We start from the raw sequence: 71,844 nt of genomic DNA, 5'->3' as shown, positions 1-71,844 counted from the left end.
TTTATATAGCGCTTTTCAAGGCACCCAAAGCGCTTTACAATACCACTATTCATTCACTCTCGCATTCACACACTGGTGGAGGCAAGCTACAGTTGTAGCCATATCGCGCCATCGGCCCCTCTGGCCAACACCAGTAGGCGGTAGTGCAAAGTGTCTTGCCCAAGGACACAACGACCAGGACAGAGAGCCCGGGGATCGAACCGGCGACCTTCCGGTTACAGATACGCTTCCCAACCCCCTGAGCCACGGTCGTTATGTTATTATTACAATTACATAATACAATTATATATTGTATTATGAAATGCAATGAAACATTAAGTTTTTGTACAGAGTATCGGTATCGGATCAGTATCGCCGATACCACCCTGAATTTTACTTGGTATCGGATCGGAAAGGAAATCAGTGGTATCGCACATCACTAAGGGCCACAGGGCCAGATCTCTGAAATATGGCCAAGCAGATCCGCCCTCCTGAAATTGCCCTGGAGTGGGTGTGGTCTCTCTGTCTCTCCTGTCTGGGTGCCCTCTGTTTAGTACAGCTGACTCCCATCAGCATTTAGAGGTACTTCAGGCTAGGGGTAGGTGAGCTCTAGGCCAAAGAGCCTTGTGGTGTTGCAGCTGGTGAGATGAGTGTGTGCATGCTGCTTAATTACTCATGCTCTATGGAGAGGAGTGTGCTTGGTGATTAACCTTTAGTTGAGTTCCTGTTTCTCTTTATTCTTTATTATTCTGGTTGCTTCCGTACGTTTTTCGCTGCTTAACTACTCCCTCAGTTTTTGTGCTATTTACACCGTTCAAATCTTAAACAATTCTGCTCTTTCTGCTATGACTTTTGGTGCTCCGCACTTCTATACTTTTTGAGATATTGAATTTCTTATGCAATATTTTTTGCCCATTTCTTCCACATTATCCATGTTGTGACTGATTTTGCTTGCCGGAATGAGCTGTGTTTTAGCTCAGTGAGATGAGCAGCCGTCCTCAGACTGGGAGGCCAGGGTTCAAATCCCGCTTAAGGCAACAATTTTTTCAGTTATCAATTCAACACCCCAACACTTTTTCCTTCACCCCTTTTCAGCAGAATTGTGAGTTTTTTCACCCCTTTTCAGCACAAATCCCATCTTTTTCAGGTGTTTTCAGCAGAAACCTCTTTTAAGCAGAATTTTCTGCTTCTATACCTCTGTCCAGCAGAAATTCTGCTGATTCACCTGTTTTCTGCAGAATTTTTAGCCTTTTCTCCTCTTATCAGCACAACTTTCAACAACTTCTGCTAATTTCAGAAGAATTGTCAGTCTCTCCACCTCTTTTTTTTGTGAGAATGAGTTTGGCTCAGTAAGATGAATAGCGGCCTTGAGATCAGAAGGGCCAGTTTCGAATCCTGCTCCTGGCAACATTTCTTTTCACCTCTTTTTAGTACAAATTTCAGCTTCTTTACCCATTTTCAGTAGAATTTTTTGCTTTTCACCACTTTTCAGCAAATATTTCTGCTTCAGCACCTTTTTTATAGCAGAATTTTCAGTTTCTTCACCACCATACAACTTTTTGCAACTTCTTTTTCAGCTTTTTTAAGCAGACAGCTTCAGTGTCTAGGCATCCACACAGCAAATTTTTCTAGTTTTGCTTACTTTCCAGGGCTTTTGACCAACTATTGAGTTTTGTTCTGTTTTCTTTTTAAAAGTTGATACTGGCTTGACAGTCTTTTTGAGTTAGTATTGTTGAAACTTTAATAAAACCTTTTTAATTTAACCGTTTTGCCTTTCTCTTCTTTTTAAACCCGGACACTTTTTGAGGGAATGTAACACTAGCAGTGAACCGAGATGCAGCCAGACCATCCCCCGAACCCCCAGGCAGGGTGTATGAAGTATCAAATGGGGTGTAGGAAGGACAAGCATATCTAAGTCTTAATTGTTATTATGTATATTAAAAAAGTTCTACACCATATTGAAAATATTGGAGGCTCAACCAAAGGCTAGGCTACCCTAGTTTACACCCTAAAAGGAAAGATCAAGGCATCATCCCCTGTATGGACAACTAGTTTGGACCTTTTGATCAAAGTTATCATGATTATTTGCTATAACCTCACATTGTTTTCAAAATCACGGTATCAGATATAGACTTCATGTGCTACTAACGCGCAATAAAAATAAATGTAAAAAATTTCAGTGTTTGGGACATCTTGAGCTGGATGCTTTAAATGTTAAAGCACTAAAACTCACACATTACAGATTTATGTAAAACCTTTATATGTACATAGTGTAAACAGATTCTGAGCAAAGTCAAAAATTTGCATTCTACACTGGTTTACACCCTAAACTTATTATCTTAGTATGAAAAGTAATGACTGCATTTACTGTAATTTAACAATCTTTTCAAAACCACTGTATCAGATACATAATTAATTTACAACTGACTTCCCTTAAAAATCAAATAACAAACTAAAATAATAAACTGCGCCAGTCAATGCACAAAACTGAATCAGGATGTTGCTTAACCCTCCTGCCATCCTTTAAAAAACTCACACCCATCACCCTAGGGACCATTCTCAGCCACGCCATAAAAAGACCATATATCCATATTTTATTCCACTTTAAATTAGCCAACCTTGTAAAACTACTTCTCCCTGAAATATTCATGTAAAGTTTTAATTATATTTTCGTTGTTTTAACCCTTCAAATCCCAGTGTTATTACATGAACGCCCTGTGTTATAAGCCCCAAAAACCAAAAAACGAAACTAAATATTTCCACAAAAAACCAGTTGAAGTAATATGTGATTGTCATTATAAGTAGGCCTTTAGATGGACCAAAGATTGGCACCAAGATACATTTTGACCTGCCATTATTTTTTTTGCATTTTTTTTGCAATTTAAAAATTAAAACTTCAAGGCCCTGAGTCTTCATTGACATCCAAGAAAAGAAGAAAAAATAAAATCATATGATGATAATTTGGGGTTGAAAAATAGCGTTTATAATGGAAGTCAATGGGCAGAAAATGGTCCCCAGGGTGATGGGTGTGGGGATTTCTGCTGCTCAGCCATTTTAGGCTGATTTAAGGAATTCACACTGGAATATTAACATTGACAGGTAAAAACTATCCTGTGGCAAGTTTGGTTATATTCCACTGAACACAGTGGAAATGGCAGCCATTTAACACATAGCAGTGGCACAAAAAGGTCCCAAGAAGGCAGGAAGGTTAAGAGAGGTTGCCTCCCTAAGTCAGTGATTAGAGGGTGTTACCTTAAAACAGTTTTACCCGGTTCGTAGATTCCTCAGGCCTCCAGAAAGAACACCGGGGACTCAGTAGTCAATTCACAACACTTTTATTAATCCACACTCATTGATTACACATATTGATTATACCTTCTAGAAGGGAGATGTACAGGACCCCAGAACTCCTCTGCAGATCTCAACTCCTTTGTCTGTTTCACTCAGTTTTTTAGAAGTGACCCCATCATAAAACCCCCCATGGTATGCTGCAAACTCTGTGTCTGTGTGTTTGCACGAGCCTGTGAATGCCTGTGTGTGTGCGTACCTGTATGTCTATGTGAGTGCATGTGAGTGAGTGTATGCGCGTACCTGTGTGTATGTGTGAGTGCACGTGAGTGAGTGTGCGTGTGGATGTGTGTGCGTGACAGTTAAAACACTATGTGCGTATATCTCTATGTTCGTCCCTTCCTGAGGGTCATAAACGTCCATCTCCCTTCCAAACCAAAGTTATTTAGTTACAAACTTTGAGACTCCCACCCAGGCATGCCCTGAGAAATTTCCACTCAACATTAACTCCTTTTTGTCTTAATCTCACAGTTCAAGTGGGGCAGGGTCTCCTAGAAATCTACTTCTAAGTTCATGACACAATCAGGCCTTTATTACATTGAGGGCAGTGTCAGTGTCTCTACAATAATTCTAGATTCTATGTTAACACATCTCTAAACTCTAAAATAAGCTAAACATTCCTACAAGGGGCAACTGGTTTCCTTTGCCATTTGGTAAAGATTAGAAAAGGCACACGCGTTGAGCTGGCGTTAGGGTCAGATCAGGACGGTTTATTCTACATGATAGTATCTCTGAACAACTTCAGGTATCTCCAAAAATTGATTCTTAGAGTTTTCAGTGGGCGAAATAATAATGTATACTTTATTGATCCCCATGGGAAAATTTGTCTCTCTGAATTTTACCTATTCACTCAGTGAAGCAGTGGTCAGCCACTAAGCAGGCACAGTACAGTGCTCAAGGGTACCTCAGGGTAGGCGTTCCGTGTATTTGAACCCCTGGCCTTTCAATTATGGGGCGACCACTCTACCTACTGAGCTATCCCTGCCCCTAATGCTTTGTCACTCATCCTGGTGACTTCTTCAGTCTCAGCTGACAGCAGGTTTCCTCAATCTTATAAACAGTACCTTTGCACAATATCTGAAACTAGCACCACTGAATGAACAATGGGCTGTGAGGTCAGTGTCTTGATCATTAATATGCAAGTTGTCATGACCACTGATAAACAACCACTGATCAGCAGTGTTGGGCAAGTTACTTTGAAAAAGTAATTAATTATAGTTACTAGTTACTTCTTCAAAAAAAGTAACTGAGTTACAAGATTTTAAAAGTAATTAATTACTTGAAAAGTAACTATTGCGTTACTTAAAAAAAAAAAATTAACCCTCCGGGGTCCAGGGTATAATTGGCCATTTTTGACTACTTTTTATTTTCCCTCCACATTTTACCTTTAACCCTTTAAAGCTGGTCGGAGCGGGCACGCTCCATTTTGCGAAACTCTTTTAAAATCCCCGTAGAACCCGAACCATGTAAGCTAGCGCAATAATTTTTTTGCATATGAAACTGGGGGAAGTTGTACTTACATCTCATTGTCTTGTCCTAGGTCACGGTTTCCTTCCACATATAGCTTTGCAAAAATTGCATAAAAAGCGCTTGCAGGAACAAAAACAAAATATTCCAGAAACACGCTTTGCCGATCCGATCAGCTGTTCGGTACATTGAAATAGACGTCAGCGCGAACTATCGCATGTCCGCCATTACCTGCCCGAAACCGGAAGTGACGTAATTTTCGTGGATAATGTAGTTTTTTACTTGTAGGCCTTATAAGCCTATACTGGTGTTTTTAAAAGTCACGTTTGACTTTTATGCTTTTCCGAATAGTTTCTAGGATGCTTACAACTCAAATTGCACAGCTTTAAATAGTTTATTTTGATGCACATGCTGTTTTCTTTGCAAATTTGCATTATAGGATTGTTTTTTGTTTTTTCTGCAGCATTTGAGAAATTGGAGTATCTGAAAAATAAAACTACGAAAACACTCAAAATAAATTTCCTGTGGTTGGAAACAATTTTTTGCAACTTTTTTGTATTTAAAGTTTTGAGGGATAAGCCTCTCTAAGTAGAAATATGTCGCAGCAGATGGCCGCCCCTCCTTGAGCCTGGTTCTGCTGGAGGTTTCTTCCTGTTAAAAGGGAGTTTTTCCTTCCCACTGTCGCAAAAGTGCTTGCTCATAGGGGGTCATATGATTGTTTGGTTCTACTGTAAAATATAATTTGATTTGGCACTATATAAATAAAATTGAATTGAACTGAATATTTAATAATAAAAAAGTGATCTATTGCAAAATTACCTTCTGTTCATCCTTCTCAAAGTCAGTCTGGAGTTCAGTCTGCTTGTGTGGACAAACTGTATTCAGCTTTAAATAAGAAAAAAAAATGACTCATTCAAACATGACTCAGCGATTCTATTGGCCCCAACATCCTGATCCTTTTACAGGGAATACCTTGAAACTCACCTGACCTGTCATCAGAAAAAGCAAAGTAAACTTTATAATGTTTATTCAAGGCTTCAGCAGTGCTTTAGTATTTGTTTCAATACTTCACATAGTGTTTCTGGCAGACGTAACAATAAGAGACTGCACTGACACAACACATGTGCAAGGTCTTTCTCTGAAATTTTGATAAGATGAAATTGCAGGTCACGAGTCAAATACTAATATATTTTGAAAGTATGAGCTATCATGAGCTTAGACAGAGTCCCAAAGATCCGCCTGATAACCGGCAGAATCCTCTCTCCACGTTGAAGAGGCCGAGCCACCCGGACCACAACTCCTCCATGGTCACCTTCCATGACCATGTATCAAAGGGATCAAAGCTCACTAAGCCCCAGATAAGCCCCAGATTCCAGGTCCAGTCATACATATACACACCCAGGCCATTCATTTACACATACCCACCAACTAACAACCTAAAGACAAAAATACACACCTCAACAACTACCTCTGAACTGCAGCAGAGCAGATGCTTCCCCAGAACCAGCAGGAAACCACCAGCTAGAACATCCCCGAAAGATCAGTGAATCCCGACTTAGGCGAGGTGTGTGAAATAGAGGTGTAGGAAGACCAACATAGCTAAGCCAATCTCAGCTGAGCATAGGGTAAATAATAGTACTAAGATTCTATATAATGGTAAAATGATAAATTGATCATTATTAATTTAGTTTTCTAGACAAATTACTACACCAAGCTGAAGATATCAGAGGCCCAGCCAATAAAAGGTGTGAAGAGCTGTAATAATTGCACATTTATTATAATCAATTCGTTAAATTTTAATAGAGTAAACTGACTGAAAGCAACATTTAAATCTGCATCCAACTCTAGTTTACACCCTAAATGGGAAAATCTAGCCAATAATGGTTGAAAGTTAGTGATAGCTATAAACCTATGTGCATTACATTAGCTTCATGTTTTCCACTTGGTATATGTCAAACTGCACTGTCCATTTTAAATAAATTAATAAATAAAATAAAATAAAATTAGTGTGTTGCCAGACCTGAATGCCTTCATCCTCTGTATGGATGGTCGTTTGGACCTTTCAAATTGTATTGTCATGAGAGAAACATAGTTGATGCATTTATTGTAATTTGACAATTTTTTCAAAGCCACTGTATCAGACATAGACTTACCTTGTTGTGCTACTAACTTCCACGTAAAACAAATTGTATCATTTATTCCTAAAACTAAATCAGGATGTTGCTTTAGAAAATGTCACTTGCAAGTGAGTTACACCCTCAGTAAATAAATACAGTACCAGTGAACTTCAACAGTGGTCTAAAGGCTGCAGTGTTTTTATATTAACTGTTTGAATTCACAAGTTTTATTTCTGTAAATTAAACCCTTGCTTGACACTATAGCTGGACTGGCCACTGGGCACGGTGGGCTGATGGTTATTTTTTGTGTTAGGTCTGCACTCGCAGGCCTTGCTAGCTCAGAGACTTATCACCACGAACAAAGCAAGACAATCAGAGCTAGGGTTGCAAAATTCCCGGAATTTTCAAAGATGGAATCTTTCCATGGGAATAAACGGGAATTAACGGGAATTTATGGGAATAAATGGGAATTAACGGGAATTTATGGGAATAAAGTGGGAATTTTCAAAATTGAAGGTTGGCTCTTCTTAGGGAACTTAAATATAGTTGAGCAAAGTATATTTTAGCATAATATTGACAAAAACAAACAAATGCAATTCAAATACACTTGAATATCCATGCCATTCCTTAATCACATGTACAGAGCACAAGCTTGCTGCATGGCTATTGAGACCACCTACTGGCACTGTGCATGCCTCCATCACATGTACACATGGACCACACTTTTGAGCCTGAAGGACAAAGAGTATTAAAGGCACACATTTGAGCCTGTGGACTTAACAAGTGAGGTAAGTTTTGGTGATATTATGGGAAAATATATTCATTAAATGTTTAAATTGTGAATATCACAAAAAATGTATTAATCTGGTAGATAGCAATCTGATAAGATGCTAAATAAAATGCTAGCATCTGTTAGATGCTAAATAAGCCATAGCTAGTATAACATAAAGAAGATGCTAGCTTCCTCATTTGGCTGTTTTGTTTTGAAGATCATTCCAGTTGTTTAGCTAGCCTTACTATTTATATCTGTTTATTATCATATTGCAATTGTATTATTACGATCTCTTGCATTGCATTCGCATTTTTACAAGCTCTTGTTTTATTTTACAGAAAAATGCCACGTGCGCTATCTGATGTGTGGAGACATTTTACACCAGCTAATGTACAAGGGAAATCTGTATATATGTGTAAGTATTGTGATAAGACGTACGTGAAGAATGCCACAAAAATGCAGCAGCACATTGCAAAGTGCAAAAAAATTCCTCAAGGCCCAACACATGCAGCAGCCAGGAGTTCCACTCAAGGGGAAAATTAATCTGTTTCAGCTGTATCAGAGTCAGATACCCACTCATCAGCTCCTGGTCCCTCTGGCATCGGAGGATTTTATGGATGACACTAGCCAGAAAAACGCAGATGAGTGTTTCGCTCGTGCAATCTATGCAACTGGCTCACCCCTGATGCTGACATCCAATGTGTACTGGAAGAGATTTTTGAATGTTCTCCGACCAGCATACATTCCCCCAACCAGACATGCATTGTCTCCTAATCTACTGGATGAAGAGTTCAGTCGAGTTCAAGCAAAGGTGAAACAGACCATTGACCAAGCTGACTGTATTTCAGTCATCTCTGATGGATGGTCCAATATCAGGGGACAAGGAATTATTAACTACATATTCACCACTCCTCAGCCTGTGTTCTACAAGAGTGTAGACACAAAGGAAAACAGACACACAGGCCAATACATTGCAGATGAGCTAAAAGTGATCATCAATGACCTTGGACCAGATAAGGTTTTTGCACTGGTCACTGACAACGCAGCCAACATGAAGGTTGCCTGGGCACATGTGGAGGAGACCTACCCTCATATAACTACTATTGGCTGTGCAGCCCATACACTAAATCTTCTCCTAAAAGACATAATGGCACTAAAAACAATGGACACTGAATAAGAGAGTGAAGCAAGTTCTGAAATATGTTAAAGGCAAACAAGTAACTTCCGCTACATTTCTGTCAAAGCAAAAGGAAAAGAACAAGAGTACTATACTGAAGCTTCCCAGCATAACGTGATGGGGTGGTGTTGTTATCATGTTTGACAGCCTTCTGGAGGGAAAGGAGTCTCTGCAAGAGATGGCCATATCCCAGTCTGTAGGCATCGACAGTGACATCAAGAAGGTCATCTTGGATGATGTGTTCTGGGAAAGAGTATCTAGCAGTCAGAAAATCCTCAAACCTATTGCAGCAGCAATAGCGAAGATAGAGGGGGATGGTGCCATCTTGTCAGATGTCCAGTGCCTTTTTGCAGAACTCAAAGAAGAAATCCAGACAATTCTGCCCACTTCCCTACTACTGAAAGCAGAGGAAACGGCTGTGGTCAAGTCATTGGAACAGCAGAGGGAGCATGCACTGGCTTCATGCAGCCAGTGCATGCAGCAGCATACATGCTGGACCCCAAATATGACAAGGGCATACTTTCTGGGGAAGAGATCAACGGTGCCTATGCGGTCATTACAGCCATGTCTGACCACCTGGGTCTCGATAAAGGCAAAGTTCTAGGCAGTTTGGCAAAGTATCGAACAAAGCAAGGCCTTTGGAAAGGGGATGGAATATGGCAGTCATGCCGGCACATATCTGCAGCCACCTGGTGGAAGGGACTATGTGAATCTGAGGCCCTTGCACCTGTAGCCTCCATCCTCCTCCAAATCCCACCATCATCAGCCGCCTCCGAGCGCAACTGGTCACTGTTTGCGAACACCCACACAAAGGTTTGCAACAGGCTCACAAATGTGAGAGTGGAAAAGCTGGTCGGCATTCGGGCAAACCTACGGCTCTTTGAGCCTGACACAGAGCCATCCTCAACAAGGCTGGAAAGTGACACTGAAGAGGAAGACTCAGAGTTGGATCCTGAGGAAGTGGACATGTTGTTGGATGATGATGAGGTCCAGGAAGAGTCTATTGACTGAGCAAAAATGAGAAAAGAGGATTGCTTGAAGGAAGATTTGCATGTTTAATGGGACGTTTTGGAGGATAAGTGGCATTTTTCATTTAACCTTTTGAGTGGGACTTTGTGGGGATTTTTGGACAGGGGGCATTTTTGAATGAGCGGGGTTACGGGATGGTAATATTGAACTCAACATTTCTGTTTTTATTCATCCATGAAACAAGTTATTGAAACGTGTTCTATTCTACTGTACTTACAAATAAATCTGTTGAAAACATTTTGCATGGAGGTTTTCTTATGATTTCTGTTTATATTTATGCTTGGAAATAATATATTCCCAGTTAGTTCTCCTAAATTCCCATTAATTTCCATAATTCCCATTATTTCCATGGACAGTTTCCAATATGGAATATTTCAAAAATTCCCAAGCTTAATTTACCATGGAAATTTACCGGAAACTTTTCGGAAATTTACCGGAAATTTTCCGCCCCTTTGCAACCCTAATCAGAGCTCGATTGGTTTTTGCTTGTGCAAGGGAAGCTGGTCTATTCAGGATCTTGGAGGGCTCACCTGATCCCAGACAACTCAAAAAAAACAGCATCCCCTCACAGCCTTTTATTGAGTGACAACAGTTACACAAACACCCCATTATAAAACCCAAATGATGTGTTGTAAAAGCTAAGGCACTGTGTGTGCATGCATGTAAGATAAGATAAGATAAGATAAGATAAGATAAGATAGAACTTTATTAATCCCTCGGGTGGGTTCCTCTGGGAAATTCGACTTCCAAAAAGCACAGCAACGACCGAAGTTACAGTTACAGAATTGTTATATATATATATATATATACACACACACACACACACACACACACACACACACACACATATATAAATACAGAGACAAATATAAATAAAATATACAAAGGGGATAAATAGAATAAATAGGAATAAAAAATAAAAATACAAGTGAATTGCACATTTCAAATATTGAGTCTATTGCACTGTTGACTATTTACAAAAAGTATTGCACAAGGTATTGTACAGTGAGGTGAAGAGGCACTACAGCTTAGTTGTTCCCCCCTCCTTTGTCCGTGCGAGTAAGGAAGTAAGGAAATCAGAACCTTGCATGGAATTGTGACTTGGTTAAAGACTATAGCTCATAGCATCCCCCACCATCCTAGATGTAGGGGAGGGACAGAAAAATATCTTTTTTTTTTTCGTAACGGTATAAACAATGAAAGGTGGTGGATTGACCAGATGCTGGAAGATGTGTAAAAATAACTCAACTGTTTGGTGGTGGCTATGGCAGAGCTTCCACAGATTCAGTAACATTAGCAAGTGGTGGAGGCCACCGATCAATCCAAATATCAATGGTAATAACAGGAATGCCACTCAAAACATGTACCATCAAAAATCTATTTCTGATGATTGTGACAGCTGTTTAACATTTTAAAAACAGAAGTGTAAGTGCTTAGAGACAGGCACATTTACATTCCATATTTTTACACCTTGCACAAATTTGACCATTATAAATTTTTTAAACTCTCTCTCACTCTTTCTCATAGTATACCTTTTGAGGCAGATGCTAGTCTACGTACTACATACTACTACATACTAGAAACTCATCATAAGGAGCTTGTAAGACTTTTTTGTTTGTTTTTTTCATTGTTACTTTATTCATTTTGTACAAAATGTATTTGTTTGATTGATTTTGATATATATTATATATATACTAGTTTTATTTTCTATGGATAGGGTATAACCAGCTGTTTGATTATGTTTAGTTTAACTGTACCATGGATTAAACTGGTCCCCAGAAAGACAAACACAAAGATAACACAGAGGATAGTTGGTTATATTTACATAGTTGCAAAATCAGGAACTAATATTTCATTAGAAAGAAAAAACTGATGAAAAAAAAGATGTAACTAAGATCTTTATTGCACTTTTCTGTTTCTGAATCAAAACATAAAATTACTTAATTATTACTTAAATAATTAATTTCATCTACTGACTGATGTTCAATGACAGAGCACAACCAGTCAACAATGAAAAATAAACTTTTCTGTGGTAATGGGAAATGACACAATTTTAAAGTCCATCTATCCATCTTCTGTGACTTATCCACATTAGAATCGATGGCTGGATGGATGGTCAAGGTTCATATATTCACCCATAGCCATGAACTGTGTATGTATGTGTCTACAGATACTTTATCTTTATCTTATATATTGGAGAGATATGACTCCTGCATTTACCCTTAATTGTACATCTCACATACCCCATTTTTAACTTATTTGCAGGTATGAGTATGCGTTTTAATAAGGGAGAGAGAATTTCAGTATTGAAATACATGCTAAAAAGTCCAGTGCTAGCACTAGCACTCATCTGTCCCAATGCATGTGTTGTAACTATTCTGTACTGCTGTGTAATATTGCATATAATGCAAGACACAAAGAAGGGCTGAGCCTTCATTTCCACTTTCAGTAGAAAAAAAAAAGATCAGATTCTCCTTTTGACCTGTAGCATGTGGCCTCGTTTTTTCTTTTACTTGTTCATGCGTGTATCCATTGTGGGCACACTTTGTCTGCATATTGAAAAAATAATATTATTATGTTACATTCACATTTATGTTGCAATGACATATTGCATATGACCATATTTTGATTTCCAAAAAAGGGGACACTTGGCTCAGTCATGAAGAACTTGCTTAAAGAAACATATTTAACATATCGTTAGCTTCATAGCATAATTGCCTAAGTCATTTGACTTAGTCAAATGACTTAGGCAATTATGCTATGAAGCTAACGATATTTAAACGATGCCTTCTCTGTGCGGTTAATGAATTGTGAAATAAAATATGTCGCATAGGCTTTTACAAGTCAACAAGTACAAAATAAAATAACATAAAAGCCTCTGGAATTAAATAATGGTACAGAAATAATGCCTCATCTGCATAAGAAAAATTACCAGTACTGGGTTGGTACGAGGAAAATGTATCTTTTAAACCAACTCTTCCTCCTATGATGTTTAGAAAAGAGTGGGTTTACTAGCCATAATTCTTGCACTTTATCTACAGTCCTTTTCATCTAGGAGAAACAGAATTTCACTGATTGTTGAAAGTGCTCTTGTGAAATGAAATTTCATGATTTCTGTCTGATTGGGATTGCGCTCTAATTTTGTTGGGCCTTGTAATACAAGTTGACTTGAGACCTTAAGGTGACTGTTGTTTCTGAGACTGCTCTATAAAAAATAAAATATATCTTAAATGAACTTAATATGATTCTGATATTAGATCAGCCGGGGGAGGTGGAGCACCAGCCCTAGTCACTGGGAGATACAGGTTTCTGTTTTTGTACTAAAACTGCAGTTAGTCATGATGAGTGAACCAATTAACCAAGACTGTTGCCCAGTTGAGGAGATAATACTGAGTTTATGTACAATCGCTGTTGGTTTGCTTTCTAATAAAACTCACCAGACATTGCATTTTCAACTACAGGCAATAAAGTCTCTTAAGGTTCAGTCCAGAAACCTTCAACTATCTAAACAAGAGGCTGTTGTATTGGAAAGCTGTAAAAACAAAGTAGGTTTATAAGGGAAGGTTTTGTTTGCAAACATGTTAAGAACACTTTTAAAAAACCTTTTGAACGAGCTCAAACACAACTGTTGACCTAAGGTTTACTTCTCTTGGTGGATATGCACAACGGAATTCAGCAAGCTGTACTTGTGACCAGGAACACTACAGTAAGTGTGCACCAGTGCAACATAGTGCATTATTGTTAAAGCAAGCTGACCTGTTAAACCTAACTAAACTTCTTAGTAATTTCATTCAACCTTCAAATAACACAAAGTTAGTAGACCATAGCTCGTTTTGCAGGATATTTCACAATATGATAAGGTCATGATCCCGGAGTCTTCCTGAGCTAACCTGCCTTCTCTGACTCCCTCTCTCTCGCTCTCTTTTTCTCCCTGCCTGTGTATGTTTGTTTATGTTTGTGGGTGTGTTTTTATTTAGCTCTTACAGCATTGGTTCCTCCAGGCTCCCCCCCCCCCCCCCCCCCCCAGCTGTTAAACCTTGCCAAAGATCTGCTGTTATCCAGTCTGGTCCTCATGGGGTCATCAGAATGACTATTTTAGCCTGAACCACTCCCTCATGCTTTAAATCAGTTGGTTCTCTGTAGTGAATTACCAAATTTTCTCGAGGTTTAAATGTTAAAGTGCTAAACTCACACATTGCAGATTTAAATGTGCATAGAGGAAAAACAGATTCAGAGCAAAGTTAAAAAATTGGTTATAAGGTTTCAAAACTCAGCTCACAACTACACATTGTGATTTACAAGTACAAAATATTTATGACCACAATTTGAGCCCATTGCTTTTCTACTAGTTCGGGTGACTATGCAGAAATATGCTGACAGTCTGAGGAAGTTTTCCGAGATTTGCTCACAAAGTCAAAGACATTTTTCAAATTGAAAAGGAAAAAAAAAGAACTTGTGAATTCCACGAGAGCTCTGAGTGTGAGGATTGTTTTATATTGTGGCATGCAGAGGAATCTTTACAAAGAAGCTCACAGAGAGAGATTGTTATTCAACCCCAAGCTGGTAGGGGGAGCTCTTTATTACAACACACACTGATGCTACACTGTGCTTCGAGGGTCATCAACAGCATAACAGAACTCACCCATGGTTGCATTCATTCTATAAAACAACACTGTAAGTGCCTTTGAACTGCAGTACAAACACAACATTCAAGATAACAGTTAAAAGTAGTGTAACCATAAACAACAAAACAAGAACATCCAAACAGCAGTCCCAAGGCATGATGGGAGAGAACTAGCCGCTCCCCCAACACGCCACACAGCCCCCACCTGAGTGGTTAGCTGTCCCCAGCAACCGGCATGTCCATAGCAAAGTCTCTGAGGTGTTGGGGAAGGCGACGGCTTCGTTGAGGACGTTCCGTGGGTCCCCCAGCTGCCTCCGAGGCCAGGTTGGGGGCCTGCAGTTGAAGCTGGGACCCTGACGTCTCCCTGGATGGACTCAAGGGCTGATAGGGTGCCAGGCGATCGCGATGGAGTACGACCACCCTGTTCCGTTTGACCAGCCGCACCCTGTAGACCACGTCAGACGGCCTCTCAAGAACAGTGCAGGGTCCAACCCACTGGCTCATCAGTTTGGGAGAAAGCCCTTTCTTCCTCTCCGGGCTGTAGACCCACACATGCTGACCGGGCGAAAGTCCTTCCCCCTTGCAGCGGGTATCATAAGCCCGCTTTTGCCGGGAGCCTGCATCTCGGAGAGCCTGCCTGGTCAACTGATGCACCTCTCGGAGCCGAGCGAGGAGGTTGTGGAGGTAGTCCAACCCGGGGTCCCCGCATACTTCCTGCCCGGGGGGAGATCCAAACACCAAGTCCACTGGGGTACGAAGCTCATGACCGAACATCAAGGCCGCTGGAGTGCACTTAGTAGACTCCTGGACTGCAGAACGGTAGGCCATTAGGACCAGGGGAAGGTGTTGATCCCAGTCACGCTGCTGGTGGCAGGTCAGGATAGCAAGCTGGGTGGCCAGGGTGCGGTTGAAGCGTTCCACCAACCCATCGCTTTGGGGGTGCAGTGGCGTCGTCCGGGTCTTCCTGATACCCAGCCGCTGACAGACCTCCTTGAACACCGCAGCCTCAAAATTCCGGCCCTGGTCGCTGTGCAGTTCCTCTGGTACCCCGAACCGGCAGAACATCTCGTTGACCAGACGCTCAGCAGTGGTAACAGCACTCTGGTCAGGGACTGCATAGGCCTCAGGCCACTTAGTGAAGTAGTCCATGGCAACCAGGACGTAGCGGTTCCCCTGGTCAGTGGTGGGGAAGGGTCCCAGGATGTCCACACCAACCCGCTCCATGGGAGCCCCCACCTGATACTGCTGCAAGGGGGCATGAGAGCGTTGGGAAGGCCCTTTCTGAGCCGTGCAGGCATCACACCGATGGACATAGAGCTCTACGTCCTGGCGACACCCGGGCCAGTAGAACCGAGACCGGAGTCGCCGCAGAGTCTTGGTAACTCCAAAGTGTCCTGCCCCCGCTGCACCATGAACCAGCTGGAGCACCCTGGACCGCAACTGTTGAGGTACCACAAGCTGGAAGACCTCACGGTGACCCCCGGGAGCCTGCCAGCGGCGATAGAGGAGGCCGTTTCGGTTTGTGAGGTTGGCCCATTGGGAGTAGAGAGCCTTGGTCTCGAGGTCCAGTGCAGATACCTCTGGCCATGATGGTCTCTGACCGGCTCCAATCCAACACTGAACCTGGGAAAGGGCAGGGTCCTGGTTCTGGTCGTGTTGCAGCTGTTGGGGATCCATGGCCTCCAGACCCTCAGTATCCCCTGCGGCGGACTGGACCTGAAGACTGCTACAATGCCCACCTGGAACAGAGTCATTCTCAGGGTCGCCCTGTGGTGACGCGATCACTGAAGTCATGCCCATCTACTGACTGATGTTCAATGACAGAGCACAACCAGTCAACAATGAAAAATAAACTTTTCTGTGGTAATGGGAAATGACACAATTTTAAAGTCCATCTATCCATCTTCTGTGACTTATCCACATTAGAATCGATGGCTGGATGGATGGTCAAGGTTCATATATTCACCCATAGCCATGAACTGTGTATGTATGTGTCTACAGATACTTTATCTTTATCTTATATATTGGAGAGATATGACTCCTGCATTTACCCTTAATTGTACATCTCACATACCCCATTTTTAACTTATTTGCAGGTATGAGTATGCGTTTTAATAAGGGAGAGAGAATTTCAGTATTGAAATACATGCTAAAAAGTCCAGTGCTAGCACTAGCACTCATCTGTCCCAATGCATGTGTTGTAACTATTCTGTACTGCTGTGTAATATTGCATATAATGCAAGACACAAAGAAGGGCTGAGCCTTCATTTCCACTTTCAGTAGAAAAAAAAAAGATCAGATTCTCCTTTTGACCTGTAGCATGTGGCCTCGTTTTTTCTTTTACTTGTTCATGCGTGTATCCATTGTGGGCACACTTTGTCTGCATATTGAAAAAATAATATTATTATGTTACATTCACATTTATGTTGCAATGACATATTGCATATGACCATATTTTGATTTCCAAAAAAGGGGACACTTGGCTCAGTCATGAAGAACTTGCTTAAAGAAACATATTTAACATATTTAAACGATGCCTTCTCTGTGCGGTTAATGAATTGTGAAATAAAATATGTCACATAGGCTTTTACAAGTCAACAAGTACAAAATAAAATAACATAAAAGCCTCTGGAATTAAATAATGGTACAGAAATAATGCCTCATCTGCATAAGAAAAATTACCAGTACTGGGTTGGTACGAGGAAAATGTATCTTTTAAACCAACTCTTCCTCCTATGATGTTTAGAAAAGAGTGGGTTTACTAGCCATAATTCTTGCACTTTATCTACAGTCCTTTTCATCTAGGAGAAACAGAATTTTACTGATTGTTGAAAGTGCTCTTGTGAAATGAAATTTCATGATTTCTGTCTGATTGGGATTGCGCTCTAATTTTGTTGGGCCTTGTAATACAAGTTGACTTGAGACCTTAAGGTGACTGTTGTTTCTGAGACTGCTCTATAAAAAATAAAATATATCTTAAATGAACTTAATATGATTCTGATATTAGATCAGCCGGGGGAGGTGGAGCACCAGCCCTAGTCACTGGGAGATACAGGTTTCTGTTTTTGTACTAAAACTGCAGTTAGTCATGATGAGTGAACCAATTAACCAAGACTGTTGCCCAGTTGAGGAGATAATACTGAGTTTATGTACAATCGCTGTTGGTTTGCTTTCTAATAAAACTCACCAGACATTGCATTTTCAACTACAGGCAATAAAGTCTCTTAAGGTTCAGTCCAGAAACCTTCAACTATCTAAACAAGAGGCTGTTGTATTGGAAAGCTGTAAAAACAAAGTAGGTTTATAAGGGAAGGTTTTGTTTGCAAACATGTTAAGAACACTTTTAAAAAACCTTTTGAACGAGCTCAAACACAACTGTTGACCTAAGGTTTACTTCTCTTGGTGGATATGCACAACGGAATTCAGCAAGCTGTACTTGTGACCAGGAACACTACAGTAAGTGTGCACCAGTGCAACATAGTGCATTATTGTTAAAGCAAGCTGACCTGTTAAACCTAACTAAACTTCTTAGTAATTTCATTCAACCTTCAAATAACACAAAGTTAGTAGACCATAGCTCGTTTTGCAGGATATTTCACAATATGATAAGGTCATGATCCCGGAGTCTTCCTGAGCTAACCTGCCTTCTCTGACTCCCTCTCTCTCGCTCTCTTTTTCTCCCTGCCTGTGTATGTTTGTTTATGTTTGTGGGTGTGTTTTTATTTAGCTCTTACAGCATTGGTTCCTCCAGGCTCCCCCCCCCCCCCCCCAGCTGTTAAACCTTGCCAAAGATCTGCTGTTATCCAGTCTGGTCCTCATGGGGTCATCAGAATGACTATTTTAGCCTGAACCACTCCCTCATGCTTTAAATCAGTTGGTTCTCTGTAGTGAATTACCAAATTTTCTCGAGGTTTAAATGTTAAAGTGCTAAACTCACACATTGCAGATTTAAATGTGCATAGAGGAAAAACAGATTCAGAGCAAAGTTAAAAAATTGGTTATAAGGTTTCAAAACTCAGCTCACAACTACACATTGTGATTTACAAGTACAAAATATTTATGACCACAATTTGAGCCCATTGCTTTTCTACTAGTTCGGGTGACTATGCAGAAATATGCTGACAGTCTGAGGAAGTTTTCCGAGATTTGCTCACAAAGTCAAAGACATTTTTCAAATTGAAAAGGAAAAAAAAAGAACTTGTGAATTCCACGAGAGCTCTGAGTGTGAGGATTGTTTTATATTGTGGCATGCAGAGGAATCTTTACAAAGAAGCTCACAGAGAGAGATTGTTATTCAACCCCAAGCTGGTAGGGGGAGCTCTTTATTACAACACACACTGATGCTACACTGTGCTTCGAGGGTCATCAACAGCATAACAGAACTCACCCATGGTTGCATTCATTCTATAAAACAACACTGTAAGTGCCTTTGAACTGCAGTACAAACACAACATTCAAGATAACAGTTAAAAGTAGTGTAACCATAAACAACAAAACAAGAACATCCAAACAGCAGTCCCAAGGCATGATGGGAGAGAACTAGCCGCTCCCCCAACACGCCACACAGCCCCCACCTGAGTGGTTAGCTGTCCCCAGCAACCGGCATGTCCATAGCAAAGTCTCTGAGGTGTTGGGGAAGGCGACGGCTTCGTTGAGGACGTTCCGTGGGTCCCCCAGCTGCCTCCGAGGCCAGGTTGGGGGCCTGCAGTTGAAGCTGGGACCCTGACGTCTCCCTGGATGGACTCAAGGGCTGATAGGGTGCCAGGCGATCGCGATGGAGTACGACCACCCTGTTCCGTTTGACCAGCCGCACCCTGTAGACCACGTCAGACGGCCTCTCAAGAACAGTGCAGGGTCCAACCCACTGGCTCATCAGTTTGGGAGAAAGCCCTTTCTTCCTCTCCGGGCTGTAGACCCACACATGCTGACCGGGCGAAAGTCCTTCCCTGGTCAACTGATGCACCTCTCGGAGCCGAGCGAGGAGGTTGTGGAGGTAGTCCAACCCGGGGTCCCCGCATACTTCCTGCCCGGGGGGAGATCCAAACACCAAGTCCACTGGGTACGAAGCTCATGACCGAACATCAAGGCCGCTGGAGTGCACTTAGTAGACTCCTGGACTGCAGAACGGTAGGCCATTAGGACCAGGGGAAGGTGTTGATCCCAGTCACGCTGCTGGTGGGAGGTCAGGATAGCAAGCTGGGTGGCCAGGGTGCGGTTGAAGCGTTCCACCAACCCATCGCTTTGGGGGTGCAGTGGCGTCGTCCGGGTCTTCCTGATACCCAGCCGCTGACAGACCTCCTTGAACACCGCAGCCTCAAAATTCCGGCCCTGGTCGCTGTGCAGTTCCTCTGGTACCCCGAACCGGCAGAACATCTCGTTGACCAGACGCTCAGCAGTGGTAACAGCACTCTGGTCAGGGACTGCATAGGCCTCAGGCCACTTAGTGAAGTAGTCCATGGCAACCAGGACGTAGCGGTTCCCCTGGTCAGTGGTGGGGAAGGGTCCCAGGATGTCCACACCAACCCGCTCCATGGGAGCCCCCACCTGATACTGCTGCAAGGGGGCATGAGAGCGTTGGGAAGGCCCTTTCTGAGCCGTGCAGGCATCACACCGATGGACATAGAGCTCTACGTCCTGGCGACACCCGGGCCAGTAGAACCGAGACCGGAGTCGCCGCAGAGTCTTGGTAACTCCAAAGTGTCCTGCCCCCGCTGCACCATGAACCAGCTGGAGCACCCTGGACCGCAACTGTTGAGGTACCACAAGCTGGAAGACCTCACGGTGACCCCCGGGAGCCTGCCAGCGGCGATAGAGGAGGCCGTTTCGGTTTGTGAGGTTGGCCCATTGGGAGTAGAGAGCCTTGGTCTCGAGGTCCAGTGCAGATACCTCTGGCCATGATGGTCTCTGACCGGCTCCAATCCAACACTGAACCTGGGAAAGGGCAGGGTCCTGGTTCTGGTCGTGTTGCAGCTGTTGGGGATCCATGGCCTCCAGACCCTCAGTATCCCCTGCGGCGGACTGGACCTGAAGACTGCTACAATGCCCACCTGGAACAGAGTCATTCTCAGGGTCGCCCTGTGGTGACGCGATCACTGAAGTCATGCCCTCCCGGTCCTCCAAGCGTTGGCAGTACCTGCACTGTTTTTCCTCACAAGGGCGTCGGGAGAGGGCATCTGCATTGGTGTGGAGACGTCCCGCCCTGTGACGGACCTCAAAGTGGTAATCTTGCAACGTCTCCAACCACCGGGCTAGCTGTCCCTCCGGTTCTTTAAAGCTGAGCAGCCAAGTGAGGGAAGCATGGTCTGTGCGCAGGAGGAACTTCTTCCCGTAGAGGTAGGGTCTGAAATGGCGGAGACCCAGGATGATGGCCAGCAGCTCTCGACGGGTGACACAATAGTTCCTCTCCGGTCTGCTGAGGGAATGGCTGTAGTAGGAGATGACCCGCTCCCCCTCAGGGCCTTCCTGCGACAGTACAGCCCCCACCCCTGTGTTGCTGGCATCGGTGTCCACGACAAAAGGGAGCTGCAGGTCTGGGTAGGCTAGCACCGGTGCCTCAACCAGTGCAGATCGGAGCCGATCAAATGCCACGGCACTGTCCTCACTCCAATGGAACTCCCGGCCCTTCTGTGTGAGCCAGTGCAGGGGGCTTGCAATGGTAGCAAAGTCCTTGACGAAACGCCGGTAGTATGATGCCAGGCCAAGGAAACTCCGCAACTCAGCAGTGTTGCCCGGAATGGGCCAGTCTTTCACAGCGGCCACCTTCGCAGGGTCAGTGGAAACCCCTGCTCCGCTCACAACGTGACCCAAGAAGGTCGTCTCCTTTCGGAAGAGATGGCACTTTTTGGGGTGGAGGCGAAGGCCAGCCTGGCGGATAGCGTGGAAAACAGCAGTCAGGTTAGCCAAGGCTTTCTCGAAGTCTTTCGCGTGGACGAGGAGGTCATCCAGGTAGACCACACAGCAGTCGCCGGGGATGTCAGCCAGAACCCTCTCCATTAGGCGCTCGAATGTGGCTGGGGCATTGCAGAGGCCAAAGGGCATCACCTTAAACTGCCACAGTCCCTGGCCAATGGAGAAAGCAGTCTTTGGGCGGGCCTCTGGCGTCAGCTCCACCTGCCAGTAGCCACTGCGCAAGTCGAGGGAACTGAACCAGCAGGACCCAGCAATGTCGTCGAGGGCATCGTCAATCCGGGGCAATGGGTAGGAGTCCTTGCGTGTGATGCTGTTGAGTAGACGATAGTCGACACAAAACCGCCAGGTACCATCCTTTTTCCGAACCAGTACAGCCGGGGCTGCCCAGGGGCTGTTTGAGGGTTCGATGATGCCCGCCTCTGCCATTTCCCTGATCTTCTGCTCTGCTGCGCCACGCTTGGCAAGGGGAAGGCGACGAGGGCGGAGGCGGATGGGCCGTGCATCCCCAGTGTCAATGTCGTGTTGTACCAGGCTGGTTTGCATGCAGTCCTCATCCTTGGCTGCAAAGATGTCGGCAAACAAGTCTAGTATCTCTCGCAGCTGCCGTCGCTGATCAGCCTGGAGACCCTCGCAGCTCCTCTGGTATAGGTCCTCGACAGCTTGCTTGGTCTCTGCAGACAGTTGCGGCACTGCTGGTGAAGGGGAGGCCCCTTCCCCCGCCAGCAGTGACAGGTCCTCAGGCTTCCTGACGCTGGCTGAAAAAGTGGAGGCAGGCAGCGGGACTTCCGTTGTGGTGTGGAGCTTCACAGCCTCCGTGCCCAGGTAAAGGATTGCTCGGGACACGTCCACTGTGGCCTCCCATTTGGCTAGCAGGTCCAGGCCAATGATGCATTGGTCCTGGATGCTGGCTAGCCAGAACTGGTGGTCCACGCTGCAGTTAGCAACAGTCACCGGGAGGGATCTTTCCCCCTTAACTTTGGCATGCTCCCCCGTGACTGTGGTGATGTGGAGCTGAGTAGGCTGCCAACCCTGCGGTATTGGGCCATCAGAACCAGGGAGGACTCCAGCCTGTACTAAGGAGAGCGTGGACCCAGTGTCTATCAGGGCTCTACAGGTGGTGCCGGCAAGGTCACAGTCCAGATACAGTCCCCGTGTCTGGCCAAGCCGGCCAACCCGCAATTGTGATTCGGAGGACAGAGTGGTGGCAGGGGGCAGTCCCTCCGTTGTGCCACCCCGCCTCAGTTTAACGGCAGCTGGGGTGCCAAGCTTTGTGGGCTTGGTGCTGGACAGTAGCGTGCGATGTGGCCTGGTTCTCCGCACCGATGGCAGTTACCCCTGGATTGGCCTCCTGCTCGCCTATTCCCTCGCCAAGATCGCCAGGGTGGTGTGTTGGTGGTTTGGCGGGCCTCCTCCTCCTGGTCGCTCCTTTCGTAGTCTGTTTGGCGCACTTGGTGACTTATGCCAGGGCTGCGTGCACCTGGGCTGAGCACATGCTCCACTCTTTCGGCCTCAGTTAGAGCTGCCGCCAGGGTTCCTGGTGCATGCAGACGGATGTGCTCTTGTAGTCTTTTTGGCTGGAGACCCCGGACAAAAGCCTGGAGAGCAAGCTCTTCTTGTGCTGCAGCATCAAAAGCAGGGTACCCTCTACGTGTCTAAAGACGTAGGTCAGCAGCATAAGCACCCAGACTCTCCTCTTGTCTCCGTGGGCGGCTAGCAAGTTTATCTCGGGCATCATCTGCATGTGTACGGAGGCCAAACCTGCTCTGCATTGCTCTGGCAACAGCAGGCCAACTTAAACCCTCTTCTGGCTGAAGATCTATGAGGATCTGCAGGGCCCTGCCTCCCCATTATAGCGTGGCAGCTTCATGCTCCCCCGAACAGGAGCCCCTGATGGCAGTGGCGGCTGCACTTGGTCCTGGAGACAGTTGGCGTTGTCCCCCTCGGCTGCCAACGATGAGGGTGTGCTGCTCCCAGGCATCACCATGAGTGGAGGCTGACCGGTCGCTCGTGGTCTTGGAGCCTGCAGCATGCCTTGGCGGCTCCGACAGCTCCCCAGTGGGCGGGGGTGTGAGGCTCCATCTGGTAAGCCCCACAGATCTTCCCCTGGCTGGCTTGCTGCTGCCCGGGGCTCTCCCCGCTTCTTCAATTGTGCTCCATTCACTGCTTCCAGGTGAGTGATAAGCTCCTCAATCTTCCTCAGCTCCTCTTCCTCTTTCAGAATAGTGGCCATGCTCTTGGAATCCCACTTCTGACACCAATGTGGCATGCAGAGGAATCTTTACAAAGAAGCTCACAGAGAGAGATTGTTATTCAACCCCAAGCTGGTAGGGGGAGCTCTTTATTACAACACACACTGATGCTACACTATGCTTCGAGGGTCATCAACAGCATAACAGAACTCACCCATGGTTGCATTCATTCTATAAAACAACACTGTAAGTGCCTTTGAACTGCAGTACAAACACAACATTCAAGATAACAGTTAAAAGTAGTGTAACCATAAACAACAAAACAAGAACATCCAAACAGCAGTCCCAAGGCATGATGGGAGAGAACTAGCCGCTCCCCCAACACGCCACAATATGGTAATGTATTGTTAAAACTTATTTTTTTAAGGGTTATGGAATTGTTTCATGTTCTTCTTTTTTAACTACAGTTTAATGAAAATAACTCTCCTTGTCTCCATTATTATATGGTCAGATTATGCTTATGGTCTACAAAGTTTGATTGTTCGTATCAATGTATATTTTCCAATAAGAAGAAGAAAGTGATTATTACTGTATTAATTTTTAAAGGTAATATATAGAGAGAGTTGAATAGGCAGACTTTCATTATGCAGAATATTACTTAAGCATTACTTAATTACTTAGTAATTACTTAGGCTGCTACGATACTTAAAGTTATTTACAGAAGAATTTGTGTCTCCTTAAGTAAGTACAGGGTACTTGTGCTTTATTTGCGTGTCAAGTTATAAAGTGTTACCCTCTCTGTTCTCTGACTTGACAATCATCTCCGCTTTATAAATCTGTGGAGCAAACGGAAGGGCAAGGCTGCAACCTAACCAAATATGTTTTAAATGGATAATTCAGATAATTAAGAGCAATGAGTTTTCAGTGAGTTTATTTAGCAAAGGGCCAACGTTGTAATTTCTTTTTGAGGTTGTTGATAACTAAACTCACAGTCAACTGAAATTCCTGTGTGTTATGGTTATTTGCACTCATATTCAACTCCTCCCTGAGTGGTTGGGGCGTGGGTTACAATACTTTAGTCAGACTGCAGCCTATTCTGGTGTCTACCATTGACTTTCCTTATCTTAACCCAGACATGCTGCAGTTTGGAGGAACATCTCTGTAACCAGCAGGGTCGGTAGCCATGCCTCCACCCTGCTGGCTGTCAGAAGAACATGATTGACAGTTTCTATGTCACCATGAATAAACATCTCATCCATGGAAGGCACAGCTCCTTTGGGGCATTTGGACATAAACTTTAAAAAACCCCATTTTGTATTCAATTTGCTAATGTTAGTGGTGAATAACTCACAGACAAATTTCAATGCTAACAGTTGTTTTTTTTGTTTTGTTTTTTGTTTTTTTTTGTTTTTTTTGCTAACAGTTTTAATTTAAGAATGAGATACAGTTCACTCTACAAAGTAAAGGTCTACAGAAAGCTTTCTTTTAATCGTACAGAAAATTCAGCTCCAGTTCATTGCACATGATGCCTGATTGCTTGCATCATAGCGATGGTGTGGAAATACAGAGAAAGAAACAGCACTGAGAAAGAAAAACACAGATCTTTGTGCTTTTTACTGATGCATTATAGAGTTGATTCACAATTACATAATAATGTTTCCACAGATAGACGGGAGCTCAGTTTCACAGTCCATGCTCTCTAAGCATCCACTCTTTTCCTCTGCAAGAAAACCAAAATAAAACACAAAAATCACACTCAGTCAGTGCTACTCAGACTAAAAAGGTTTCCAACATGGGGTGACAATGTTTAGCAAATAAGTGTAATTTTAGTTTGTTCAGTACTAACTGTGAAATTACAGTATTTGTAAATGGTAATGGTATTTACATTAAAGGGTATTTGTCAAGAAGACTGACACAAACAGTGATTAGCTGTTTTACTTCCTGATTCACAGCCATTTATGTTACTCAATTCAGTGTTCTGTGCCTATATATAAATGTCCCTGTCTTTTTAATCTGTTTCACCCACCATGTTTGTACACAATACTTACAGTTATTTTTTGTACCGCACAATTAACATCTTAGTGAGTGGACAACATTAATCCACATATTAATAACCCAGTACATAGAAGTTTTGAACATAACATGATAGCTTTGTGTAACTTCAGAACACTGTATTTTTTTTTTTTATTTCTAAAATCTCAATTATTTAATGATGCATCACTGGGAACACAAACTGTAAATATTCTAGGATAAAAAACAATGCTCAGTGCAATAATAAGAAAAGAAAAATATACTTTAATACATACTTTTAAAACACTTGATAGAGTAGTAATGAGTTTGAAGTGATAATCAAAATAAATGAATCCAAATAAGATTGTTTTGTTTTTTTAAACACTTGACAGACTTACCAGTAAAAGTTATTTGCAAACAGTGGTGCTCATCTTCGGCTGTGTCTCCATTACAAAAGTCAGCAAAAGCAGACATTCCCAAATAATCACTCCAGGACCAAGAAGGATTCTGTTAAAGCAAAATAAAATATTATATAAATTCATATTCATAAAAAAAACAATTGTTTCTCAAAATCTTAGACATCGTGCTATTTACCCCTGGACTATTATGGCCTCCAACCCAAAATTCTCCATGATCATGTCCAGCACGCTTCAGCTCCGCTTGAATCTCATAAGCTTGAAAGTCATCATACACAGATGCAAGCTGTCCTCCATGAGAGTGACAGTTATTCTACGATGGAGATAAACAGCATGGAGTGACCAAGAAAATGTAAGATTTATTAATAGGAAAAAAGTCATCCTTGTTACCTGAGCATCGTCCCAGGTCATGTTTTCTGGAACAAAGATGAGGCACTGTTGACTGTGCATACTCCATCCATCTGGGCAAGATGGATGCCAGCCCCCAAATGAGTCATCTGCAAACAAATAACAAATAAAGAAGAAAGCATGAAACTGAGTCTGCAGTGTAGATTTTCCTTATGTTCAAATTGAATTTTAAAGAAGGAAAAAAAATAAAATAAATCCATATACTCCAATAAGTATACCCACCTTCTGTAGATGGTGGAGATGGTGGTGTTCCCCAGTTGTCTCCATCTGCATGAGTTAAAATGTTCTTTTGTTGCAATTAACTTCATGGGGTAAAAACTTTCAATATTTACTAGTGGATAAAAAATTATTCTCATTAAAAGACAACTTTTAGATTCACCTGGCACAGTTGTTTCCTCTGGAAGAGCTGCAAAGACAGTTTGAACCACAGATATTTTTTTCAGTGTATCATTGCTGTGGTGTCATTGATTACCTTCTACGTTTTACAACATTAAAAAGAAATACAAAATGCAGGTAAATTACAGAAGTGAAGAGATATTAGCAAAATGTAAACTAAGAATTATGTCACTTAGCATGTCCTTATGTACAGTATAATAAATGTATGATTACACAAGCTTATAATGTGTATTATATTACATTATTGTACAATATTTTTAAAAACAAATCGTAGATAAAGAAGAACACATGAAAATGAGTCTGCTGTGTAGACTTTCTGTATGCCTGACTTTTGGAGGAGAAAAGAAGTAATGTACTCCAAGTGAAGGTTATGGCAGTACTCCCAAACAGTCTCCATCTGCATTAGTTGATGTTTTTGGTTGCAGTTAGTATTGTAGATTAATCGCTTTAATTATTTACTAGTGGATCAAAATAGAGTATATTCCCACTAAAAGACAACCTTTATATTCACCTGGCACAGTTGTTTCCTCTGGAACAGCTGCAAAGACAGTTTAAAATACATTTTATTTGACACACAAATATTGTTTGTGATTAGTAACAAAAGTGATTAAAAAGAAGTAGAAAATTTGTGATGCAAGTTACTCACAGAAGTGAAGCGATATTGGCAAAATGCAAACAAATCAAACTCAAATTGATCAGCATGTCCTTATATACAGTATAGTCATGGTATATCTATACATAGGCTTAGATATTATATGAAATTACTGTACAATGATTCTCATTCATGTTTAGACAAAGAAAAAGTTCCGATTGTTTAATTCAGTTTTGCAAAGCCTTGACACTTTTTTTTTTTTTTACAAACATGGGTTTAAGACAAAATTTAAGATATTCCATTCTCTGGTTATGTTTTGCATGTATATTCTATATATACAGTGTGCATGTATAGATAATGTAGAAAAAGTGAGAGAGGAACTTCTGTGTTTTAAATACTCACACAGACTGTGTGTGAAAGTCATCATGACACACACATGCAGAAACACAGTCAGCATCTTCATGGTGCAGAAATTAAATCTGATGATAACATATGAAAAATATATTAGGAAATGTTACATTTGCAGTCAGCTCATAATGTACTGTACTGATATTTCATAGATACTTATTAATTATTAATTAATAATAAAATAAAGAAATCTTCTGTGAAAATACCTTTTGTTTGTCCTTCTCAGTGTCAGTTTGCCTGCGTTCAGGAACTTTATGCAGCTTCAAATCAGTATAAATGACTAATTCAAACATGATCCAAAGCTTTTATTTGCCTGACAACACCCTCATCCTTATCCAATGAATTTGTTTGTTCCAGAGACAGCTCACCTGACCTTTCTCCAGAATAAGCAAAGCAAACTTTATAACATTCATGTGTACTCAAGGCAGTGGATATATAAACAAAAGCAAATAATCATTGTCTATTGTGGATTTCTCTCTACATGTCACTTGACGTGTACAACACATTATGTTTGTGGCTAGTCCTAACAATAATAGACCACAGAGACACCACACCTGTGCCGCATCCTTTCACAAATACTTTCACATGATGAAGCTGACCCTGCTTGAGGCCAGCTGAGAACAAGCCCATGGAAGTCAATTTAAGCCGAGCATACACTGAACACTAATTCTTTATAATGGTAGAATGACAAATTGATTATTATTTATTTTCTGGAAAAATGACTATATTATATTGTAAATGTTGGAGGCTCAACCAATGAAACTGGGGCTAGACTACCCTAGTTTACACACTGAATGGGAAGATATAGGCAAAAAAATGTATTTCCACCCTGCCATCATCACTTGTACAGTGTGAGTAAAAGAAAACATAATTAAAATATGATGTGTTAAATTGGTTAGATGAGAGGGTTCTGCTGTAGATCAGAGGAAAAGGGAAGGATGTGTGAATGTCTGTGTGTTTCAGTTTGGTGTAGCTATAGGCCCGAGTGTGTGTAATTGTGTAGAGGGAGAGGAATTTATGGATACTGGGGGTCATCCTGTCATAAAAGGAGACAGGAAGCTACAGTTGGGGGATACTTGTACCTGAATGTAATAAAGCTCATAACTGTCATTACTTAGAAGTAGGTTTGCAGGAGACTCTCCACATGCTTAAGCTGTAAAAGTAAGACAACAAGAGGCCAATGACCCAGTGGATGCAGAGTGGGGGTCTCAGTGTTTGTAATATGTTAACTCGGTTTTGTATGTTTTCTAAAGTAATTTGGTGTAGCTTGGGTGAGGGGAAATGGACTTTTATGCCCAACAGAAAGTGACATATACAAAGACACACACAGTGCTTTAACTGTTATGATGCACACACACCCACACACACACTCACTCACGTACACACACAGGCACTCACGTGTTCGCGCATACATACACAAACACAGAGTGCACAACACACCATGTGGGTTTTATGATGGAGTCGCTTCTATAAAACTGGTTAAAACAGACAAAGCAGTGAAGATCTGCAGAGGGCCTTGCACATCTCCCCTTCTAGAAGATGCATGCATAACTGAAGATGAATAAAGGTTTTGTGAAATGACTACTGAGTCCGGTGTAGTGGGCGATCGTGGCTCAAGAGTTGGGAGTTCGCCTTGTAATCGGAAGGTTGCTGGTTCGAGACCCGGCTTGGACAGTCTCGGTCGTTGTGTCCTTGGGCAAGACACTTCACCCGTTGCCTACTGGTGGTGGTCAGAGGGCCCGGTGGTGCCAGTGTCCGGCAGCCTCGCCTCTGTCAGTGCACCCCAGGGTGGCTGTGGCTACAATGTAGTTTGCCATCACCAGTGCGTGAATGGGTGGATGACTGGATATGTAAAGCGCTTTGGGGTCCTTAGGGACTAGTAAAGCGCTATATAAATACAGACCATAGTCTCTGAAGGCCTGAGTACTAAAAAAGAACAGGGGTGAAACTGCTTTTCAGAACAACAGATTGGATCTTTTGATGAGCGTTTTCATGAGAGAAATATAGTTATAGTATTTACTGTAATTCACCATGCTTTCAAAGCCACTGTTACAGATACAGACTTGTGCTACTAACGCCCATTAAAAGAAAACAAACAAAAAACAACATGCATGAATCTGAATCAGGATGTTGCTTTAGAGAAGGACTAGTGAGCAACACCCTTAATAAATAAATATAGTTCCAGTTAAATTCAAGAATGATCTAAAGCCTGCAGTCTTTTGCATTTTGTGGTCTTTTTTGTTTGTTTGTTTGTTTTTTAAAGCACTCTATCATAATTTACACTATGAAATTAGCATGGGAGAAATATAGTTACTATATTGACTGTTGTATGAGGATGTTTTTAAAGCCCTGCTCCCAGCTAAAGACTCACTCTCTCTTCCATAACCACTCTGGTTGGCACCATCAGTCATGCATTAAACTAAATCACCTCACCTTATCTTTCCTGCTTGGCTTCTATGTCCTTGTCTAGTGTGGTCTAATGTTGACCCTCAGAGAGTCTTGTTCTCTAAAACCTAAAGAGTAATGGGTTTGATCAACTGGTCCCTCAATGCAATTGACACCCTTTTCTCAACGAGAAGCCAGGGTGCAGGAGAGCCCGATAGTCCTGGAGGGATGTTTCCTGCTGGATACATGATGGATGGGTGGGAGCAGTGGCATGTTGTCTGCCTTGTACGACTGTCGCTTGAGGACATAAAAGATTTATACCTATTTGGAACCACGATAACAGGGTTCCTGCTGATTTGAGTTGGCTCAGTCCTTGCTTATTGAAGATTGAAGAAAGTGGTTACAGCTGTTCAAAACCCCACAAAGCTAGCTGCTCGAAGTGATGGGACAGGCTGTGAGTACCCACAGCATGCTGCTGTCCACACCGGAAAACCCATACCCTACCCTGTTGCTTGTGATGATTTTTCATGGTGTTACTAGGAACTCAGTCTGAGAAGAGTTCTCTTTTTCTCTCCTCCATTCTCCTGTTTTGTTGTAGATTTCATTTTTTTCTCTTGACGCTACCTGTTCTGAACTGTCTGCCTAATGTGATGTTTGCATATTGTACGTATGGTTGGAAGTGTTCCAATATCGCTGCAGGCAACTGCCAGTGACAAGTAAATGGCTTCATCATCAATTAGGATGTTGTTTTAGAAAGTGCTTAGTGAACACCCTGAAATACCAATTGAATTAAAAAATCTTCCAAACACATTTTTATCCTGTCTCTCTTATCACCACCTCGTGGGTACAGATCGTCACCCTCCCTGAGTCTCTTCTGTTGGAAGTTTCTGTCTTCTGCAAAGACCTTTTTTCCTTTCCACTGTCACAAAGTGCTGCTTAAAGAATGGGATACACCAAAACTCAGAAATCGCTTGAATTCAATGCTAAAACACTTAGTGATGCAGAGGATGAGGAAAACAAATGAACAAAAACTGTTAACTTGGGGGCAAAAAGTATGCTTTCCATTAATTTCCCCTTACATTACATCACTTTACAGAATGTTGCACATTTCACATAATAGCATATTTTTAGCCACTGTTTTTGGTGACTGGTTTGCTCTTACATTGGACTGCAGCATCTGACAAAGTGGATCATGTAATGTTACTCTGTTGCTTGGAGCATCAAGCACATAGGAGTGGTGCAGATCCTATTTGGTGAATGGAGCTTTCTGTGTTAGTCTTGGTGACTTTGATTCCTCCCGCACTCCCTTTTTCTGCAGGGTCCCATATGGCCTAGTTTTAGACTCCCTTTTCTAAAACTGAGCCATATGGTATTTCATTCACTGTTATGCAGATGATAACCAGATTTTTCTCTCTTTTCTCTCTCTCGCATATTCTGCCAGACTGATGCTCAAGTGTGTGTGAAGATATAAAGGCCCAGAGGCTCTCAACTTTTTAAATTATAATACAAAGAAGACAAAAGTGATGATGTTTGTCAATTCCACTTAGACCCCCTTTGTATATTTGTGTTGCTTGGCTCAGTGCATAAAGCCAACTATCACAAACCTCAGGATTAAAGTGGATGCTGAACTCAAATTTGACAGTCAAATCAAAACAGTGGTAAAACTGACCATTTTCCAGTTTAGGCAGCTCGCCAAAATAAAGCCAATACCTTCTGGGCAGCACTTTGAGACAGTTATCTTTGCTACCACTCGATTTCTGTAATGTACATTATATGGAGATTAGTGATTCCTATATCACTCATCTACAGTTGGTACAAATTGCTGCCAAACACCTCTTAACTGGCAAATGTAAATATGAGCATGTTTCTTTCATTTTAGCCTTGCTCAACATACTGCCAAAAATCTTAATTTCTTCTTAATTTAAACATTTTTTTTCAAATACCTTAATTGTCTTGCCCCACACTACCTCGCTAAACTGCTACAGCCTTATATACCCTTCTGTTCCCTCCATTCAAGCATAAAACAGGAAAACCATTGTTGTGTCTACACATAACAGACAACTTAGCAAAGAACCTATTTTAATTTGACTCTTCAAAATCAATCAATCAATCTATCTATCTATCTATCTATCTATCTATCTATCTATCTATCTATCTATCTATCTATCTATCTATCTATCTATCTATCTATCTATCTATCTATCTATCTATCTATCTATCTATCTATCTTTCTATCTATCTATCTATCTGAAAAAAATAAATAAATACATGTGTGACAGACCCAACCCATTTTACATTCAAGTTTTCCACATACACCTGTACAGATTTTAAGCAGTGGAGGAGACTTCACACTTTCGGTAATAAACACTCACCCTCAGCTTAAGTAAGAGCCATCTTTGCAATAAGAAGCACATAAATGCTTCACATTGAAAGTTAACGTGTCTTTCCTGCCACAACAATCAGTTTTCTCCCCCTATATAATCTCCTTGATGCAAATGACGGAGTGTGTGGTGTGCTAACCTAGTAAAATGAGAAGTGTACTTCAAAAGTACAGGTTTGGTGTTTGATGTTGTTCACAAAGAGGTAGATGTCAGCACACTATTATCATTGGTTTGGGTACATAATTTCTAAGTTCATAAGTTATTTTGGTCTAACTTGTGCAAACACAATAAAATCCCTGAGTGGATGATTGCTTAAAAAGATGCATTGCATTTCAGTGTTTGTGAATGAATGAATGACACTTTCAGTGTGATACCACCTTGACTATGTACTTCATAGCATCTTTAAATAACTAAAAACATGGTTCATATGTAGAATAGAATAGAATAGAATTCAACTTTATGAAAACATAAACCTCCACATGAGCAAACATCAACCACAATATAACATATGATCGACATATTCAGATTTGTAACAACTCCTATACATTACTCAATAACATTATAACTTCAACCACTTCTATATACATGAAAACACCTTAACCCCACTCCCCTAGCCTGGCACATTGGTTTGCTCCAGGAGCTCATAAGCAGGTGATTGAGCTGCTTGTATTCTTTTGTTCCAGAAAAGAAGCAACCAGGAAAGGTCAGTACTGTTACCTACTGATGGGTAGATGAGGCCTCGTGAAGCGTTTCAGCACATTCCCCAAACTGCATCGACACTGTGTCGACACAGTTTTGCTGTTTTGCTCCATACTGACACCTGCTGGACCTTAAATATCATTGCAGGCAACTTATTTGAGACTCACAACAGACACTGATTCAATGACCTAGTCATACTTATATACACTGTATACACTGTAAGGTATTGTACTTTCCATGGAATCATTTTATATCTTCTATATTACAAATATTGTAGACATGTTTAAAATATATTATGAATGACATTAAGTGAAAATTAAAATGAAAGTATTGTGAATGTAATATTACCCATTTGACTCAGAGTTTATTATAAATTTCTATTCAGAAAAATAGGTTTATCCAATGTTTTTGCATTCAGTCTATTGCATTTTTTGTTTTTGTTTTTACACCATTTCCCCAGCTTTGGAAAACTCACAGGAACAGATGAAGCTGGGGTACACAAAAGCTGTAAAGCCAGGTGGATAAGGTTCTGATAAGATGTCTTCCTATTCCCTCAGTACGTTACACTCTCTCTCCACAATACTAAGGGGTTGGCAGTCCTTTATAATAAAATTCAGGACTGCCTGGTCCAGAGCAGTCTTCCTAGATGAAAATAATAAAACACATATTAATTAAAAAAAAAAATGATGATAAAGATGTTCAGTGTTGTTATGGATTCAAATATTGGAGATGGATACAAGAGGAAAAACCACAATAACAACACTGGTCCGGCCGGGTTGAGTCAAACGATGATTTTAATGTACACGCGTGGGAGATGGACACCGTACGCAGACAGCATCAGATCTCAAAATGGTGGAGCATTGATCAAACTCTTATAGCCTCTAGTGGCCCCACCTAATCATAAAAGCCTAAACATTCACATTCTTTCTCTCACACGGCGCCTAAGCTACGACCTTGGCTCCCTGTTTATCTGCTCCTGCTGAGATGGGGCAGAAAACTCCAGCATGTTCTGTTCTCTTCTAATCAGACAAATAAGGCGATGACTTTCTGTGAACAGTATTTCTTATAACTCAGCAGTATAATGCATCATAAAACAATATCATTCATTCACAATAAATCAGCAGTCTAATGTAATGCAAATGTAATAGTTATCACCTTCTTCTAATTCAGGAGAATAATGCAAACTAAAACTACATAATAATTCACAACCTTTAATTAGGGGTCTAACATGGCATAAGGTAATATTATAATCCCACAGTGTCTATATAGGCCTACCAGTGTTCATTCTTGGTGTGTTTGTCTCCTCATTTTCATGTTTGGCTCTGTAATGCCTAAACACTGGGGAGGTGCTTTTGTTTGTGTAAGAAATGCAGAACAGATGTGACATTTAACCTGCATAAAATGAAATAAATAATTTACACTTCAAGTCACATTGCTGTTTTTTTCTATTCTGATAGATTACACTGAAACAAAGGCAGACAAACTATTACCGGTACCTTATTTGCAGTTAAAAGATCAAAATGATCCCAGACAGCAGAAACATAAATTTTTCTTTCGGGCTCCATTTTGTTATGGAGAGATGTGTATTATTATTATTTTTTTATCTTTGCCAGAGTAATTTTGTGTTTTTTTTTGTTTGGTTTTTTTTTGGTGGCGACTCATTCTGTTGGCAGATATGGATGCGGTACCTTTTAAACACAGTTTGGCACGTTGGCAATTAGCGATACAGCAGCTGTATCGATCACGTGACTTTTTCTTAAAGCGACGCACGCACCGATACAGGCATCGCTAGGTGAGCTTGATACATGCGTCGATGCGTCAGTGTTGCTGGACCCATCACTACTGTTACCACTTCTCTTTTTACATATACGAATAATTTAGGTTATACACAAATGATTAAATGTGACCAGCTGTAACTCAAGTTCTTTTCCTTACACAGGTAGAGTGGCCGGTCCCCCTGTCTGTTCACCTTTCACAAGCAGTCACTTAAATACTAACTCAAAAAACCTAATAAAAAATGTGTTTTTCTTTATTATATAGTTTATAAATGCCAATCAGTCAAATTAATAAAAATACAAGTAAGGGTAATGGAACCCCTAGACGAAAGCTCGTTTTGCAGTATATTTCACAATATGAAAAGGTCATCATCCCGGAGTCTTCCTGCGCTGGCCTGCCTTGTCTGACTCTCTTTCTTACTCTTTTTCTCCCTGCTTTTGTATGTGTGTTTATGTTTTGGGGCGTGTTTTTTTTATTTAGCTCTTACAGCATCGGTTTCCCTCCAGGCTTCCCCACCCAGATGTTAAACCTTGCCAAAGATCTGCAATATTAACCAGTCTGGTCCTCATGGGGTCATCAGAGTGACTATTTTAGCCTGAACCACTCCCTTAGTCATTGTAAGATTGTTGCACTGGCTTGAGGTTTTGTGTTGTGGATTCTGTCCTGGTTATGTTTTACATCAGTTTGTTGTCTTTAGTGCTGGCTAGATGCTGAAGTACCATGACCAAAGCTTGACATCTGAACCACAAAAACCTTTTCAGATCGTTCTAGCCTTACTGATTACAGAATTTCTTGGAGGTTTAAATGTTAAAGTGCTAAAGTCACACATTATAGATTTAAATAAAAGTGAAAAAAAATGGTTTGAAGGTTACAAAACTCAGTTCACAACTAGACTTTCTGATTTACAAGTACAAAATATTTATGACCACAATTTGAGCCCATAGCTTTTCTACTAGTAGGGGCGACTATGCAGAAATATGCTGACAGTCTGAGGAATTTTTCGGACATTTTCTCACAAAGTCAAAGACATTTTTCAAATTGAAAAGGAAAAAAAAGAACTTGTGAATTCCATCAGAGCTCTGAGTGTAAGGATTGTTTCATATGGCAATTTATTGTGAAAGCTTATTTTTTTTAAATGCCCTGTATTTGTATAGTGGAAGTGTCTTGCCCAAGGACACAACGACTTACCTAGTAATTGCTTAGGCTGCTACGATACTTAAAGTTATTTACAGAAGAATTTGCATCTGTTTCCCAGGAAAACACTTCAAAATTAAATGAGATTAAGTGAATCCATAATATGGCTCACACCCCAGAAAGTACAGGGTACTTACAGTGCACTTGTTTCATTGTTTCCTGCAGAAACCTGACTTGTTGCCTGCAAATTGCCTGTAAGTACAGGGTACTTGTGCTTTATTTGAGCGTCAAGTTATAAAGTGTTACCCTGATATGTTCTCTGTCAACCATCGACTCTTTATAAATTTAAGGAACAAACTTAAAGATAAGACTGCAACCTAACCAAATATATTTTAAATGGATAATTCAGATAATTAAGAGCAATGAGTTTTCAGTGAGTTTACAATACTTTAGTCAGACTGCAGCCTATTCTGGTGTCTACCATTGACTTTCCTTATCTTAACCCAGACATGCTGCAGTTTGGAGGAACATCTCTGTAACCAGCAGGGTCGGTAGCCATGCCTCCACCCTGCTGGCTGTCAGAAGAACATGATTGACAGTTTCTATGTCACCATGAATAAAAATCTCATCCCATGGAAGGCACAGCTCCTTCGGGGCATTTGGACATGAATTAAAAAAAAAAAGAAGTATTCAATTGCTTATGGTAGGGTGATTAACACATCACAGAGGAAATTTCTTTCAATGCTAATAGTTTTAATTTAAGAATGAAATACAGTTCACTCTACAAAGTAAAGGTCTACAGAAAGCTTTCTTTTAATCGTACAGAAAATTCAGCTCCAGTTCATTGCACATGATGCCTGATTGCTTGCATCATAGCGATGGTGTGGAAATACAGAGAAAGAAACAGCACTGAGAAAGAAAAACACAGATCTTTGTGCTTTTTACTGATGCATTATAGAGTTGATTCACAATTACATAATAATGTTTCCACAGATAGACGGGAGCTCAGTTTCACAGTCCATGCTCTCTAAGCATCCACTCTTTTCCTCTGCAAGAAAACCAAAATAAAACACAAAAATCACACTCAGTCAGTGCTACTCAGACTAAAAAGGTTTCCAACATGGGGTGACAATGTTTAGCAAATAAGTGTAATTTTAGTTTGTTCAGTACTAACTGTGAAATTACAGTATTTGTAAATGGTAATGGTATTTACATTAAAGGGTATTTGTCAAGAAGACTGACACAAACAGTGATTAGCTGTTTTACTTCCTGATTCACAGCCATTTATGTTACTCAATTCAGTGTTCTGTGCCTATATATAAATGTCCCTGTCTTTTTAATCTGTTTCACCCACCATGTTTGTACACAATACTTACAGTTATTTTTTGTACCGCACAATTAACATCTTAGTGAGTGGACAACATTAATCCACATATTAATAACCCAGTACATAGAAGTTTTGAACATAACATGATAGCTTTGTGTAACTTCAGAACACTGTATTTTTTTTTTTTTTTTTCTAAAATCTCAATTATTTAATGATGCATCACTGGGAACACAAACTGTAAATATTCTAGGATAAGAAACAATGCTCAGTGCAATAATAAGAAAAGAAAAATATACTTTAATACATACTTTTAAAACACTTGATAGAGTAGTAATGAGTTTGAAGTGATAATCAAAATAAATGAATCCAAATAAGATTGTTTTGTTTTTTTAAACACTTGACAGACTTACCAGTAAAAGTTATTTGCAAACAGTGGTGCTCATCTTCGGCTGTGTCTCCATTACAAAAGTCAGCAAAAGCAGACATTCCCAAATAATCACTCCAGGACCAAGAAGGATTCTGTTAAAGCAAAATAAAATATTATATAAATTCATATTCATAAAAAAAAACAATTGTTTCTCAAAATCTTAGACATCGTGCTATTTACCCCTGGACTATTATGGCCTCCAACCCAAAATTCTCCATGATCATGTCCAGCACGCTTCAGCTCCGCTTGAATCTCATAAGCTTGAAAGTCATCATACACAGATGCAAGCTGTCCTCCATGAGAGTGACAGTTATTCTACGATGGAGATAAACAGCATGGAGTGACCAAGAAAATGTAAGATTTATTAATAGGAAAAAAGTCATCCTTGTTACCTGAGCATCGTCCCAGGTCATGTTTTCTGGAACAAAGATGAGGCACTGTTGACTGTGCATACTCCATCCATCTGGGCAAGATGGATGCCAGCCCCCAAATGAGTCATCTGCAAACAAATAACAAATAAAGAAGAAAGCATGAAACTGAGTCTGCAGTGTAGATTTTCCTTATGTTCAAATTGAATTTTAAAGAAGGAAAAAAAATAAAATAAATCCATATACTCCAATAAGTATACCCACCTTCTGTAGATGGTGGAGATGGTGGTGTTCCCCAGTTGTCTCCATCTGCATGAGTTAAAATGTTCTTTTGTTGCAATTAACTTCATGGGGTAAAAACTTTCAATATTTACTAGTGGATAAAAAATTATTCTCATTAAAAGACAACTTTTAGATTCACCTGGCACAGTTGTTTCCTCTGGAAGAGCTGCAAAGACAGTTTGAACCACAGATATTTTTTTCAGTGTATCATTGCTGTGGTGTCATTGATTACCTTCTACGTTTTACAACATTAAAAAGAAATACAAAATGCAGGTAAATTACAGAAGTGAAGAGATATTAGCAAAATGTAAACTAAGAATTATGTCACTTAGCATGTCCTTATGTACAGTATAATAAATGTATGATTACACAAGCTTATAATGTGTATTATATTACATTATTGTACAATATTTTTAAAAACAAATCGTAGATAAAGAAGAACACATGAAAATGAGTCTGCTGTGTAGACTTTCTGTATGCCTGACTTTTGGAGGAGAAAAGAAGTAATGTACTCCAAGTGAAGGTTATGGCAGTACTCCCAAACAGTCTCCATCTGCATTAGTTGATGTTTTTGGTTGCAGTTAGTATTGTAGATTAATCGCTTTAATTATTTACTAGTGGATCAAAATAGAGTATATTCCCACTAAAAGACAACCTTTATATTCACCTGGCACAGTTGTTTCCTCTGGAACAGCTGCAAAGACAGTTTAAAATACATTTTATTTGACACACAAATATTGTTTGTGATTAGTAACAAAAGTGATTAAAAAGAAGTAGAAAATTTGTGATGCAAGTTACTCACAGAAGTGAAGCGATATTGGCAAAATGCAAACAAATCAAACTCAAATTGATCAGCATGTCCTTATATACAGTATAGTCATGGTATATCTATACATAGGCTTAGATATTATATGAAATTACTGTACAATGATTCTCATTCATGTTTAGACAAAGAAAAAGTTCCGATTGTTTAATTCAGTTTTGCAAAGCCTTGACACTTTTTTTTTTTTTTACAAACATGGGTTTAAGACAAAATTTAAGATATTCCATTCTCTGGTTATGTTTTGCATGTATATTCTATATATACAGTGTGCATGTATAGATAATGTAGAAAAAGTGAGAGAGGAACTTCTGTGTTTTAAATACTCACACAGACTGTGTGTGAAAGTCATCATGACACACACATGCAGAAACACAGTCAGCATCTTCATGGTGCAGAAATTAAATCTGATGATAACATATGAAAAATATATTAGGAAATGTTACATTTGCAGTCAGCTCATAATGTACTGTACTGATATTTCATAGATACTTATTAATTATTAATTAATAATAAAATAAAGAAATCTTCTGTGAAAATACCTTTTGTTTGTCCTTCTCAGTGTCAGTTTGCCTGCGTTCAGGAACTTTATGCAGCTTCAAATCAGTATAAATGACTAATTCAAACATGATCCAAAGCTTTTATTTGCCTGACAACACCCTCATCCTTATCCAATGAATTTGTTTGTTCCAGAGACAGCTCACCTGACCTTTCTCCAGAATAAGCAAAGCAAACTTTATAACATTCATGTGTACTCAAGGCAGTGGATATATAAACAAAAGCAAATAATCATTGTCTATTGTGGATTTCTCTCTACATGTCACTTGACGTGTACAACACATTATGTTTGTGGCTAGTCCTAACAATAATAGACCACAGAGACACCACACCTGTGCCGCATCCTTTCACAAATACTTTCACATGATGAAGCTGACCCTGCTTGAGGCCAGCTGAGAACAAGCCCATGGAAGTCAATTTAAGCCGAGCATACACTGAACACTAATTCTTTATAATGGTAGAATGACAAATTGATTATTATTTATTTTCTGGAAAAATGACTATATTATATTGTAAATGTTGGAGGCTCAACCAATGAAACTGGGGCTAGACTACCCTAGTTTACACACTGAATGGGAAGATATAGGCAAAAAAATGTATTTCCACCCTGCCATCATCACTTGTACAGTGTGAGTAAAAGAAAACATAATTAAAATATGATGTGTTAAATTGGTTAGATGAGAGGGTTCTGCTGTAGATCAGAGGAAAAGGGAAGGATGTGTGAATGTCTGTGTGTTTCAGTTTGGTGTAGCTATAGGCCCGAGTGTGTGTAATTGTGTAGAGGGAGAGGAATTTATGGATACTGGGGGTCATCCTGTCATAAAAGGAGACAGGAAGCTACAGTTGGGGGATACTTGTACCTGAATGTAATAAAGCTCATAACTGTCATTACTTAGAAGTAGGTTTGCAGGAGACTCTCCACATGCTTAAGCTGTAAAAGTAAGACAACAAGAGGCCAATGACCCAGTGGATGCAGAGTGGGGGTCTCAGTGTTTGTAATATGTTAACTCGGTTTTGTATGTTTTCTAAAGTAATTTGGTGTAGCTTGGGTGAGGGGAAATGGACTTTTATGCCCAACAGAAAGTGACATATACAAAGACACACACAGTGCTTTAACTGTTATGATGCACACACACCCACACACACACTCACTCACGTACACACACAGGCACTCACGTGTTCGCGCATACATACACAAACACAGAGTGCACAACACACCATGTGGGTTTTATGATGGAGTCGCTTCTATAAAACTGGTTAAAACAGACAAAGCAGTGAAGATCTGCAGAGGGCCTTGCACATCTCCCCTTCTAGAAGATGCATGCATAACTGAAGATGAATAAAGGTTTTGTGAAATGACTACTGAGTCCGGTGTAGTGGGCGATCGTGGCTCAAGAGTTGGGAGTTCGCCTTGTAATCGGAAGGTTGCTGGTTCGAGACCCGGCTTGGACAGTCTCGGTCGTTGTGTCCTTGGGCAAGACACTTCACCCGTTGCCTACTGGTGGTGGTCAGAGGGCCCGGTGGTGCCAGTGTCCGGCAGCCTCGCCTCTGTCAGTGCACCCCAGGGTGGCTGTGGCTACAATGTAGTTTGCCATCACCAGTGCGTGAATGGGTGGATGACTGGATATGTAAAGCGCTTTGGGGTCCTTAGGGACTAGTAAAGCGCTATATAAATACAGACCATAGTCTCTGAAGGCCTGAGTACTAAAAAAGAACAGGGGTGAAACTGCTTTTCAGAACAACAGATTGGATCTTTTGATGAGCGTTTTCATGAGAGAAATATAGTTATAGTATTTACTGTAATTCACCATGCTTTCAAAGCCACTGTTACAGATACAGACTTGTGCTACTAACGCCCATTAAAAGAAAACAAACAAAAAACAACATGCATGAATCTGAATCAGGATGTTGCTTTAGAGAAGGACTAGTGAGCAACACCCTTAATAAATAAATATAGTTCCAGTTAAATTCAAGAATGATCTAAGCCTGCAGTCTTTTGCATTTTGTGGTCTTTTTTGTTTGTTTGTTTGTTTTTTAAAGCACTCTATCATAATTTACACTATGAAATTAGCATGGGAGAAATATAGTTACTATATTTACTGTTGTATGAGGATGTTTTTAAAGCCCTGCTCCCAGCTAAAGACTCACTCTCTCTTCCATAACCACTCTGGTTGGCACCATCAGTCATGCATTAAACTAAATCACCTCACCTTATCTTTCCTGCTTGGCTTCTATGTCCTTGTCTAGTGTGGTCTAATGTTGACCCTCAGAGAGTCTTGTTCTCTAAAACCTAAAGAGTAATGGGTTTGATCAACTGGTCCCTCAATGCAATTGACACCCTTTTCTCAACGAGAAGCCAGGGTGCAGGAGAGCCCGATAGTCCTGGAGGGATGTTTCCTGCTGGATACATGATGGATGGGTGGGAGCAGTGGCATGTTGTCTGCCTTGTACGACTGTCGCTTGAGGACATAAAAGATTTATACCTATTTGGAACCACGATAACAGGGTTCCTGCTGATTTGAGTTGGCTCAGTCCTTGCTTATTGAAGATTGAAGAAAGTGGTTACAGCTGTTCAAAACCCCACAAAGCTAGCTGCTCGAAGTGATGGGACAGGCTGTGAGTACCCACAGCATGCTGCTGTCCACACCGGAAAACCCATACCCTACCCTGTTGCTTGTGATGATTTTTCATGGTGTTACTAGGAACTCAGTCTGAGAAGAGTTCTCTTTTTCTCTCCTCCATTCTCCTGTTTTGTTGTAGATTTCATTTTTTTCTCTTGACGCTACCTGTTCTGAACTGTCTGCCTAATGTGATGTTTGCATATTGTACGTATGGTTGGAAGTGTTCCAATATCGCTGCAGGCAACTGCCAGTGACAAGTAAATGGCTTCATCATCAATTAGGATGTTGTTTTAGAAAGTGCTTAGTGAACACCCTGAAATACCAATTGAATTAAAAAATCTTCCAAACACATTTTTATCCTGTCTCTCTTATCACCACCTCGTGGGTACAGATCGTCACCCTCCCTGAGTCTCTTCTGTTGGAAGTTTCTGTCTTCTGCAAAGACCTTTTTTCCTTTCCACTGTCACAAAGTGCTGCTTAAAGAATGGGATACACCAAAACTCAGAAATCGCTTGAATTCAATGCTAAAACACTTAGTGATGCAGAGGATGAGGAAAACAAATGAACAAAAACTGTTAACTTGGGGGCAAAAAGTATGCTTTCCATTAATTTCCCCTTACATTACATCACTTTACAGAATGTTGCACATTTCACATAATAGCATATTTTTAGCCACTGTTTTTGGTGACTGGTTTGCTCTTACATTGGACTGCAGCATCTGACAAAGTGGATCATGTAATGTTACTCTGTTGCTTGGAGCATCAAGCACATAGGAGTGGTGCAGATCCTATTTGGTGAATGGAGCTTTCTGTGTTAGTCTTGGTGACTTTGATTCCTCCCGCACTCCCTTTTTCTGCAGGGTCCCATATGGCCTAGTTTTAGACTCCCTTTTCTAAAACTGAGCCATATGGTATTTCATTCACTGTTATGCAGATGATAACCAGATTTTTCTCTCTTTTCTCTCTCTCGCATATTCTGCCAGACTGATGCTCAAGTGTGTGTGAAGATATAAAGGCCCAGAGGCTCTCAACTTTTTAAATTATAATACAAAGAAGACAAAAGTGATGATGTTTGTCAATTCCACTTAGACCCCCTTTGTATATTTGTGTTGCTTGGCTCAGTGCATAAAGCCAACTATCACAAACCTCAGGATTAAAGTGGATGCTGAACTCAAATTTGACAGTCAAATCAAAACAGTGGTAAAACTGACCATTTTCCAGTTTAGGCAGCTCGCCAAAATAAAGCCAATACCTTCTGGGCAGCACTTTGAGACAGTTATCTTTGCTACCACTCGATTTCTGTAATGTACATTATATGGAGATTAGTGATTCCTATATCACTCATCTACAGTTGGTACAAATTGCTGCCAAACACCTCTTAACTGGCAAATGTAAATATGAGCATGTTTCTTTCATTTTAGCCTTGCTCAACATACTGCCAAAAATCTTAATTTCTTCTTAATTTAAACATTTTTTTTCAAATACCTTAATTGTCTTGCCCCACACTACCTCGCTAAACTGCTACAGCCTTATATACCCTTCTGTTCCCTCCATTCAAGCATAAAACAGGAAAACCATTGTTGTGTCTACACATAACAGACAACTTAGCAAAGAACCTATTTTAATTTGACTCTTCAAAATCAATCAATCAATCTATCTATCTATCTATCTATCTATCTATCTATCTATCTATCTATCTATCTATCTATCTATCTATCTATCTATCTATCTATCTATCTATCTATCTATCTATCTATCTATCTATCTATCTATCTATCTATCTTTCTATCTATCTATCTTTCTATCTATCTATCTATCTGAAAAAAATAAATAAATACATGTGTGACAGACCCAACCCATTTTACATTCAAGTTTTCCACATACACCTGTACAGATTTTAAGCAGTGGAGGAGACTTCACACTTTCGGTAATAAACACTCACCCTCAGCTTAAGTAAGAGCCATCTTTGCAATAAGAAGCACATAAATGCTTCACATTGAAAGTTAACGTGTCTTTCCTGCCACAACAATCAGTTTTCTCCCCCTATATAATCTCCTTGATGCAAATGACGGAGTGTGTGGTGTGCTAACCTAGTAAAATGAGAAGTGTACTTCAAAAGTACAGGTTTGGTGTTTGATGTTGTTCACAAAGAGGTAGATGTCAGCACACTATTATCATTGGTTTGGGTACATAATTTCTAAGTTCATAAGTTATTTTGGTCTAACTTGTGCAAACACAATAAAATCCCTGAGTGGATGATTGCTTAAAAAGATGCATTGCATTTCAGTGTTTGTGAATGAATGAATGACACTTTCAGTGTGATACCACCTTGACTATGTACTTCATAGCATCTTTAAATAACTAAAAACATGGTTCATATGTAGAATAGAATAGAATAGAATTCAACTTTATGAAAACATAAACCTCCACATGAGCAAACATCAACCACAATATAACATATGATCGACATATTCAGATTTGTAACAACTCCTATACATTACTCAATAACATTATAACTTCAACCACTTCTATATACATGAAAACACCTTAACCCCACTCCCCTAGCCTGGCACATTGGTTTGCTCCAGGAGCTCATAAGCAGGTGATTGAGCTGCTTGTATTCTTTTGTTCCAGAAAAGAAGCAACCAGGAAAGGTCAGTACTGTTACCTACTGATGGGTAGATGAGGCCTCGTGAAGCGTTTCAGCACATTCCCCAAACTGCATCGACACTGTGTCGACACAGTTTTGCTGTTTTGCTCCATACTGACACCTGCTGGACCTTAAATATCATTGCAGGCAACTTATTTGAGACTCACAACAGACACTGATTCAATGACCTAGTCATACTTATATACACTGTATACACTGTAAGGTATTGTACTTTCCATGGAATCATTTTATATCTTCTATATTACAAATATTGTAGACATGTTTAAAATATATTATGAATGACATTAAGTGAAAATTAAAATGAAAGTATTGTGAATGTAATATTACCCATTTGACTCAGAGTTTATTATAAATTTCTATTCAGAAAAATAGGTTTATCCAATGTTTTTGCATTCAGTCTATTGCATTTTTTGTTTTTGTTTTTACACCATTTCCCCAGCTTTGGAAAACTCACAGGAACAGATGAAGCTGGGGTACACAAAAGCTGTAAAGCCAGGTGGATAAGGTTCTGATAAGATGTCTTCCTATTCCCTCAGTACGTTACACTCTCTCTCCACAATACTAAGGGGTTGGCAGTCCTTTATAATAAAATTCAGGACTGCCTGGTCCAGAGCAGTCTTCCTAGATGAAAATAATAAAACACATATTAATTAAAAAAAAAAATGATGATAAAGATGTTCAGTGTTGTTATGGATTCAAATATTGGAGATGGATACAAGAGGAAAAACCACAATAACAACACTGGTCGGCCGGGTTGAGTCAAACGATGATTTTAATGTACACGCGTGGGAGATGGACACCGTACGCAGACAGCATCAGATCTCAAAATGGTGGAGCATTGATCAAACTCTTATAGCCTCTAGTGGCCCCACCTAATCATAAAAGCCTAAACATTCACATTCTTTCTCTCACACGGCGCCTAAGCTACGACCTTGGCTCCCTGTTTATCTGCTCCTGCTGAGATGGGGCAGAAAACTCCAGCATGTTCTGTTCTCTTCTAATCAGACAAATAAGGCGATGACTTTCTGTGAACAGTATTTCTTATAACTCAGCAGTATAATGCATCATAAAACAATATCATTCATTCACAATAAATCAGCAGTCTAATGTAATGCAAATGTAATAGTTATCACCTTCTTCTAATTCAGGAGAATAATGCAAACTAAAACTACATAATAATTCACAACCTTTAATTAGGGGTCTAACATGGCATAAGGTAATATTATAATCCCACAGTGTCTATATAGGCCTACCAGTGTTCATTCTTGGTGTGTTTGTCTCCTCATTTTCATGTTTGGCTCTGTAATGCCTAAACACTGGGGAGGTGCTTTTGTTTGTGTAAGAAATGCAGAACAGATGTGACATTTAACCTGCATAAAATGAAATAAATAATTTACACTTCAAGTCACATTGCTGTTTTTTTCTATTCTGATAGATTACACTGAAACAAAGGCAGACAAACTATTACCTTATTTGCAGTTAAAAGATCAAAATGATCCCAGACAGCAGAAACATAATTTTTCTTTCGGGCTCCATTTTGTTATGGAGAGATGTGTATTATTATTATTTTTTTATCTTTGCCAGAGTAATTTTGTGTTTTTTTTTGTTTGGTTTTTTTTTGGTGGCGACTCATTCTGTTGGCAGATATGGATGCGGTACCTTTTAAACACAGTTTGGCACGTTGGCAATTAGCGATACAGCAGCTGTATCGATCACGTGACTTTTTCTTAAAGCGACGCACGCACCGATACAGGCATCGCTAGGTGAGCTTGATACATGCGTCGATGCGTCAGTGTTGCTGGACCCATCACTACTGTTACCACTTCTCTTTTTACATATACGAATAATTTAGGTTATACACAAATGATTAAATGTGACCAGCTGTAACTCAAGTTCTTTTCCTTACACAGGTAGAGTGGCCGGTCCCCCTGTCTGTTCACCTTTCACAAGCAGTCACTTAAATACTAACTCAAAAAACCTAATAAAAAATGTGTTTTTCTTTATTATATAGTTTATAAATGCCAATCAGTCAAATTAATAAAAATACAAGTAAGGGTAATGGAACCCCTAGACGAAAGCTCGTTTTGCAGTATATTTCACAATATGAAAAGGTCATCATCCCGGAGTCTTCCTGCGCTGGCCTGCCTTGTCTGACTCTCTTTCTTACTCTTTTTCTCCCTGCTTTTGTATGTGTGTTTATGTTTTGGGGCGTGTTTTTTTTATTTAGCTCTTACAGCATCGGTTTCCCTCCAGGCTTCCCCACCCAGATGTTAAACCTTGCCAAAGATCTGCAATATTAACCAGTCTGGTCCTCATGGGGTCATCAGAGTGACTATTTTAGCCTGAACCACTCCCTTAGTCATTGTAAGATTGTTGCACTGGCTTGAGGTTTTGTGTTGTGGATTCTGTCCTGGTTATGTTTTACATCAGTTTGTTGTCTTTAGTGCTGGCTAGATGCTGAAGTACCATGACCAAAGCTTGACATCTGAACCACAAAAACCTTTTCAGATCGTTCTAGCCTTACTGATTACAGAATTTCTTGGAGGTTTAAATGTTAAAGTGCTAAAGTCACACATTATAGATTTAAATAAAAGTGAAAAAAAAATGGTTTGAAGGTTACAAAACTCAGTTCACAACTAGACTTTCTGATTTACAAGTACAAAATATTTATGACCACAATTTGAGCCCATAGCTTTTCTACTAGTAGGGGCGACTATGCAGAAATATGCTGACAGTCTGAGGAATTTTTCGGACATTTTCTCACAAAGTCAAAGACATTTTTCAAATTGAAAAGGAAAAAAAAGAACTTGTGAATTCCATCAGAGCTCTGAGTGTAAGGATTGTTTCATATGGCAATTTATTGTGAAAGCTTATTTTTTTTAAATGCCCTGTATTTGTATAGTGGAAGTGTCTTGCCCAAGGACACAACGACTTACCTAGTAATTGCTTAGGCTGCTACGATACTTAAAGTTATTTACAGAAGAATTTGCATCTGTTTCCCAGGAAAACACTTCAAAATTAAATGAGATTAAGTGAATCCATAATATGGCTCACACCCCAGAAAGTACAGGGTACTTACAGTGCACTTGTTTTCATTGTTTCCTGCAGAAACCTGACTTGTTGCCTGCAAATTGCCTGTAAGTACAGGGTACTTGTGCTTTATTTGAGCGTCAAGTTATAAAGTGTTACCCTGATATGTTCTCTGTCAACCATCGACTCTTTATAAATTTAAGGAACAAACTTAAAGATAAGACTGCAACCTAACCAAATATATTTTAAATGGATAATTCAGATAATTAAGAGCAATGAGTTTTCAGTGAGTTTACAATACTTTAGTCAGACTGCAGCCTATTCTGGTGTCTACCATTGACTTTCCTTATCTTAACCCAGACATGCTGCAGTTTGGAGGAACATCTCTGTAACCAGCAGGGTCGGTAGCCATGCCTCCACCCTGCTGGCTGTCAGAAGAACATGATTGACAGTTTCTATGTCACCATGAATAAAAATCTCATCCCATGGAAGGCACAGCTCCTTCGGGGCATTTGGACATGAATTTAAAAAAAAAAGAAGTATTCAATTGCTTATGGTAGGGTGATTAACACATCACAGAGAAATTTCTTTCAATGCTAATAGTTTTAATTTAAGAATGAAATACAGTTCACTCTACAAAGTAAAGGTCTACAGAAAGCTTTCTTTTAATCGTACAGAAAATTCAGCTCCAGTTCATTGCACATGATGCCTGATTGCTTGCATCATAGCGATGGTGTGGAAATACAGAGAAAGAAACAGCACTGAGAAAGAAAAACACAGATCTTTGTGCTTTTTACTGATGCATTATAGAGTTGATTCACAATTACATAATAATGTTTCCACAGATAGACGGGAGCTCAGTTTCACAGTCCATGCTCTCTAAGCATCCACTCTTTTCCTCTGCAAGAAAACCAAAATAAAACACAAAAATCACACTCAGTCAGTGCTACTCAGACTAAAAAGGTTTCCAACATGGGGTGACAATGTTTAGCAAATAAGTGTAATTTTAGTTTGTTCAGTACTAACTGTGAAATTACAGTATTTGTAAATGGTAATGGTATTTACATTAAAGGGTATTTGTCAAGAAGACTGACACAAACAGTGATTAGCTGTTTTACTTCCTGATTCACAGCCATTTATGTTACTCAATTCAGTGTTCTGTGCCTATATATAAATGTCCCTGTCTTTTTAATCTGTTTCACCCACCATGTTTGTACACAATACTTACAGTTATTTTTTGTACCGCACAATTAACATCTTAGTGAGTGGACAACATTAATCCACATATTAATAACCCAGTACATAGAAGTTTTGAACATAACATGATAGCTTTGTGTAACTTCAGAACACTGTATTTTTTTTTTTATTTCTAAAATCTCAATTATTTAATGATGCATCACTGGGAACACAAACTGTAAATATTCTAGGATAAAAAACAATGCTCAGTGCAATAATAAGAAAAGAAAAATGTACTTTAATACATACTTTTAAAACACTTGATAGAGTAGTAATGAGTTTGAAGTGATAATCAAAATAAATGAATCCAAATAAGATTGTTTTGTTTTTTTAAACACTTGACAGACTTACCAGTAAAAGTTATTTGCAAACAGTGGTGCTCATCTTCGGCTGTGTCTCCATTACAAAAGTCAGCAAAAGCAGACATTCCCAAATAATCACTCCAGGACCAAGAAGGATTCTGTTAAAGCAAAATAAAATATTATATAAATTCATATTCATAAAAAAAAACAATTGTTTCTCAAAATCTTAGACATCATGCTATTTACCCCTGGACTATTATGGCCTCCAACCCAAAATTCTCCATGATCATGTCCAGCACGCTTCAGCTCCGCTTGAATCTCATAAGCTTGAAAGTCATCATACACAGATGCAAGCTGTCCTCCATGAGAGTGACAGTTATTCTACGATGGAGATAAACAGCATGGAGTGACCAAGAAAATGTAAGATTTATTAATAGGAAAAAAGTCATCCTTGTTACCTGAGCATCGTCCCAGGTCATGTTTTCTGGAACAAAGATGAGGCACTGTTGACTGTGCATACTCCATCCATCTGGGCAAGATGGATGCCAGCCCCCAAATGAGTCATCTGCAAACAAATAACAAATAAAGAAGAAAGCATGAAACTGAGTCTGCAGTGCAGATTTTCCTTATGTTCAAATTTAATTTTAAAGAAGGAAAAAATAAAATAAATTCATATACTCCAATAACTATACCCACCTTCTGTAGATGGGGGTGCTGGTGGTGTTACCCAAAAGTCTGCATCTACAAGAGTTAAAATGTTTTTTAGTCGCAATTAATTTTTTAGGGTAATAAATGTATTTATTAGTGGATCAAAAAAAATATTCTCATTAAAAGACAACTTTTAGATTCACCTGGCACAATTGTTTCCTCTGGAAGAGCTGCAAAGACAGTTTGAACCACAGATATTTTTTAGTGTATCATTGCTGTGGTGTCATTGATTACCTTCTACGTTCTACAACATTAAAAAGAAATACAAAATACAGGTAAATTACAGAAGTGAAGAGATACTAGCAAAATGTAAACTAAGAAATAAAAATGTTACCTAGCATGTCCTTATATACAGTATAATCACTGTATGATTACATAAGCTTATGATGTGTATTATATGACCTTATTGTACAATATTTTTTTAAACAACTAAATAAAGAAGAAAGTATGAAACTGAGTGTACAGTTGTGGCCAAAAGTTTTGAGAATGACACAAATATTAGTTTTCAAAAAGTTTGCTGCTTCAGTGTTTTTAGATCTTTGTTTCAGTTGTTTCTGTGATGTATAGAAGTATAATTACAAGCACTTCATGAGTTTCAAATGTTTTTTATTGAGAATTACATCATGTTTATGCAAAGAGTCAGTATTTGCAGTGTTGGCCCTTCTTTTTGAAGACCTCTGCAGTTGTCAATTAACTTCTGTGCCAAATCCTGACTGATGGCAACCCATCCTGTCATAATCACTTCTTGGAGTTTGTCAGAATTAGTGGGTTTTTGTTTGTCCACCTTGAGGTTTGGCCACAGGTTCTCAATTGGACTGAGGTCTGGGGAATTTCCAGGCCATGGACCCAAAATTATTTGTTCCCTGAGCTACTTACGTATCACTTTGGCCTTATGGCACGGTGCTCCATCATGCTGGAAAAGGCATTGTTCTTCATCAAACTGTTCTTGGATGGTTGGAAGAAGTTGCTGTTGGAGGGTGTTTTGGTACTATTCTTTATTCATTCCTGTTTTTTGGCATAATTGTGAGTGAGCCCACTCCCTTGGATGAGAAGCAACCCCACACATGAATGGTCGCAGGATGCTTTACTGTTGGCATGACACAGGACTGATGGTAGCACTCACCTTTTCTTCTCTGGACAGGCCTTTTTCCAGATGTCCCAAACATCAGAGAAAATGACTTTGCCCCAGTCCTCAGCAGTCCACTCGCTGTACATTTGCAGACTATCAGTTTGTCCGTGGTGGGTTTTTTTGGGAGAGAAGTGGCTTCTTTGCTGCCCTTCTTGACACCAGTCCATCTTCCAAAAATCTTTGCCTCACTGTGCGTGCAGATGGACTCACACCTGCCTGCTACCATTCCTGAGCAAGCTCTGCACTGGTGGCACTCTGATACCGCAGCTGAATCATCTTTAGGAGACGATCCTGGTGTTTGCTGGACTTTCTTGAGCGCCCTGAATCCGTCTTCACAAGAATTGATCCGCTTTCCTTCAAGTTCTTGATGATGTGATAAATGGTTGATTTAGGTGCAGTCTTAGTAGCAAAAACATCCTTGCCTGTGAAGCCCTTTTTATGCAACGCAATGATGGCTACGTGTGTTTCCTTGCAGGTCACCATGTTTAATAGGAAGAACAACGATTTCAAGCATCACCCTCCTTTTAATACATGCAGTCTGTTATTCTAACTCAGTCAGCATAACATAATGATCTCCAGCCTTGTGCTTGTCAACATTCTCACCTGAGTTGATGAGAACATTATTAAAATGATCTCAGCAGGTCCCTTTATGGCATGAAATGCTGAATGATGAAATGCAGTGGAAATTGAATTTTTGAGATTAAGTTCATTTTCATGGCAAATAAGGATTTTGCAATTCATCTGATCACTCTCCAAAACATTCTACTGTAGAGTATATGGATATAAAAACTGAAGCAGCAAACTTTGTGAAAACAAGTATTTCTGTCATTCTCAAAACTTTTGGCCACGACTGTACAGTATAGATTTTTCTTATGCTCAACTTCAATTTTAAAGAATGAAAAAAATAAAATAGAATAAAAGAAAACCACATACTCCAATAAGTACTCACCTTCTGTAGATGGTGGCGGTGTCCCCCAATTGTCTACATCTGCATGAGTTAAAATGTTCTTTGGTTCCAATTAATTTTGTAGTGCAATAACTTCCATTATTTATTAATGTATTGAAAAAATATATTCTCATTAAAAGACAACTTTTAGATTCACCTGGCATGATTGTTTCCTCTGGAAGAGCTGCAAAGACAGTTTGAAAGACGTTTTATTTGAAACACAATTCTTTTTTGTGAAAAATCTAAGATATTCCATTCTCTGGTCATGTGTTGCATGTATATTCTGTATCTGCAGAGTATATATGTATATTATAAAGTAGATAAAGTGAGAGGAAAAAAATACTTGTTTTAAATACTCACATAGACTGTGTGTGAAAGTCATCATGACACACACATGAAGAAACACAGTCAGCATCTTCATGGTGCAGAAATGAAATCTGATGATAACGTTTGAAAAACATATTAGGAAATGTTACTTTTGCAGTCAGCTCATAATGCTGTACTGATATTTAATAGATAACTACTAATTATTCATTAATAATGAAGAAATAAATCGACTGTAAAATTACCTTTTGTTTGTCCTTATCAGTGTCAGTTTGCCTGTGTTGAGCAACTGTATGCAGCTTCAAGTCAGAAAGAAATGACTAATTCAAACACGATCAAGAGCTTTTATTGGCCTGATAACACCCTCATCCTTGTCCAATGAATTATTTTTGTTCTGGAGGCAGCTCACCTGACCTGCCACCAGAACAAATAAGGTAAACTTTATAACGTTCATGTGTATTCAAGGCAGTGGATATATAAACTAAAGCAAATAATCATTGTAACGTGGTACTTTAACCTCCAAACACCCGAAATCTTTCATGGCATGCATTTTTAACTTCCAGTGTTGGGTGTAATGCGTTACTAAGTAACGCGTTACTGTAATTAAATTACTTTTCCACTGAAAAAGTAGAGTAACTAATTACTGTTCATTTTTAGGTATTTTAATTAGTTACTTACAATGCACTTGCGTTACATTGTAAAATAATTAAACTCGCTGAATATCATTATTTAGTTTCAATGATTTATCTTCTAAATGTAGAAGTAAACTCTGCCGCTTTAACATCGCTGTAGTGCAGCTGTACGTCATTTCGCGCCAGTTTGCTGCATAGTCGTATTCTAAAGCGGAAGATGTCGGACTCGGCTGAAGCGAGTGTCTGTGTTTTGAAATGGACATATTCCCGTCTCTTCACTTTTCTGAAACAAGCAGACACGAACATTACAGTAATATGTAAGCTATGTCCTGGGGACAAAAAACTATCGTCTGCTGTTAATAGCACGAGTAATCTACTGAAGCGCCTGACACGACAGCATAGACGAACACTTCTGAGTGATCCTTGTTCATCATCCGTGGATAACACCGCGGCAACTCCTGCTAAGCAGGCAAAACGTGATTTTTACTTCAGCAGCACAGAAAGCGTCTGAAGGTGATCTTAAAAAAATAATTGCAGGCTACATTGTGGAAGAGATGCTACCGCTGCGTACTGTAGAGTCTACGTCTTTAAAAATATTATTTATTATTTAAAGAGTTTAATTTCTATTGTTTGCCCACTCAAGGTTTATAGGGATTTTAAGAAGTATTTAGTTAAATTACTTTTTTAGTAATTAACCCTCTGAGTTCGCCGGACGCACCGGCGCGTCAAAATCACATGACCAATTTAAGACGACACAACATGCAGCATGTCAGAGTCTCCATTTCAACTTGGGTTGAAAGTGCGGACTTCAAACTAAATACCAGTTTTTGAATTGTGTTGATGGGCCACGTAAAACCAGAGTTATAAAATAAAAAATACACGCAATGTTTTTTTTCTGAACAAAACAGTGGTGTTTACAGCGGGAAGAACGGTAAAAACTGCGTTTTCTACAGACAGCGCTAGCAAACACTCTCCGCTTGCGAGTGAAAAAAGCAAAAACACCCCTTCCCTATTGGTGTGAGTTTACCATGTAAGCCAATCAAAGAAATGATAAGGCAACATGTGACATTTGGTTGTTTAGGGAGAAGGGGAAGTTTTTAGGAGTGACACTCGCAACGGAAAGCGGGCGAGCGAAAGACAGAGAGAGAGAGTGAGTTTTCATATGTGAGACATTAGTGACGTTTAGCATGTTTGGAGGCTGTAGCTAGTGTGTTGTGTAGTTATTGTCTTGTATTGTGTGTCAGTTATACTGCTGAATTTCATATTTGCTCTAAAAAAGCCATCAAAGGCAGATTCCAGTGTAAACGCTGTTCTGTCAGACCTGCAGGTTTTAGGCCTGTGGTGTTCTCCTCTGTCTTATACTGAGCACAAACTACATTTTTGGACTGGCACAAATAATTTGTGTGCCTTCTTATTTGATGCAGCACACCTGATTGTTCTGTAAATAGATTTAAATGGTTATATAAAAAACGCCTGAGGCCTTGGCTGCATTTTTAGGTAAATAGTACCATATAACTTTGTTGTTTGCAAAACTTGTGCATAATTTTTAGAAATGTACAATTTCTATTTGTATTTCAAGTTATGAAAATGATTCGTTAAATATGTTTGTGGGTTGATCAACTGGTCTCTGAGTGCTATTGACACCCTTTTCTCAACGAGAAGTCGGGGCTCGGGAGAGCCTGAGTGCCCTGGAGGGACTTTCCCTGCCGGTTACACGATGGACGGGTGGCAGAACTGGAGGACCGTGTGCCTGGCGGGACTGTCGATCGAGGACGCTGAAGATATCTACCTATTCGGAACCATGATAACAGGGTTCATGCTGATCGGCGTTGGCTTAGCCCTGGTTTATCAGAGAAATAAGAAAGCGGAACCGGCTGTTCAAACCCCCACAAGGCTGCCCGCTGGATTCGAAGCGACGGGACGAGGTGCGACCTCTCACAACGAACGTAATATGGTCAACACCTTGGAGACGCTTACAGCTGCTGTGAAGGCTCAAAACAACACCATTGAGCGTATGAGGGGAAACATCAGAGAGAGGCCTGCTCAAAATGAGACCCTTGAGCGACAGTTGGAAAACATCGCGGAACGGATCACTGCAGTTGTGAGGTCTCAGAATCAAAAGACTGACAACACCACGGAACAGAAGTTTGATACCATCATGGGGAGGCTCGCAGTTCTTCAACGGGAGATCGAGAGACCAGCCTCGGAGTGCTAGAATTCGAGCTGCTCACAAAGGAGAAATCAACAATATTCAACATTTGGACACCACGGCCCCAGCTGCAGGCCCAAGACTGGAGCCCACCAAAACAACTCCCTGATAACGACTGTGTGATGACTATTCTTCCCGCCCCATGAAGGACACCTGGATTGGCTGGAGGACTGTTTACTTAGCCTGATAGGCCGAAGGACACTGTCTCAGCTAAACTATGGACACGCACACACACACACTTACACTGATAAGCACTCACTCATCCCCCTCCCTTTCCAACGCCTTCGATGCTTGTGCCCTACCGGGGATGATAGCAGTCAACTGGACCAGCACAGATGCTGCAGGACCGGATGCGCTGTCTACGCCGGCTCTCTCTTACCCTTTACCCGCCCCTGTTGCTTGTCTCGTGTTTCTATGGTGTATTGATAGTCATGTGCTTTTGTGCTGAGGTGTTTTTTCTTTTATCAAACTGTTCTCCCACTAGGAGCTCAGTCTGAGTGGAGTTTTTTTTTCTCCTCCTCTTACCTCATGTAGTGTATTTTCGTTGTTTTTTTCCTATCAGCCTACCTTCTGACATGTCTGCCCAATGTGATGTTTGTGTAAAGTTGGTCAGAAGGTTCCTTTGTGAGTGCGCATGCGCCATTAGCGTGCTGCCTGCTGTAACCCCTAATTTCCCTCGGGATGAATAAAGTATTCTGATTCTGATTCTGATGTGATTATTACAGATGTAATTCATATTTCAGAGTAGTAATTGTAAATTACTTCGTGTAATCAAGATGAGAGACCACGGCTATAAAAGCGAAGGTGGATTTGGGAAGTCTGTCGCAGCCATGTCCTGTCCGTTTACGCGAGCAACCCATTGCGGAAGGTGCAAGATTGATAAGGAGAGTCCTCAGAATTCAGCGTATATTGCGGGATAGACAGGATCCTTTAGCTCAGCGCGACAGTGTGCTCATTGAGAGATATCGATATTCCCGTGAGGGTATTATTTACTTAACCAACTTGTTGACGAGGGGGTGCAGGACCACCACCTGTCTTTTTTGCTCTGCCCTTTTCTTGGTTGCTGTTATGAACAAACTAACAGAGTATTACAGGGTCCCTTGCCAAGAGACGAAAAGCAATATAAGAGATAAATATTACCATTCTGTAGAATACTCCTGTATTTCACTTTTACTTGTTCCCATGTTCTTGTGGGTCCTGTTGTGGCTCTAATGTGAAAGGGGATATAATATAACATATTATAATATAATATAATGCCATATAATATTGGACAATATAGTGTCATATGATAGATCTACACTACCGCCTACTGGTGTTGGCCAGAGGGGCCGATGACGCGATATGGCAGCCTGGCTTCTGTCAGTCTGTCCCAGGGCAGCTGTGGCTGCCCTGGTGTGTGCCCAGTGTGTGAATGTGGGAGTGAATGAATAGTGGTATCGTAAAGCGCTTTGGGTGCCTTGGAAAGCGCTATATAAACCCAATCCATTATTATTATTATTATTAAATTACCTACGAGTTTGATTTGTCAGCAACTTTCTGCCAGCCCTCTCTCCTTGCTTTTGCAGCCTTTGCAGTGGCAACAGTGTGAAAAAAAGGTGCATAGAAACTCTGCAACCATTTTTTATGGATTGTTCTCCTGCTGCTGTTCATTTGATAACACATTAAAATTTACTTAAATTAAATCAAAACCTGCTGAGCAAAAATGCAAAAATGAATAAATCTTCTCAGGCTGTTGGCTTAGCATGCGTGTTTTGGATGGCACAGTTAAGCAGCATCTGGGGTAAGTTCTTTTTTTGATTTTACTTACTGTCACTTATGAAAAATGCACTTACTGCACTAGATTTGTTGGCAAACTCAAAATCTCAATTTTAGAAGACAAATACTGATAACTGTGGCAAATAATTGATTATTAATAAAAGTTTTTCCTTCAGACGCCAAAAAAATAAGCAGACCCCCTGTCTGAGAAGATTTACCACAGTAGCTAATCAGTTTAAACTCTAGTTTGCTGTGTTCCTCCATGCTTTGTTTATGTGTTTGCTCATACAGCACTGAGCAGAGATCCCCCACCCCCAGCTAAACATCCAAACACTGTTAGTATGCAAATGACCCAGTGTCAGGTTTCATCAAAGTCAGCAACTGGTGAGATTACTAACAGGATAAAGGAGAGTGGAGCTGTTCAGTTGCAAACAAGTAGTTTAGTTCCTTGCAAAACAAACAAGCTTAAAACAAGACAAAAAAGAAATAACTTACAAAGTTCTGTTCTCAATCCGTTGTGTTTGGTTATATTGAGAGGTCTTACTTTAGTCTTACTTTATTTTGCAAATTTATTTGAGAGTTAGTCAATCCAATGAAAATACATTTCGTCATTATTATTATTATTATTATTATTATTATTATTATTATTATTATTTTGTTGTTATTATGATCCTTTGTTCTAGTTTATGCTGACTGTGTGTTTGGGTTTACACCCTTTGGTTCTGCACACCCTCTGTTTTGTGTCTGCCCATGTGTTCCCTCTGTTCTGTCTGTACCGCATCTCTGAGTCCAGTCTGTGCATTTCCTGTTTTATTTTGCAGGTCTGTGTCTTACGTCAGTGTATTCAATTTTACTTCTCCCTGTCTCGTTAGCCCTTATTTCTCCCAGTTTCGTCTCCCTCCTGTTTCCCATTCCCTAATTAGGTGTCTGTGTATATAAGCCCTGTGTGTTCCTTTGCTCGCTGTCGCACTGTTAACGTCTGCTCACCTGCAAACGACTCTGTGGGTTCTGTTTACCTGTTTTGCTTGCCTCTTAGTTTATTTTCCCCCAGTATAGTTAATCTCCTCAATCTGCAACCTGCAATAAAGCTGTTTATTTCGTTCACCTTTGCCTCAGTGAGTCCTGCATTTTTTGGTCCTGCACACAGCCATGACAAGTTTTATGTTGATGGTTGTAAAGATCTGGATGGATTTTTTTTTTTTTGGGGGGGGGGTTTATTCAATTTTTTTCAGTTTTATTTTTCAAGACTTGGTGAATTTACTTTGTTTTTTCATAACTTGGCCTACCCTTCTTAGTTTCATTAATATTGGCAACAGTGTGAAGTGTATTGTTGGGTTTGAATATATTTTATATAGGCCAGCCAATCAAGGTACATGTCATGTTTTTAGTTGTTATAATTTGTTGAGAAATTGTTTTATTTTTCAGTTTTTCCCCTGAGGAATTGCCACCTTAGCGTGGTCAGGGGGGTTGTGTGGCTCAGTGTCCCTAAGAGCTAGATCGGCAGAAGCTTAGGGCCAAGCTGGTCAGGTCTTAGAGTAGAGGCCTGACAAAGTGCAATCTGATTACACAACAAAAGCAGTTTTCCAGAGCACCCCACCATCACCTCTTTCCTGCCTCTGTTACCACCATGTGTCCCCATTACATTTCTGTCTGCCTCCTCATACATGCCTGTCTAGAACGGACCCAGATCTACATACATCCACTTCTCAAACTAAAATAAAAATTACCTATTAATCTTTAAATAACAATGTTATTGTCAGAGGCTGAGTCTGAGACCCAGCATTTTGTGTTTATTTTTGTATTTGTGACCTCTGATATTATATTGAAAATTTGTTAAGTTCTTGTGTTGGTATCTTCAGTTAGGATTTAGTTGAGTTTTATTCTAGTTTAGGTTTACATCTATATCCCCTTGTGTGAATCTGCCCTTGCCTTCTCTGTCAGTATGTCATGTATTTCTGGTTTATATGTTTCATGTTGTCAAGCCAGTGTTGTCATGTGTACTGTTATTTTGAAAGTCTCGTTTCTATGTTCAGTGTGCTTAGTGTTACTTTTCTCTGTGGTGTCATGGTGCTCTGGAATCCTATAACTCATACGTCTCACAGACGCTCCATCCTTTAATATAATGTCATGTTCAATAACATCAGTCCTCCCACCCCAGAGCTGCATAACTCTTTCACCTGAAGCTGTTTTTCTTCTAAAAGGTGATTAAGGTCCAAATGCTGGAGCACACCTGAAGGAAGATACTGCTCCTCTACCTCTTCCTCCTCATGAATCTCCCTTATCAAAAAAACTTCTGCTCTCTTCGGCCTCTCCACCCACCCCTTCAGGAGATTTACATGCAAAACTCTACTGGAGCGAGAGTGACCTGGAGTTGCCACCCGATAGGTGGTAGCTCCCAGTTTCTGCTGAATCTTGCCATTTAGCTAACAGCTGTGGAGCAGGGAAATTATTTTACTGCTATTGTTAAATAATTGTCATCATTACCATTGCATTAATAATATAATCTGGAGTTTATATTGCGTTTAGAGGTTTAAACAGTGTGTCTTTCAGAAAGGCTAAAAGTAACAGGACAGGAAACAGGCTTGGAGAGTTTTGCAGAAGTGAAAGTTATTTTGAGCAGCAGGCTAAGACGAGGCTTTAACAATGTAACAGATAGCTTTAAGAAGGCCTTAAGATGTTATGCATACAGTTATTATGTTGACCTTGTATTTCAGGTGCAGTTATGACTATTTTATACACAATGCATATCTGTGCTTATTAAAGAGTTGGAGCTCGGTCAATTAATTGGGGGTTGGAAGCTTTGTTCGGCGCGATGTCCGGACAATCTATTGTGCAAGTGACTTGGAGCCATAGAAGGAATTGCAGTACATGCTTACAAAACACTTATATATCAGGTCATTTCATATTAAGGTTTTAGTAGAAGTTCTTGGTTAAAACATTTATTTAGTAGAAGACATACATATAGTCTCAGTGAGCCTCTGGTCTGGTGAAAGGTCAGAAGTGCAACAGGTGAATTGAGAAAGAGCATTTGAGGACGAGACACAGACAGTTAGTAGGTGAAGAGGTGACACAAAGAGCATGTGAGGTCAACATACACACACACATGAGTTAGATTTATTTAGAGGAGAGATTAGTCATGTCTCGGCAAGAAAGAGGAACAATTCACTTTAAGACAAGAACGGAAAGTACCAGCCATGAAAATAGAAGATGATCTTCTGGGTTAAAAGTCATTGTGGTGTTGATCTGATCTATGTATAAAATGTATCTGTGACGCATGAAGGGGCGTCAGTAAATCAAACCCTGATGCTATAAAATATCTGTCATCACTTGGAAGTACCTTTTGTCCAGGTTCAAATGACCTCTCCCGAGCTGACCGATCATACCAGACCTTCTGATGTTGCTGGGCAGCTACCATATGAGCTTGGGCAAGCTCAGTCATCTTCTCAAGTCGCTCCCTCATCTGTATAACATATGAGATGACATTAGTAGCCCCTGCCCCTCTCCGGTCACCCTCCCACATTTCTTTTAGCAAAGAGAGGGGCCCCCTTACTTCATGACCATATAACAGTTCAAAAGATGAGAAGCCAGTAGAAGCTTGGGGTACTTCTCTATACGCAAAGAGGAGGTAAGGCAGCCACTGATCCCAGTCAGTACCAGTGTCATTCACAAACTTGCGCAACATCTGCTTCAGGGTCTGGTTAAAGCACTCAGTCAGGCCATCTGTTTGAGGATGGTATGGAGTAGTCCTTAGCCCTTTGATGCCAAGAAGCTGGTAGACCTGCTTTAATAAAGTTGACATAAAATTAGTCCCACGGTCTGTCAGGATCTCACGAGGGAATCTCACCCTTGAGAAAAATTTCACCACACAAAAAGCCACAGACTTGGCCTTTATAGATTTCAGAGGAAAAACTTCAGGGTACTTTGTGGCATAATCAGTTATTACCAGCATGTAACAGTTTCCTGCCCTGCTTTTCTCAACAGGTCCAACAACATCCATCGTCAACCGTTCAAATGGGGTGCTAATAACTGGCAAAGGCTGAAGTGGAGCTCTGGAGGGGGTTTTGATGGAAGTCTTTTGGCACTGAAGGTAGCTTTTACAAAATTGGGCCACGTCAGCACGCAGGCCCGGTCAGTGGAAATGCTTCCTAATGCGAGCCATGGTTTTATGCTTCCCTAAATGTCCTGCCCACGGCACAGAGTGCCCCAAATTCAGTACCACCTCCCCGACTCCACTAGGAACCATCAGCTGTACCTGTGATCTTTGCCGGCGATAAAGAATGCCATCTTTCAGAAAAAAATCCTCACTGCTGTTAATATCTGGTTCCATCTCATGTCCTTGCTTTTTGGCTTTCTGAAAAAAGGGTGCTAATACCGGATCATTGTGTTGCATTTCAGGGATATTAGCTGGGACTTTAAAGTCCAAAGATATTTCAGGCTCACAGACGGGAGATGCTTTCACAATAGTATGATGAAATTTCTCTCGCCTTCTCTCCATGCGGGACTTGCGCAACTTCCCGGGTGCTGTCTCTAATTCTGCTTCATAAAATGGCAGAGCACTAAGGGTCTGAGTGGCATCTTCTGGCTTCATAGCTTGAGCCCTAGTTACTGCAACATTGCATGTGTGGCTATAATCCAAAAGGTCAAACAGCACAGGTAGATCTTGGCCTAATATAACAGGGAATGGAAAATTATCAGCAACCCCAATATTCAGGAGATAAACCTGTCCTTGCACCTTGATGTATAGGTCCGCTGTTGGATAACGCTTTTCATCTCCATGAACACAACAAACAGGAATCGTCTCAGTCATATTAATACTATTTAAGGGGACAAACTATCTGTGTACAAGAGTCTGTGTGCTATCTGTATCAATTAGTGCCTTTAATGTATCACCATTAATCTCAACTGATGTCATCTTTAACCCTCTGTCTAATTTTACCTCAGAGTTATCATTGTTTCGAGGCACAAAGCACATTTGGGTTAATTTAGCTGAGTTTTCAGGGCACATGGGCTTTGAATGACCTTCCATTCCACAAAGATAGCATACCAAGGTTTTGGCCGGGGACTTCAAAGACCCATTGGGTGGGTGGCTATATGAAGCCTTACTCACATTGGCAGCTGGTCTTTGCAGGAGTGATTTCCGGCTGTCCTTTATTTTCCAAGCCATGAAGCTCCAAGGCTGTCCCTTTTTCCCTGTCGCACAAAAACATCAGCCAGCTTTGCAGCCTCTGCAGCAGAGGGTGGATTATGCTCTTTTATCCACACCTGCAACTCAGGAGATAGCATTCGTAAATATTGCTCAAGGATGATGATTTCCCCAATGTCCTGAACGGTTTTATCTTCAGGATGGACCCATTTTACATAAAGCTCCTTCAGCCGTGAATACAACTCTTTAGGGCTTTCTGCAGGGTTTACATCAAGAGATCGAAATTTCTGCCTATAGGTCTCAGGATTGATATCATATTTATAAAGAATAGCTGCCTTAACCTTGTCATAATCCAAAGAATCATCAACATCCATATGTACATATATGCACCTCGTGCTTTGCCCGTAAGCAGCGGTACAAGGTGAAAAACCCAATCATGTCTCTGCCACCGACAGGCCATTACAATGCGTTCGAAGGTAATCAAAAAATGTTCAATATCATCCTCGTCGGTGAGTTTTTGTAACTTAGGCTCCAGAAAATGGGACTGGCCTGATGAACCAGTAACTGATATACTGGGACCAGCTTGAGGAAGAATGCCATCATCTGGAGATTCTGGATCAGGTGATTCAGCTGCCTGACCTTCAGGCACTGGAGAAGTGCGGGCTTGTACTTCTACCTGTAACAACTGAAACTGGTGTTGAAGTGCTTTAAAACGTTGTTCTTGCTTTGCACTTTCCTCCTTCTGTTTAGCCTCTCTGGCCTCCTGCTGGCCCATATGTGAACGGAGAAGAGAGATCAGATCCAATATCGTTGGCTCCTTACCTTGGCCCTCAGTGCTGTCTACCCCTCCAGAAGCTCCATTCTCCTCTTGTTCTCCATCGACTTGTCCTTCTGAGCCCATTTGCTGGCTTGGTACATCTCCTCGGACTACTCTCACACTCCTTGTTCCTCTCTGCATGGTTTGATAAGGAGTGAAGAAAAAAGAGGGAAAAAAGAGGGAAAAAACAAAAAGAACTGTGCCTTTTTTGTGTGTGTGTAGTTTTTTAAACTGGCTGTATCCCACTGCTGCCACCAATTGTCATGATCCAAGCAGCCAGGAATACACAGGCACAAATGTAATCTTCAAAAAAATGGGTTTTATTATACCCCAAAAAGGACAAGATGATTACAAAAATTCAAAATAACAAAAATAAACTTTTTAAGAACCAAGTGGGCCCATAAAAGAGGTTAACTTAACAGAACGCTACTCAAAAGCCACTTAACAAAAACATAACTCAACAAACTGACCTGCCCAAATGAGAAACAGCTCCAGTTATATAGCAAATGAATAAACCATTATATACACCAAAGGTGAAAACTAAAGAGATAACAGCTAACCATCATTCAAGAAGAACCCCATTCCCCCTGCATGATCACAATAGATGGTCCAGTCCACTTTATTGGCTTCTGCATTTAAACCAGCTCCACCCTCAGCCCCCTCTTTCAGCCAAACCAGGAAGGACTGGAGCGGAGGTCAGGTAACTCAGAAAGAGCAGAAATATAATCAATATAACATATACCTATATAAAATAACAAACAATGCAAAGCAAAGTCTATGCCAGTAGTGATGGGCAGATGAAGCTTCGTGAAGCACTGAAGCTTTTCATCCAATTGGTTCACCCCAGCGCAAAGCTTCTTGAAGCTTCATTTGCTCTAGTAGGACACCTACTGGACGTAAAAATATTCGTTGGCATGAATTTGAAGAGTGTGGCATTTTGCACACAGCCTGTAAATGTCAACAACAAAAGGAGTGTGTAAAACATCTATATTGTAGTGATGGCAGTATACTGTGTATATTTATGCTGGCAGTATGGAAAATGATTATTTGGAAATGCCTAAAATGGAAATGATCATATACTGTGAGGTGAGGTGTGGACAGTGGTTGTGCTTTTGTTTTGTTTTTGTTGTTTTTGTTGTTTTTTGTTTTTTTTTTCTTTTGCCAAACCTTCAGAGGTAAGATATTTTTTAATCTTCTCATCATTATAGTTTTGGCCTTTTTTTTTTTTTTTTTTTTTTTTTTTTTTTTATAGGACAGGGGGACAGAATGAAAGAAAGAGAGGGAGAGAAAGAAAGAAAGAAAACCAAAGGGGAGAAGAGACGGTGAGAAGGGGGGGAAGAGAGAAAAAAACAAACAAACAAAAAAAACAAAACTCCTGGGTCACCTGTATGGAGAAAAAAAAAAACAGAGGAGACAGCAAACAACAAAGAGCAACATAATAAGAAAAAAAAAAAAAAGCACCATCACAATAAACTAGCTAGCCGTAGATATCAATAGTTACTAAATAATAAACGATATTGTGCAGCACGCAAGATAGACAGCGCACAGTGTGCTTTGAGGCAGCAGCCAAGAAAGCTGTAGTCCGCGTCTGTGAATACCCATGTGTACACCTGTGTGCATACCTGTGTGGATCAGCATGCTTGCATTCCAAAGGTTTCTCCATGTAATGATCTGCTAGGGAGTGTGGGGAGCCACAGCCCTGTCCTTTATGGTATCAAGCAGGTATGGAGGAGATCAAAACTCCAGACATCCAGAGGCCCCCAGAACACAAGAGACCAAGGAAGACCCACAGAGGGGCAGCCGCACCACTGTCCCAGTAAGAGCTAAGGAGAGTCCCAGATGAGGGCTCATTCAGCAGCCGCGGAGCAGAAGCCAGGGGGAGTTGCAGTGACGCGCCCGTGAGCTCCGCCGGCAGCCAGCTGTGCCTGAGTGACCGAGCCCCAGGCCGAGAGGCCGGGGGCACCCCACCTCCGAAGTGGCCCGAGCGAGCCCCAATAAGCGGCCGCCAAGGAGTGAGTCGGTGTGTACCCGGACGCCCACCCCCAGATACAAAGAACCACCAACGCACCGACACCTGAGGGAGTCCGCCACCGGCAGGGGAAGTGGTGGTGGGTGGAGATAGGCCTCCAAACCTTGGAGGGCCCGAGATGTCCCCAGAGAGGTGGCGTCTGATACCCAACCTGACATATAGACACAGACATACAGGCACACACAGACACAAACATCCATTCCCACCCTCATGCTCTCATGTGCACTTCACACTCAACCGACGTGGAGACAGACATAAAGAGACGCTGTACACACGATCACACTCCCCAAGCATACTCTACAAACCGGGTCTAGGTACTCTTGCCCCTGGAGGGGGGAACCGCACCCAGACCCAGGTGGTGTTACCCTTTTCCCTGCGGTGGGGAGAGGCAGACCGCCCCAACTCCGCAGCAGCAGGGAGGCCCCACACCCCAGACCGCAGCCGGACGGTCAACTCCTCCTAGCCCCCCCGCTCCAGCAGGCCGCAGAGAACGGGGGTGAGAGAAGACTCCAAACCTCCCTCCACCCGCTCATTGTAGTGTTGATGCATGTGTGTTCTAAGGTGCAATTAAAACCCAGGAGGGCATGGAGCTACCTGCCAGAGAGCAGCAGGTAAGCGCATAGTTGTGCTTTTGTAACATTGAGGCAAGGACAGTGATTAGTGTTTAGGGGACACATCATTGGTTTTTATTTAAAAACAACAGTTTCTCCACTGTGGCAGGTCGTAGGCGATTTCTTTTTTTTCCAAACGGTCTCTAACTCTCTCCAAACTGTCTCTAACTCTTACTAACCGCAGCTCTCCATCAAACGCCCACATTTTGAATGGGGTCTGAGGGGTTTATATCGCTGTCATAGCTCGCGGCAAAGTTCGAACCGCTTCCTGAACCAGTCATGTGGTACAGCCGGGCAGCGAGGCTTCGGACGTCATCATTTTCAGCTCCTCCCATAAATGAAGCAAGCCTCGATACGCGCTTCGCGGAAACGCCCCCTCCATTACTCGACACACGCTTCGAAGCCTCGATACAGAACGTCACATCACTACATGCCACCATTTGGGCTATAGCTTAGTGCTGTCATGCATTACAGGTAAACTCAAAATATCAAATTAGTTAACTTATGATCACAGAAGCTTTAGAGCATAACGTAAACATAAGACAAAAGACCAAATGAATATTACCTAAGTATCTCAATTGTGTGGTTGCATGCATCCATCACAGTGACCTTGGCTTTACTAAGGTGACTTCTGTTTTGCCTGCTTTTTAGAATATACACTTACAATGCTTTGGTCTTTATGCTCAGTAAAACACCATCTGTATATCCATTTGTTTATATATGTGTGACACATTCCTTCTTGCATAAAGGTGCAGAAGAGCACAAATTCTCTTATACTTTTTAATAACAATGATCACTAACATTGCACACAGTGAACAGAACTGTTAGATAAGAATTTGATTATCAAAAGGTCTTTCCTTGTATGATTATTAAAAGGGAGAGGGATTAGTAACAGAGGGAAAGATTTTACTTCATCTTTTTTTCAGTTTTATGTTAAACTAAACCTAGTGTTCAGTTCTTTCGCTTGTTTAAATTTAGACAGATTTATCATCGCACTCTCATATACACTTTTGTTGTTGATGCAACATAAATGTGCATCAATAGGTATGTTATGTGTCTTTGTACATTCTGATTTTAATCATAGTAGATATGTTATATGTATTGATCATGTTTAATACTCACTTTAACTTAATTTAATAATTCTGATGTTTCTGATACCTGATTAAACTAGTGTTTATGTTTGGTTTGTTTAAAATGTTTATGATATTTTTTGCCACACATTTGATAACGTGTTAAAATATAAACTGAATGTTTAAATTTAGTAAAATGTTTTCACAATTTTAATAACACATCTGTTTTGTTAAGACCAGTGTTGGGAGAGTTACTTTGAAAAGTAATAAATTAAAGTTACTAGTTACTTCTTCAAAAAAGTAACTGAATTACGAGAGTCTAAAAATAATTAATTACTTGAAAAGTAACTATTGCGTTACTTTAACCCTTCAAAACTGGTTTTGCACAACTACTTTTAAATCGTGATAGCACTGCAACCACGTGAGCTAGCGCCAAATTTTTTTTGCATATGAAACCGGAGGAGGTGTACTTACATCTTATGCCATCAGCTTGTCCTAGGTCACAGTTTCCTTCCACATATAGCTTTGTAAAAATTGTATAAAAAGCACTTGAGGCAACAAAAACATAATATTCCAGAAACACGCGTTGCCGATCCGATCAGCTGTTCATAACACTTCCTACGTTGGAATAGACGTCAGCGCGAACTATCGCATGTCCGCCATGTCCTGCCCGAAACCAGAAGTGACATCATTTTCGCGGAAATGTAGTTTTTTACCATCAGGGCCTCATGAGCCTATACTGGAGTTTTTAAAGGTTATGTTTGACTTTATGACTTTCTGTGTCGTTTCTGGGATGCTTAGGACTCATAATGCACTGCTGGAAATAGTTTATTTTGATGCATATGCTGTTTTTTTGCAAATTTGCAGTATAATGTTTATTTTCGTTTTTCCTGCAGTGTATAAAAATTGGTATATTTCAAAAATAAAACTATGAAGACACTCAAAATAAATTTCCTGTGGTGGGAAACTATTTTGTGCAACTTTTTTGTATTTACAGTTTTGAGGGATAAGCCTCTTAAATTTCTCTAACTAGAAATATATGTTAAAAAAAACAAAAACGATTTTCAATTTTTTTGTAGTTTATTGCACTTTTTTGCAATTTATGTAATTACTATGCACTCAATGCATACATATTATTAAAATATAGACTGTAATGGTTGTATTGATGTATAGCAACTTGAAATGCTCCCAAAAATGGCTCTACAACATGTAAAAATATAATATAAGCTCTGGCGGACTTGGTTCTATGGTAGGTCTTAAAGGGTTAAAAAAATGTTTAACCCTCTGGGGTCCAGGGTATAATTGGCCATTTTTAAATACGTTTGATGTTTCCTCTACATTTCACCTTTATTTACCTTGCCTAGTTTAGTATCATTCTTCACAACCTCACGTGTTTTGACATACTGTATTAACACAATTGATCTAAAATCAGACAAAAAAAAACAGTAGAAAAAGTTATATTTTTTACTTTAACAACCACAAACATGTTTAATGAATCATATTTCATAACTTTAAATGCCAATATAAATTGTCAATTTTAAAATCCTATGCACAAGTTTTGCAAACAGCAAAGCTACTTGCAGCCATTTACCTTTTACCCTTTTTGTAAAAACTATTTCAAACTATTTACAGAACAATCAGCTGTTCTGCATCAATAAGATGCCACACAAATTATTTGTGCCTGTCATGTTCGGAGGCAATAAGACGCAGGGTTCTCAAGCACGAACCACTTTTTATTGAGTTGTAGCAGCAGTGTACGTGGCTACATCAATTTCTGGAAAAAACACATATACACTGGTCTTCTAGCGACCTCTAGTGGCTGCCCTCATGGTAGCCTTACTAGGACAACATAAACAGATTTCACAACATCTCCCCTTTTAACAAAGGTACTTTAACATAAAACAGTGTTGTCAGAACGCAGGACATCACAGGGGTAGACTACCCTCAGTCCTGATAAGGGATTATTCTGCCCTTAGAACATAGAAAGGAGATAGTCCTCAGTCTCTGAATCTGAGAGGTACTTTAATTTCCCGCCCCCTGGAAGTCACTCTCACAGGTGTGGTAGGGTGGAGAGGAGACCCCGGGACAGGGATTGGCAATGTCTGCCTTACTGGTGGTTCTTGGGAAGCGGCCGCCCCTTTAGTTGGAGTAGTCGGTGTAGCTGGAACAGTGCTCTGCTGCTGCTCCTCAGGATCAGCGGTGCCTGGGACAGGCTGAAGGTGTCGTCTGTTGCGGCGAGTCACGTTCCCATTCGCCATCTCCACCAAGTAGGATCTCGGCTCCTTAGACTTACTGATGACCTTGGCTGGAGTCGTCCACCCCTTTTCCCCGTCAAGCTTCACTACAACATCCTGGCCTGGGAGAAGCTCAGGAAGTGGACGAGCTGAATGTCTGCGGTTGTAGAAGAATCTGTAAGAGTCCTTAGCTGCAGCATCTCTTTGGCACACTGTGTCCCTATTGACTGGACTGGGCAGCAATGTCTTTTCGAGTACTGGGATGGTGGTGCGGATTTGACGTCCTGTCATAAGTTGAGCTGGGCTTGCACCGGTTGCTGCAATTGGTGTAGAGCGGTAACTCATTAAGGCTAAGCAGGGGTCAGGCTGTTTGAGAATGTACTTGGCCGTTTGGACAGCTCTTTCAGCAGCTCCATTTGACTGGGGGTAATGAGGGCTCGACGTAGTGTGGGTGAAGCCGTAACTCAGTTTGAAGTCTTGGAACTCTGATGATGTGAACTGCGTCCCATTATCACTGACCAGTTCTAACGGGATGCCCCATCTAACGAACATGTGTTTAAGCTTGTTAATGACCTGTCTGCTGGTTGTTGTAGTGAGGGAAGCAATCTCAATGTCTCTTGAAAAATAGTCAACAACGACAAGAAAGTTCTTACCCTCAAGCTCGCAAAGATCAGCTGCAATCTTTTGCCAGGGGCCATTGGGCAGAGGAGTAGTCACGAGAGGTTCCCGTCGCTGTGTAGGCTTGTGCTCTCTGCAAAAGTTGCATGACCTCACCTTATGTGTTATTTGAAGTCCAATGTTGGGCCACCACACTGTTGATCTTGCGCGCTCTCTACATTTAGTTAGTCCTTGGTGGCCTTCATGTAATTGGTCAAGGACACTGGGTCTAAGTGCTGTGGGAATTACGATGCGATCGTGGTAGAGCACTAGACCATCTGATTCTGAAAGGTGGCTTCTGGCTGCATAAAAGCCTTGCAGTGGTGAGCTCTTTGCCATTCTCCGAGGCCACCCTTGTCTGATGAAGATGATTGCTTTTTGAAGCTCTGGGTCCCTCTGTGTAGCTCTACGAATTTCCTCCAACTTATGTGACTTGATAGGTTTGCTTGTCACTACGTTGCTCACATATGCCTTGACATGGCTGTCTGTCTCGGACGGGTAGCATCCGTGCAGTGGATGTCTGGAGAGTGCGTCCGCCACCACTAACTGTTTACCTGGAACATGCTCAGCAGTGACATTGAATCGCATCAGTCGCATCAGCAATCTCTGACATCTCAGTGGCGTTTTATCAAGGTCGTATGAGTTGATCAAAGGCACCAAGGGCTTATGGTCAGTTTGTAGACGTACATGACCCATGCCTTGGATGTAGCGGGTAAAACGTTCGCAGGCCCAGACAGATGCTAAACACTCTTTTTCGATCTGCGAATATCTTTTCTCTGCGTCTGTGAGCGTGCGAGAACAAAAGGCAACAGGCCGTAACTCCCCGTCATTGTCCTGTAACAGTGCAGCACCCAGGCCATAGCTGCTGGCGTCCGCACTGACAACTGTTGGTCGGCCTGCATCATAATAACAAAGTGCTGGTGCAACCACGAGCATTGCTTTTGCTTTGTTGAATGCTTGCTCCTGAGGCTCGCCCCACACCCATACAGTCTCTTTTTTGAGTAGATTGGAGAGGGGGTGCAGCACCGTGGACAGGCCTGGCAGGAATTTTCCAACATAGTTTATTAATCCGAGTACCTGCCTGAGTTGTTCTACATTGGTGGGGCTGGGCATCTTGGCAATAGCCTCCACCTTGCCATCATCAGGTTTCACACCATCCGCACTGATGATGTGACCGAAGAACTGTAGTTCATTCTTTCCAAAGTGGCACTTGGACCTGTTGAGCTTAAGTCCTGATGCTTTGATTGTCTGTAATACTGCACCTAAGCGTTGGTCATGTTCCTCTTTGTTAGCCCCGAAAACCAATATGTCGTCCATCACGACGACAGTCCCCTCTAGGCCCTTGAGCAAGGTGCTCATGAGCCGCTGGAAGATCTCGGGTGCTGAAGTTATGCCAAATGGCAGGCGTCTGAAGCAAAACCTGCCCATGGGAGTTATGAACGTGGTTAGTTTTTGGCAGCTGGGATCCAGTGGTATTTGCCAGAACCCACTGGAGGCATCCAAAGTGGAGAAAACTTTAGCCCCTGCTAACTTAGGAGTTATGTCATCCAATGTGGGCAAGATGTACCGTTCACGCTTTACTCCCTTATTCAGACGTTTTAAGTCCACACACACCCTGACCTCATCCTTGTTGCGCTTTGGAGCAGGCACCATTGGTGCACACCAGTCTGTTGGCTCGGTGACTTCCTCAATGATGCCAAGTTTGAGCATGCGCTTTATTTCC

At 40.9% G+C, this 71,844-nt stretch overlaps 4 protein-coding genes across 4 annotated transcripts in view; all 4 read right to left on the bottom strand.

Annotated features, from left to right (window-relative positions):
- Positions 1–25,085: 25,085 nt before the first annotated feature.
- On the bottom strand, positions 25,086–28,112 carry LOC113017882 (lactose-binding lectin l-2-like). Its single transcript, XM_026160992.1, has 9 exons — positions 28,048–28,112; positions 27,836–27,912; positions 27,353–27,379; positions 26,825–26,851; positions 26,668–26,712; positions 26,428–26,534; positions 26,216–26,350; positions 26,020–26,128; positions 25,086–25,331 (listed from the first exon to the last, which is right to left on the bottom strand). The coding sequence occupies exons 2-9, from the start codon at positions 27,894–27,896 to the stop codon at positions 25,255–25,257; spliced, it is 588 nt and encodes a 195-aa protein (XP_026016777.1). The 5' UTR covers positions 27,897–27,912; positions 28,048–28,112; the 3' UTR covers positions 25,086–25,254.
- An 8,904-nt stretch (positions 28,113–37,016) lies between these two features.
- Positions 37,017–40,047, bottom strand: LOC113017881 (lactose-binding lectin l-2-like). The gene is made up of 9 exons (XM_026160991.1): positions 39,983–40,047; positions 39,771–39,847; positions 39,288–39,314; positions 38,760–38,786; positions 38,603–38,647; positions 38,363–38,469; positions 38,151–38,285; positions 37,954–38,062; positions 37,017–37,264 (listed from the first exon to the last, which is right to left on the bottom strand). The coding sequence occupies exons 2-9, from the start codon at positions 39,829–39,831 to the stop codon at positions 37,188–37,190; spliced, it is 588 nt and encodes a 195-aa protein (XP_026016776.1). The 5' UTR covers positions 39,832–39,847; positions 39,983–40,047; the 3' UTR covers positions 37,017–37,187.
- Positions 40,048–48,971: 8,924 nt separating this feature from the next.
- Positions 48,972–53,061, bottom strand: LOC113017883 (lactose-binding lectin l-2-like). Its single transcript, XM_026160993.1, has 8 exons — positions 53,001–53,061; positions 52,798–52,824; positions 50,709–50,735; positions 50,554–50,598; positions 50,316–50,422; positions 50,104–50,238; positions 49,907–50,015; positions 48,972–49,219 (listed from the first exon to the last, which is right to left on the bottom strand). Exons 1-8 carry the CDS (start codon positions 53,059–53,061, stop codon positions 49,143–49,145), a joined length of 588 nt encoding a protein of 195 aa, XP_026016778.1. The 3' UTR covers positions 48,972–49,142.
- A 16,166-nt stretch (positions 53,062–69,227) lies between these two features.
- The window catches only part of LOC113017868 (uncharacterized protein K02A2.6-like), a 3,910-nt gene continuing 1,293 nt past the window's right edge, over positions 69,228–71,844 (bottom strand). Inside the window, exons 1-2 of the mRNA XM_026160973.1 lie at positions 71,170–71,844; positions 69,228–70,872 (exon numbers count right to left, since the gene is read on the bottom strand). The exon at positions 71,170–71,844 is cut by the window's right edge and continues 1,293 nt beyond it. Coding sequence (XP_026016758.1) covers positions 69,228–70,872; positions 71,170–71,844 — 2,320 coding nt within the window. The remainder of the gene's footprint in view (positions 70,873–71,169) is intronic.

The sequence above is a fragment of the Astatotilapia calliptera genome, unplaced genomic scaffold (genome assembly GCF_900246225.1).
Source record: "Astatotilapia calliptera unplaced genomic scaffold, fAstCal1.2 U_scaffold_25, whole genome shotgun sequence".
NCBI lineage: Eukaryota > Metazoa > Chordata > Actinopteri > Cichliformes > Cichlidae > Astatotilapia > Astatotilapia calliptera.
Note: the sequence above shows the minus strand (reverse complement) of the source record. Positions and strands in the feature narration are given on the sequence as shown.

Coding starts and splice junctions, on each gene's coding strand:
- LOC113017882 (XM_026160992.1), bottom strand. CDS start 27,896: ATGAAGATGCTGACTGTGTTTCTGCATGTGTGTGTCATGATGACTTTC. Junction 26,852..27,352: donor AGAGGAAACAACTGTGCCAG/GTGAATATAAAG, acceptor CTGTCTTTGCAG/CTCTTCCAGAGGAAACAACT. Junction 26,129..26,215: donor GAGGCCATAATAGTCCAGGG/GTAAATAGCACG, acceptor TTGCTTTAACAG/AATCCTTCTTGGTCCTGGAG.
- LOC113017881 (XM_026160991.1), bottom strand. CDS start 39,831: ATGAAGATGCTGACTGTGTTTCTGCATGTGTGTGTCATGATGACTTTC. Junction 39,315..39,770: donor GACTTTCACACACAGTCTGT/GTGAGTATTTAA, acceptor CTGTCTTTGCAG/CTGTTCCAGAGGAAACAACT. Junction 38,648..38,759: donor AGAGGAAACAACTGTGCCAG/GTGAATCTAAAA, acceptor TAACTCATGCAG/ATGGAGACAACTGGGGAACA.
- LOC113017883 (XM_026160993.1), bottom strand. CDS start 53,061: ATGAAGATGCTGACTGTGTTTCTTCATGTGTGTGTCATGATGACTTTC. Junction 52,825..53,000: donor GACTTTCACACACAGTCTAT/GTGAGTATTTAA, acceptor CTGTCTTTGCAG/CTCTTCCAGAGGAAACAATC. Junction 50,736..52,797: donor AGAGGAAACAATCATGCCAG/GTGAATCTAAAA, acceptor CTGTCTTTGCAG/CTCTTCCAGAGGAAACAATT.